This window comes from Barbus barbus (genome assembly GCF_936440315.1).
Source record: "Barbus barbus genome assembly, chromosome: 11".
Classification (NCBI taxonomy): Eukaryota; Metazoa; Chordata; class Actinopteri; order Cypriniformes; family Cyprinidae; genus Barbus; species Barbus barbus.
The window spans coordinates 10505543-10577631 of record NC_136739.1 but is presented as its reverse complement, the minus strand read 5'-3'; the positions used below and the strand labels follow the sequence as shown (position 1 = coordinate 10577631).

Sequence of the window (72089 nt, the reverse complement as noted above, 5' to 3'; positions counted from 1 at the left end):
AGATGGACGAGGGGAAGGTTACGGCAATCCGAGAATGGCCCACTCCTGATACGGTAAAGAGACTTCAACGCTTTCTAGGCTTCGCCAATTTCTATCGCCGGTTTATTCACAATTCCAGTTCCATAGCCAGTCCCCTAACCAACCTGTTGAAGGGAAAGCCCAAATCCCTCTCCTGGACAGTAGCCGCCACCAATGCCTTCCAAGCATTGAAAGATGCTTTCACCCGAGCTCCTACCCTCGTACATCCAGACCCAGAGAAACAGTTTGTGGTTGAGGTCGATGCCTCCACGTCAGGAGTGGGTGCCATATTGTCCCAGAGACAGGGGACTCCACCACGACTCCATCCATGTGCCTTCTTCTCCCGTAAACTCAGCCCGGCGGAGAGGAACTATGATGTAGGCAACCGAGAACTTCTAGCCATCAAGCTCGCGTTGGAGGAGTGGAGACATTGGTTGGAGGGAGCCCAACATCCGTTCCTAGTCCTCACCGACCACAAAAACCTCCAATATCTCAGAGAAGCCAAAAGATTAAACCCCCGGCAAGCCAGATGGGCTCTGTTTTTCACCCGTTTTAACTTTTCCATTTCCTATAGACCCGGTTCCAAGAATACAGCGGCAGACGCTCTTTCCCGACAATTCGAATCCCATGAAGAATCCGATGAATTTCCAGAATCAGTCCTTCCAGAACCTCTGTTTGTCTGCCCCATCCAGTGGACCTTTCCTTGCCTTACCTCCTCCAATGTCTCCTCCAACATTCCGCCGGGCTGCCCACCAGGTACACAATTTGTTCCCAGAAACCAACGCTCACAGATCATTCAATCAGTTCACTCTTCCCTTGGCACTGGTCACCCAGGGACCAACAACACCCTCTCGCTGCTACGAGAGCGCTTCTGGTGGCCCAACATGGCCAAGGATGTGAGTAGATTCGTCCAGGGATGTAAGGAATGTGCCATGTCTAAATCTCCCCGACATCTGCCAGCCGGTAAGCTACTTCCCCTGCCCGTTCCAAACCGACCGTGGTCACACCTAGGAGTTGACTTTGTCACGGACTTACCACCATCGGACGGGAACACCTGTATCTTGGTGATAGTAGACCGGTTCTCTAAGGCTTGCCGATTACTCCCACTTAAGGCCCTTCCGACAGCCATGGAAACTGCAGAACTAATGTTTAATCATGTGTTCAGATATTTTGGGATCCCGGAAGATATAGTCTCAGACAGAGGTCCACAGTTCGTGTCCCGTGTATGGAGAACTTTCTTCAAGCTCCTGGGTGTGACCATCAGTCTCTCTTCCGGCTACCATCCACAGACGAACGGGCAGACGGAGAGGAAGATCCAGGAAGTAGCCCGGTTCCTCCGAACCTTCTGCCATGGCCACCAGAACTCCTGGAACCAGTTCATCGGTTGGGCTGAGTATGCCCAGAATTCTCTGCGTCAACCTACTACAGGTATAACCCCATTTCAGTGCATACTTGGTTTCCAACCTCCCATGTTTCCTTGGTCAGGCGAACCTTCAGACTTACCTGCCGTGGATCACTGGTTCCGGGAGAGCGAGAGGGTCTGGGACAACGCTCATCACCACCTCCAGCGCGCAGTGAGTAGACGTAAGTTGACAGCCGTCCTCCGCCGCTCCAAGGCTCCCATATATCATCCAGGGCAGAAGGTCTGGCTGTCAACTAGGGACATCAGGTTACGTCTACCCTGCAAGAAACTCAGTCCCAGATTTGTTGGTCCCTTTCCCATAATCAGACAAATCAATCCAGTCACTTACCAGCTACAGCTCCCCTCACAGTATAGAATTCACCCTGTCTTCCACGTGTCACTGCTGAAACCGTTTCACCCTCCTGTTTCTCCCCCTGCAGAACCTGGTCCCGCGGAAGAACCCCCTCTCCCGCTGGTATTGGAGGATGGAACGGTCTATCAGATCAAGGAGATCTTGAACTCCCGACGCGGCGGCGGCAGGTTAGAGTACCTCATAGACTGGGAAGGATATGGTCCTGAGGAGAGATCCTGGATCCCCAGGGATGATGTGCTGGACCCAGTGCTTCTCGAAGAATTCCACTCTAACCACCCAGATCGCCCGGCCCCTAGGGGAAGAGGTAGACCGCCACGGCGTCGGGGTTTTCGGCCCTCGGGAGCGGGCCGTGGAGAGGGGGGTAATGTTACAGATCTGCCAGGTTCTGCTACCCAATCACAGCGCTCACCCTCACCAGACTACTGATCACGCACACCTGCCACTCATTCCCTTCTCATTACCCACGCAGCATAAAGACACACACCGCCCAACACCAGTCGTCCAGTCTCGTTCATACGAAGAGGACAAACTCACTACGCTCAGTCATAGTGCAGTACCTGCCTGAGAAACTTACCTGTTGATTACTTACCTGTTCTGCTCGCTCCTAGGCAATCTTCAGACCCAGCTCCTGTGACATCCGATCCGAGACAGTTTCCTGATAAACCCCAAGCCAGCGGTGTGTGTCCATCACATTCTCCTACCCCTCTCTTCTCCTACAAGAAGGAAACCCAAGATCAACACCCTGTTCGTTCAGCGGCTCCAGATTCTGTCATCACATACCAGTTACCAGTACCTCTGTTGATCATTAAACTTACCTTCACGTGTGATTCTGTCGTCCTGTCCTATCATTGTAACATATATATTCTTCATCTATGGTCATCTATTATTCACATTTTAATACAATATTATGTTAAAATATAAGACACAATATGCATACAAAAGTGAATATCAATGAATGTTAGAAAAATGCTAGAAATTGTTTTAGCCATTTAAAAAAAAAAAAAAAAAAAAACATATAAAAACATATTTTTCGCCACCATCTGACTAATTAATACCAGCACTTACCTATTCTATTTATTTATATTTATTAAAAAAAAATCATTGCTATGTGAACTGTGCTAGACTGAGACTTGTATTTTGTTGCTCTTTTGTTGGTCTGTTTGCTTCTACATTGTAAGTCGCTTTGGATAAAAGCGTCTGCTAAATGACTAAATGTAAATTAAAAAAAAATTAAATTTAAGTTTTGCAAACACTTCAAAATAAAAAAGGCAACCAACTGTATTCATCAAAATATTTTATTATATAATATATCCACGTTATCTAACTGCAAATATAGCATATACTGCCAATTATCTAAAAATAAACATTAACTATAACGCGTTTCATAAAATACAACTACTGGTCAGATTTCCGAGAGGTAAACTAATGCGTTAAAATGGCAAAAAAAATGCTGTAATTTCCTCAACTTTCTGGTGACTGTGCTTGAGAAGCACTGAAATGAATGGGCATCAGTGCTGAAACTATCGGTTGTTTGGAACTATTGGCTGCTCCATGACACGCTTTACTTCCGCATTCCTAAGTTCCTAAGTTCCCATCCTATGTGCAACTCTGTTTCTCAACATCTCTGGTGCTGACCATGGTGCTGAGGCGCCGTCATAGTCATAGTGATAACAGCCAATCACATACTTTTCTGGTGCTGCATGAACAGGATTGGCTAGCATCTGCGCTAGGGTATTTGCATAAGGCGATCTGATTGGCTGACGCCTGCGTTGGCGCATGAAAAGTTTTCAACTTCTGCCACTTTTTTTTTTTTTTTTTTTTATTCTGACACTATCAGAGATAAACAGATAAACATTAGAACATGAACATGAGAATATAAAGACAAGTGAAGATATGGGGGATACAATAAAAAAAAAAAAAAAAAAAAAAAAAAAAACTAAATAAATTACAAATAAAATAAAATAATTTAAATAACTAAATTTGTATACAGTCATACACAGTTATACAAATATTTCACAACCATAAAAATTATAACTTATTTATCCATTTTTTTTATAATATTGGATGTTTTTAAGGCTTTTTTATTAGAGGAGATACTTTGAAGAGATGAGTAAACCAAAAGTAGATCAGAAGAGAAAATTGTACAATTAGGTTTAAAGTTAAGGCATCGCGCTTTGTGAATGTGGAATTTTCCCATCATACAAATAAAATCCAGAGCATCCTCTAGCTCCCTACTGTCAGAAACCACCGAATGAAAGAGAACCTTAACCGCAGAAATGTTACACAGTCGAAAGAATACAAAAAGTAAAGATGCTGAAATTTGAAGCCAAAATTGTTTAGTATAGGGACAGAAATAGAATAAATGTGAAAGAGATTCTTCCTCTTCTTGGCAAAAAAGAGCAGAGTGGAGAAAGATTTTGTATAAATTTACTTAAATATTTGTTGCAGGGGTAATAATGATGGATAATTTTAAAATGAACTTCTTTTATTTTATTGTTAAACAAAAATTTGTTTGGTACTGTCCATACTTTCTGAAAATTAACATTTGGATAAAGTGCCAACCACTTTCTATAAGCTTTAAAAGATGAAGCATTATTAGCAGTAATAAAGTTTCTCAAAAAATTGTTTGTACACTTATTATCCATATTAACCCCTTGAATACATAATCGAGGGATAATTAAACAAAGACTGCAATACATTTTATAAGTCTTAATTAAAAATAGCAACTTAGGAGGAATGGAATTTGTAAGCAGAGTATAGTCCCGTTTTGAAGCATTTATCCCATATTTATTAAGAAAATCACTTCTGCCACTTGCAACGCCAGTGAAGCGACGCGAGGGACCCACAATTCAGTTCGGCAACGCTTGACGCCACTCCATTCAAAGTAAACGAGAGGCCGACGCCCGTGTGAATGTGAATATTTGTATTTATTATTGTTAATGTTCTCTTATGTTCAACAACTTAAAGCTTTAAAATTATTCACTTTAAGGGGTCTAAAATAAAGAAAAGAGACTATTTTTTGTTACTCCAGCACTTTATTATACTGAATGTCCTGTGGTTTTATTTTGTCTTTGTTTTTTGTACTTGAGTGCAATACGTTTTGGTTGAAAAAATGAGAATCGTGTAAGAGAATCGTGATCTCAATTCCCATGGAGAAAAATTGTGATTCACATTTTAGCAAGAATCGTGCAGCCATAATTGGGCGTGTTTGTATTGGGAGGTGACGTCACTCACAGACAACCGTGCCAAATCTTTGATCAATGGAGGAAATCGGTAAAGGCTCCACTAAAGGCAGCTGCTAATCAGTTCGTCCCTGTATGAACGAACAGACAGACTTTGTTTTATATATTATACAAATTATATATAATTTAAATATTCTATTAAATATATACTTTTTAAAGAATTAATCTGATTGATATGTGTTTCACTATTTTCAAATTCATCTGCCACAAATCATCATTTTGACAATTGTATGGACCTATAGGAAGAGGGAAAATTAAGAAACTGACTGTAATTGACCATGAAAATGCGAGTTTAATATTTTTTAATAATGGTAATAATGGTAATTTTAGATGACCTTTCGGATGTATTTAATTATAAAACCCTTTATAATCTATAATAACATAAAACTTATTTTACATTTTCTTTAAACCTTCTTGGATATTAAGAGAAACACCTGCAATTCTGGCCAAATTAAAGATGCATTGTGTGTGAATTTGCACATGTTATAATGTAAGCATCATTAATGACCCCATGCGTTTAATAAAAAAATTAAAAAAGACTGATTAGAAAAATTAAAGAATGATTAATAAAGGAGAATGATTAGTAATTGTCTAATTGGCCTGTTTAGCTAAGCCCTCAAAACACTTCTTATTTAGTGGTAAAGTATTGCATGATTTGTAGATTATATTTAATAGTTTACACTTTGCATAAACGTTTGCAATTCGTTTTTAGAAGGTAACATTACATTCTTAAGGACTCTGCGTTGCTTACATTTCTTTTTAGAAGCATCCTAAAAATAAGAACACCTTCTGATCAATGACAGAATTAACCTTCCCATTATAAGGCAATATTTAACATACCTTAAAGGTTTTTTTTTTTTTTTTTTTTACTTTTGTAATGCCTCTAACTTTAATAAATGTATCACATATTTTGTGCCAATAAATTTTGATTTATAAGTTTTTATCGAAATTTTTAATTAAACAAATTCAATTAAAATAGTAAGATAAAATCAGGAAGAATAGGTTTGTCAGTCCTTGTCTTGTGTTTCCCCTCCTCCCGTGCCCATATTTGGCCTTCCTGTTCCTGTCCTCGTTTGTCTTCATTAGTTTAATTAGTCCCTAGCCCTGTGTTTGATTAGTCCACACCTGTTCCTTATTTCCCTGTGTTTATAAGCCCTGTGTTTCCTAGCCCCTGTGTCCGGTCTTAATGTCATTGATGTTCGTCTCTCCCCAAGCGCCTCGTCTCATTGTGTGTGTCATCAATAAAAGGGTTTATTGATACCTCCACGTCTCCGCGCTCCTTGTATCCCGAGAGGGAACGTGACAGAAGACCGGACCAAACAGAAGTAAGCGGCGCTTTTCCACCCCCGCCTTTTATTTCCGTTTTTGAAAGTTTTTTGTTTGCCCCTTTTTCCCCGCTCCCTCCACGGCGATGGAGTTCACCGCCCACCTCGGCGCCCTCGTTTTGCGGGACCTCCCCTTCGTGGAGTACACGGAGGAGTTCTGCGGGCTGGCCAGGAAGGCGGAGCTGCACGACGCCGTCATCCTCCAGCTCTTCCGGCTCGGGGCCTGTCACCACCGCCCCATGAATCTCCCAGACACCACGGGATTAACCTGGAGAGGAGGGATTTGCCGGTGTCTGGGAGATGTCCGGGCCCGAGCCAGTGTCAGCCCGTCCTCGTCAGCGGCTCTCCCGAGCCCGCCGCCGCTCGCGCTTCCAGAGCGCCCCCGCGAACTCGTGCTTCCAGAGCGCCCCCGCGAACTCGTGCTTCCAGAGCGCCCTCCAGTGCCGGCTCCTCGCAAGTGCCCTCCAGTGCCGGCTCCTCGCACGTGCCCTCCTGAGTTCCCGCTGGTTCCGTCCAGCCCTCCTGAGTTCCCGCTGGTTCCGTCAAGCCCCGCGCTGCAAGAGCGCCCCCAAGTGTCCGTGCTTCCCGAGCGTCCCCAAGTGCCGGCTCCACGCACGTGCCCTCCTGAGTTCCCGCTGGTTCCGTCCAGCCCCGCGCTGCAAGAGCGCCCGACAGAGTCCGCGCTGCAAGAGCGCCCGACAGAGCCCGCTCCTCTGTGGCTCCCAGGGAGGAGCTTCCCCAAGAAAATTTTGGGGGGGGGTAAGAGGGTCACAGCCTGTGTGGCCGGGCCAAGGGCCAAGGCCACAGAACCCCTCGGGCCCGAAAAAAATAGGCCGTGGCTTCCCGAGTCTCCAGGTCCGCCCTTTCCTCCCGAGTCCCCTGACCCGCCGTGGCCTCCCGAGTCTCCAGATCCGCCCTGGCCTCCCGAGTCTCCAGATCCGCCCTGGCCTCCCGAGTCTCCAGATCCGCCATGGCCTCCCGAGTCTCCTGACCCGCCATGGCCCCTGGAACGGGCACCGCCCTGGAGGCCTCCAGAGCGCCCACCCCCCCTCCCCATTGGATGGTGTTAGGCGTGAGGACACGCCTTCCGGAGGGGGGCGTAATGTCAGTCCTTGTCTTGTGTTTCCCCTCCTCCCGTGCCCATATTTGGCCTTCCTGTTCCTGTCCTCGTTTGTCTTCATTAGTTTAATTAGTCCCTAGCCCTGTGTTTGATTAGTCCACACCTGTTCCTTATTTCCCTGTGTTTATAAGCCCTGTGTTTCCTAGCCCCTGTGTCCGGTCTTAACGTCATTGATGTTCGTCTCTCCCCAAGCTCCTCGTCTCATTGTGTGTGTCATCAATAAAAGGGTTTATTGATACCTCCACGTCTCCGCGCTCCTTGCATCCCGAGAGGGAACGTGACAACGTTACTAGTCAAATGAAATCAGCATTAACAATTCATCTTTGCACAGCACAGAAGAGCAGAAATGTGGCATTAAGGAATATTTACAGACTTTTTAACAAGACCAGAGGTGGCATTAATGCATTTCATAATAACAATGTTATGAGATTATTTTTTTAAATGTAAAGTTTTGAATATAAAAATATTAAACGATTAAATTACTAAATTTATACTTTAAAAAAAGAAAATGAAACCGCCAGTAGGTGGCAGCAAGTCACTATCTTTGTCACTGAATCATTCATTCAATCGATTCGTTCAAACGGCTGATTCATTTAAGAACGAAACAAGTGACTCTCTTTATGAATGGAACATTTAATCATAGATTTGTTCAAAAACACAGATTCATACATAAATGAAACAGCTGTATATGCGCAGCGGCTCAGCTGTGACTTTATTTGGAACTATTTTTGCTGGCGAAAATAGAGCAAAATCAGACAGTGTTCCTAAAATTTAAGTCACTTAACATATGTTTATTGAACTGTTGCATAAAATCTAAATCACATTTGCAAACTCCCTTTCTAATCAGTAAAAGCTGTCACTCAGTTCATCGCGAGGTATACGGCCCATTGCTCATAACCATAGAGCCATTGAATGGATAAAATATAAAAATTCTGAATTGGAACTAAACTCAAATTAGTTTTTGCCCCGCTCAACCCACCTTTGAGAAAGCATGTATAACTATGAACTATATTTGTTAATTTTGTTGCGCTAAGCCCTTTTTTTTTTTTTGATAAACGTGCTTGAAGTTTGATCTTTGAGCTCACGTCTGTTTTTGTCGATGCTCGTAAAGCTGCTTCGCTAAGCGCTCACTTGCAGCGTTGCCATGTCCACTTATATGCATCTTTGATCTTTGTTGTTTCAAATTAAGAGGTGAAGAGACAACTTAGTTCAGTTAGAGTGTGCACACCTTTGTGCCAATGTCGTATATTTGAGCGGAGAAAAGTCATCTGTTAATGCTGTCAAAATGCTTGCACAAGGGGTGGCCGGAGGGGTGGCCAAGCTTCAATTAGGGCACTGGCCACCCATGGCCACCACATAGCTACGCCCCTGCCCGCAATAATTCCATAGCGCATAAATAAATAAATATATAAATTTGTTTTTATTTGTCACATACACAATTATACAGAGTATAACCAGCAGTGAAATGTGTGCTCTGCATTTAACCCATCCAAGTGTACACTCAGTAGTGAACATACACCCGGAGCAGCGGGCAGCCAACGCTGCGGCGCCCGGGGAGCAGTTGGGGGTTCGGTGCCTTGCTCAAGGGTCTCACCTCAGTCATGGTGTTGAGGGTGGAGAGAGCACTGGATATTCACTCCCCCCACCTACAATCCCTGCCGGACCTGAGACTCGAACCCACAACCTTCGGGTTACAAGTCCAACTCTCTATCCATTAGGCCACGACTGCCCCCCAGTTGTGGGGGGCAGTCGTGGCATGATGCGCTGAATAATAAAAAATTAGGCTATTAGCTTCCTCATTGAAAATGTTTTTTAAAACAGGTCTAATTTATACAATGAATTATAGGCCTATAATTAAAATTATTAACACTGCAGTCGTCAATGAAAATTCAGAGCAGCTTTATTTTGTGCACCGATTTTCAAAAACAACCTGTTTAACGCGAAATACGTTTCTTCTCATATTTTTCACTTTACGAGTCACAAGAGAAATATTAACGGAATAATTTAAGATGGTTTTATACTGTTATCAAATACCGTTTCCAGGTCCAAACCTCTACATTATTTCAAGACTCGTGCTTGACTCATCCAAGATGGTGCCGCTTTGTTCGGACGCCGTCCAGGTCGCTCCGATAAGATTGTGTTTTTATCTACTTTTTTACTTAGTTTTACTTTCTCTTTTTACACATCTCACGTCGGCACTGATCACCTATAACAAAGAAACACTTTTGGACATTGGAAACCGCTACACCAACCTGTTTCAGGACACTTTATCCAGGAATTCCGCATGGCCTCTGGAGATTCTTCGGAACGCAGAGATGAACAATAACCCCCCGAGACGAAGGATCAAGAAACACAGCGGGAAATGCGCTGGGATTCGAGATAGACTCAGGAAAAGGGCTCACAGTCCTCCCCTTCCGAGCATTCTGCTCGCAAATGTCCAATCCTTGGAGAATAAGATGGACGATCTTAGAGCCAGGATTAGTTTCCAACGGGACATAAGGGACTGTAACATCCTTTGTTTGTCAGAAACGTGGCTTTTGTCCATGGTCTGTAATGCCAAGTGATAACTTCTCTGTTTTTCGGACGAACAGAACAGCAGAGGCCGGTAAATCCAGGGGTGGAGGAGTGTGTTTCATGAATAACAAGAAATGGTGTGATCCCAGGAATATCTCCATTCTGTCGCGTTCCTGCTCGCCTCATCTGGAACATCTTTCCATTATTTGCCGCCCATTTTATCTGCCCCGGGAGTTTTCATCGATCATTGTTACTGCTGTGTACATTCCACCACAGGCGAACACCGGCTTGGCTTTGTCTAAACTTCACGATGTGCTCAGCGGCTACATTAACAAACATCCTGATGCTGCCTTTATCATCGCGGGGGACTTTAACAAAGCTAACCTCAGACGGGTCATGCCGAACGTTCACCAACATGTATCCTGTCCAACTAGAGGACCAAACACATTTGATCATTGCTACACTCAGTTCAAGAATGCCAACAAATCCCGCTCACTTCCGACTTTTGGTAAATCGGACCATGCCGCCATTTTTCTCACACCGGAATACAACCAAAGGCTCGTTCAGGATCCTCCAGTGCAGAGAGTAGTGACGCACTGGTCCTCCCACTCAGAAGCCATGCAACAGTCGGCTCTTGATGACGTCAACCGGGACATGTTCCGGGCGAGTTCTTCTGACGTCAGCGAGTTCACGGATGTAGCATTAAGCTTTGTAAACACGCTAACCGAGCAAGCTACAGAAACAATAACGATAAGGACATTCTCCAACCAGAAACCGTGGGTGGACAGTACAATCCGTGCTGCGGTTAACACACGCACTGCCGCTTACAATGAGGCTCTTCTGACCGGGAATATGAGCGAGTACAAAGCATCGTGCTATGCTCTCCGACGCGCAGTAAGAGCCGCTAAACACAGATACAGAGAGAGAATTGAGTCTCATTTCCAGCTCAATGACTCTCGATGGATGTGGCAGGGACTGAGGACCATCTGTGCCTTCGGAAACGAAAGCTCCGCGGAGGTGAGAGCAGATCCGTTGCTGGCCGACGAGTTAAACATCTTCTTCGGCCGCTTCGATTGCAACGGTGGCGGCGCGTCTCTGCCGACCAGTGCGTCAGGAAGCAGCAGGCAGAGCAGCGATGATCCTGTAATCACCGTGTCAGAGGATGAGGTTCGGAGGGTGCTAAAGAAAGTGAACGTCAGGAAAGCAGCCGGACCTGATGGGATAACCGGCCGTGTTCTGATGTCCTGCGCTGATCAGCTCGCTGGTTTGTTCACGTCTATCTTTAATGAGTCCCTTGCTACCTCCGTGGTTCCCACCTCATTTAAAAAATCCGTAATAATCCCTGTGCCTAAGAACAATAAACCCTCTTGCCTGAATGACTATCGCCCAGTTGCCCTCACATCTATAGTCATGAAGGTTTTTGAGAGACTTGTAACGAGCCACATTTGCTCCTCCATACCTGATACTTTGGACCCTCTTCAGTTTGCCTATCGCCCAAACAGATATACGGACGATGCCATCTCTCACGTCCTCCACTCTTCCCTCACACACTTGGACAGCAACAATGGAAATTATGTAAGGCTGCTATTCATTGACTATAGCTCAGCTTTCAACACTATAGTCCCCATCAAGCTGGCTTCTAAACTCACAGACCTCGGCCTAAACTCCTCACTCTGTGACTGGATTCAAGACTTCCTCACCGGCAGACCTCAAGTGCTGAAAGTTGGCTAGTTCACCTCAAACTCCATCACCCTGAACGTAGGAGCCCCACAGGGCTGTGTCCTGAGTACCCTGCTCTACTCTCTCTACATGCATGACTGCGTGTCCTCTCACAGCTCCACATCTATTATCAAATTTGCTGATGATACTGTGGTTCTGGGCCTCATCTCCAACAACGATAAGACCGCATACTTGGATAAGGTAGAGAGACTCACATCATGGTGCCAGGACAACTGTCTCTCTCCGAATGTGAGCAAAACTAAAGAGCTGATCATGGACTTTAGGAAGAGACAGCAGCAGCCCTACACTCCTTTTATGATCAGTAGGACCCCTGTGGAGAGGGTGAGTAGCTTCAAGTACCTCGGTGTAAACATCTCTGAGAACCTGACTTGGACTACACACATCCAAACACAGGTTAAGAAAGCCAGGCAAAGACTGTACCATCTGCGACAGCTGAGGAAATTCAGGGTCTCACCAGCAATCCTGAAAACTCTATTCAGGGACCATAGAAAGTGTATTGACTCACTGCATCTCAGTGTGGTATGGAAACAGCTCAAATCAGGACTGCAAAGCACTATAGAGAGTTGTGCGCTTAGCTGAGCGCATCTCAGGGTCTGCTCTCCCCTCTCTGCAGGACATCTACCTCAAACGCTGCAAAAGTAGAGCTGTCAAAATTATCAAGGACTCTAATCACCCTGGTAACCGACTATTCACTTTGCTTCCATCTGGTAAGCGCTTCCGTAGCCCGATGGCAAAAACTGAGAGACTTAGGAGGAGCTTCTTCCCCCAGGCCATCAGGCTCCTAAACTCTAACTCTGTGTCATAACATCACTTGACTCCATGTTAACATCACTATGTCAATAAGCTATTCATATTTTTTTCTCTACCTCATATTGCTGCTATTTAAATACCCTGTACAACTTTTTTTGCACATTCTTTTGCACATTCCTATTATATTACTATTTATGTCAACAACATACTGACCTGCACATTTATATTTTTTTATCTTTTTATTTTTTTTCTACTTTTCTTTCTCTTAATATTTGTTTATACAATTGCACTGTCCTTGGAGCGGACCTGACTTACATTTCACTGCTGGTTATACTCTGTATAATTGTGTATGTGACGAATAAAAATCTTGAATCTTGAAGAATACCTCAGTATGAGCACTGTCACTTTAATTCAGAGCAGCGCAGTAAAACTAGTCGTTTTCTGCTTTCAACAACCTGTCCTGTGTTTTTTATGACGTTCAAACTTTTAATGGGCTAGTTTAGAGAATGGATGGATGATGTTGCTAAGGGGGTGTTGCTAGGATCTTGGATAGGGGTGTTGCTAAGGTTTTCGAGGCAGTTGGTGCAATCGGTTCTGCTAGGTAAATACTGTATATTCAAGTCCTAAAACAAATAACACACCCCTCCTTAACAGCCTCCATAATTTGAGGTATCACTCATGTCTGAAAGATAAAAGCAATTTTCATGCTGAAGTTTAAAAGGGTTATTGCAGCATATGAGCAATAACAGACTTAGCAAACACCAATGCTAATAAAACATCTTGATTCTGTCATAAACGGATAAAATGTGAGGCACAGGCAAAGAGAGACAGTACACTTGCTGATTTATATTCATGAAATCAGGCATCTTTAGAGAGGCAGAGGTAGGGAGTCTGTCTGTCTCCTCCGTAATCAGGTTCTTTGTGTTGGGCTTGAATGAGCAGAAATCACAGCATACATAGACACAATCGGAAAGACACATTTGCACACGTCCAACCATGCTTGTGCTTTACTGAGAACAGACATACAGACATGAGATATGAGAGATATTAGAATGAGGAACTGGACAAACATACTTTCACACCTGTGACATTGTTAATGAAATACTCATTGGATAGGAAACATTACACTTTTTTCTGATTTCTATTTTTTTATAAATTCTGTTCTTTTTAACTTTCTATTAATCAAATAATTCTGACAAAATGTATTATGGTTTCCACAAAAATATTAAGCTACAAAACTGTTTTCAATAATGATAATAATAAAATGTTCCTTGAGCAGCAAATCAGCGTATTAGAATGATTTCTGAAGGATCATGTCACATTGAAGACTGGAGTAATGATGCTAAAAATTCAACTTTGCATCACAGGAATAAATTATATTTTGAAGTCTATTAAATTAGAATTTTATATTCTAATATTTTCACAATATTACTGTTGTTCTGTATTTTTGATCAAATAAATGCAACATTGATGAGCATGAGAAACGTCTTTAAAAACCATGTAAAACTTTACCCAAACTTTTGAACACAGCTCTGTATATTTCTGCATGTTAACTTTACTTGAAACTTCCAACTTATTGTCCCTTATCTATATATTTCTGAGGCAATACACTCAAAAAATGGTTTTGTGCCACTGTTCGTTTTATATTTTTTTGTTAAAACAACACAAATATATTTCATTTTCCTCCAAAACACTATTGTATTGTGTTTAACTTAAACTGTTTAATTTTCCATTTGACTTAATTATCAATCGTTAAACTAACGTAAAGGGTTTAATTTCGCCATTAAAAAAAACCCCGGATATGACGATTTCGAACACGTTTGATGAAGACAGCACGAAGGAGGTGCATCATGAGTGTCTAGAAGTACCAATATGCTTTCTTCAGCGATCTTCCGTCCTTGTGTTTTCGTTCTACGTCATCATCAACCTTCGAAGTTCAGTTCCAATTCCCATGAACGCAAGTACAGAGGACACATGAAAGTTCCCGGATGTGTTCTTGATATCGTGTGCAGACTTGAGAGAATTGAGCCATTAGAAATCCCAGAAGACGCTGCGGGCCGCCACTGTATGGAAGCCTGTAAGCTTTAAACTTGCTCTCGCAAATACTTGATGGCTCTTGAAAGTATACATTTATTGTTTTGTTTTGCTTAGTTTTAATAAAGTGTTAGTTTCCTCTGCAGCCTCTTTCGAGCCAAGGAGGAAAGTGCCGCGAGTTTCTGATGCGGATCTGTCAGGATCAGGTCACTAGCCCACGTCGGCTCAGTGCCTACGCGCTCCTTACCCCCCTGCTGCAGGTCCCCTTCCAGTGCGCTTCATGACCACTGATCTCCGCCCCTCCCCCGACGCTCAAGATGTGGTGTCTTTCGGTGCCATTGTGGGTGCTGAGCCTGGTTTCTACCCAGAGATATACTTCAGCTTCAAAATCTTTTGATTTTAAATGACTATTTTGCATTTGATGGCAGACATTATTGGGACTCTCATTTTAAAAACTCTATAGATTCCTCTTATACTGATGGTAAACAGAGATGGTTAATATTTTTATTGCTGCTTTTGTCTGACAATGTGCAGCCAAATCCAGGCCCTGAGTTGCAGTGTATTCCATTGCCATCTGATGTGAAATCCATGTCTGGTTTGAGTGTAATTCACCTTAATGTTCGCAGTTTGTTACCCAAAATGGATCTGCTTAGAATTTGGGTGAATTTAACAGATGCAGATATTGTTGTGTTATCTGAAACCTAGCTGACAAAATCAATCACTGATATGGATATTGGAATGGGTGGTTATAACGTGTTTCGTGCTGACAGACCAAGGAAGGGTGGTGGGGTTGCTATTTATGTTAAATCTAAATTTAATGTGAAGTTAGTCTTCTCAGTATCAACCAGTAAGCAGCTGGAATTTCTGGCAGTGAAGGTGGAATTGGCCAAGGGCCTTTATGTTACTGTTGTTGGGTGCTATAGGCCTCCTTCTGCCCTGAGTACTGCATTGCAGACTCTTATTCAACTTTTATCCAGACTGGACTACTCTGAAATTATTTTAGCAGGTGATCTAAACTGGGACTGGCTGAAACCTTGTTCAGATGAATTTAATTCATTTTGTGATTCTGTCAATTTTACACAACTAATCAATTCTCCCACTCATCCAAATCTTAAGTGCTTTGAGAAATCCACCTTAATTGATTTAATTTTGACTAATGTCCCGCACAAATGTTCTGCTGTTGGTGTTTTTTGCAATGACCTAAGTGACCACTGTGTTGTTGCTGCTGTAAGGAATACTAAGATGCCTAAATGTAAACCTCACGTAATATGTAAGAGGAATCTCAAAAAATTTAATGAACAGGGTTTTTGCCATGATTTGTTTAATTGTGATTGGAGTAGAATAGAGCTGATTCCCGATGTGGAGTCAGCCTGGATCTTTTTCCGGGATAGTTTTTTGCAAGTAATAAATAGACACGCCCCACTAAAGAGATTTAGAGTTAAGGGGCGGGACAATCCCTGGTTTTCCTCTGAGCTTGGAGATATTCTTCATGACCGCAATTTAGCTTGGGCCAAAGCAAGAAAAACGGGCTCTTCGTCTGATTGGCTTGTTTTTAGGCAGTTAAGAAATAAATGTTCTTCTTTTATTAAGAAAGCAAAATGTGACTTTTATTTGTCAGCCACTACTGACACCTTAAATGATCCCAGAAAATTTTGGAAGGCTATAAAATTACTTTCTCTAAACAAAGATAGTATTAATGTTCCTTCTTTTATTATGAAAGAGTCTGCAGTAGTTCATGACAAGCTGGAGATATTGAACCATTTTAATGAGCATTTTATTCAGTCTGGTTCTTTGTTTGACACTGCTTGTCCTTACACTGTGACACCTTGTAGAGATGTACCAGTCTCTACAAGTGTCTTTAATCTCACTCCATTCTTAGTGGCTGACGTTCAAAAAGCCCTAAAAGGGCTGGCTCCTGAAAAACCTCCAGGACCTGATCTTATAGAGCCCTATTTCTTAAAAATAGCTGCTGATTGTGTAGCACAGCCTCTAACGTACCTTTTTAATCTTACTTTAGAAAGCAACACTATTCCCAAAATATGGAAATCTGCATTTGTTTGTCCATTATTGAAAGGGGGTGACCCGTCAAATTTAAATAATTACAGGCCAATTTCTAATTTGTCTGTTTTGGCCAAAACGCTTGAATCCCTGGTGAGTGATCAGATGAAAGACTTCCTGCATGTACAGGACATTTTATCCCCAGTTCAGTCAGGTTTTAGAAAAAAAACATAGTACCATTACAGCTGCAATGAAGGTGATAAATGACTTCTCTGTTGCTCGTGATAAGAAGCAGCACTGTGCATCACTTTTTATTGATTTGTCAAAAGCTTTTGACACGGTTGATCATGATGTTTTAAAGATTAGGCTTCTTAACTCGGGGTTTTCAGAGAATACTGTCTCTTGGTTCTCAAACTATCTTAGTGACAGAACCCAGTGCATTAAGCATGATGGTGTTCAATCTGGTATTTTACCAATCCTTAAAGGGGTTCCACAAGGCTCTGTGTTAGGCCCTCTTTTACTTATTATTTATATAAATAGCCTTGATCGGCATGTGTCTGATGCAAACTTAAATTTTTATGCAGATGACACAGTTATATACTGCTGTGCACCCTCTCTTAAACAAGCCATTGCACATTTACAGAATGCTTTCACTGTGGTCCAAAACACTTTGCTACAGCTGAAACTTGTGCTCAATGCAGACAAAACCAAACTTATGCTCTTCACGGACCCTCGGAATAGACCACTGAATGTTCCCTCAGTGATTACTCTTGACGGACGTGAAATACAGACTGTTACAACTTATAAGTTTCTTGGTATTGTTATTGATGATTGCCTATCATTTAAGCCTCATGTTCACTGTCTAGTGAGAAAGTTGAGGCTAAAATTGGGTTTTTGCTTTCGAAATAAGCTGTGCTTTTCTTTTAATGTTAAAAAACGGTTAGTGGCATCCACTTTTTTATCTGTGCTGGACTATGGTGATATATTATATATGCATTAATCTGTTCAATGCCTTCATATGATTGACGCAGCCTATCATGCATCGCTGAGATTTATTACTAATTGTAAAGCTCGCAGCCACCACTGTGAGCTGTACTCTTGTGTAGGGTGGTCTGCTCTGGCCACACGGAGGCTCTGTCATTGGTATACATTTATATATAAGGCTATTCTTGGTGTGCTTCCATCCTATTTATGTTCACTTCTTATGAAAAAAAGGGCTGGTCGTTACTCTCTCTGTTCTCAGGCTGTTGTCTTGTTTTCTGTCCCACATGTCAGTACTGAGCTGGGTAAAAGGGCCTTTGTTATTCTGCACCCTTTACATGGAATTTGCTGCAGAACAACTTAAAACTTAGTAAATTGATTCCTTTTAGTGTTTTTAAGTTAAGAATGAGATGTTTTGAGTTGGACTCCCTCACATGTCAATGTTTTTAATTGAGATTTCATTGTAAGTGCATAATTGGCTTTCAAACTGTTTCTATTAATTTATTAGTCTTTATTTTCATATTTTTTGTGTGTCTCTGTATGTATGTCATGATGTGATGTAATTCAGCTGCCTATCTTGGCCAGGTCTCCCTTGTAAAATAGATTTTTAATCTCAATGGGCTTCTCCTGGTTAAATAAAGGATAAATAAATAAAAGAAATAAAATAAAATTTCGGTGGCAGCATCTGCGAGAGAGGAGCGGTCCAACAGCCCGCTGGATTACACTACGCCCCACGGCAGTGACGCAGGGAACCTCCATCACAGTGATGTCGAGCTCATAAGCGTCCTGTCTAAAGCAGTTCATGAGCTCGGTTTGGAGCGGGCACCTCCTGCCGAGCTGGCCAGAAGCCATCTGGATGAGTGGTACCTCCAGTCGGATCGCGGCCGAAAAGACACCCCGCGGAGACCCGGCCCCTTTTTCCTCGAGGTGCACGACGAGATAAAAAAGTCATGGAACACACTCACCAGTCGGGTGCATAATCCGGGATCCTCCCTCCTGTCTTCTGTGGACGGAGCTGACCAAGTGGGCTATGTCAAACGCCCCCGTCCCTGCCCATCTCTGTCCTTCAGCCGCAGCGAACTGGAGAGTGAGAAACAACGCTTCTCTCCCCTCTAAACCTTGCCGCGCCACTGCAAACCTTGCTGACAAGCCTTTCTCCGTGGCGGGCCAAGCAGCTTCAGCACTGCACGTGATGGCGATACTCCAGGTATATCAGACCAGGCCAAGTTGCTAAAGTCTCTGGATGAGGACGGGCCACGGATTCTCTGGAATGAGGACGGGCCCTGAAGTGTTTAAAGAGCGCCGACGCGCCACAGATCTGGCCCTCAGAGCGACGAAGGTGACAGCTCGAGCGATCAGCCGCAATATGGGGAATCTTTTGGTGCTAGATCGTCACTTGTGGCTTACTCTGACCGAGTTAAAGGACTGCAAGAAAACGGCCCTTCTTGATGCTCCCGTGAATCCCTCAGGTCTCTTCGGAGCGGTGGTGGAGACGTCCACGGAGAAGCAGTCGAAAGATCGGCTCGAGCGATCGGCCGCAATATGGGGAATCTTGTGGTGCTAGATCATCACCTGTGGCTTACTCTGACCGAGTTAAAGGACTGCGAGAAAACGGTCCTTCTATATGCTCCCGTGAATCCCTCAGGTCTCTTCGGAGCGGTGGTGGAGACGTCCACGGAGAAGCAGTCAAAAGCCATTAGCCACTTCCTGCCAAAATGCGCCGGCGCGAAATCTCCTGCGCATTCCGGCTCCTCCTCAGCGCAGCACGCGGGAAGAACGCACGCCTTCAAAGTGCTCATTCAAAATGATTACGCTGAGACAAATCCTCTCACATATCAGAACGGGAGATTGGTTTATCTCCGTGGATTTAAAGGATGCTTATTTTCACATTCAGGTAGCCCCCTGGCACAGGCGCTTCCTGAGATTTGCATTCGAGGGGATAGCGTACCAATTCACGGTCCTGTCCTTTGGCTTATGTCTGGCCCCTCATAGGTTTACGAAATGCATGGACGCTGCTCTCTCTCCTCTGAAGCAGAGCGGAATGCGCATCCTGAACTATCTCAACGACTGGCTAGTCTTAGCCCAATCAGACAGCGCGCTGCTAAGTGACAAACTCAGACTCCTTGCTCATATTCAGAGTTTAGGGCTGACTGTAAATATGCAAAAGAGCATGCTGGTACCGAGCCAGAACATCATCTCCTTTTTAGGAGTGGAACTGAACTCGATCAATATGCGAGCGCGTCTGTCGGAGGAGCGCTCACAAAAACTGATCAGCTCTCTCGCAGTCTTCAAATTAGGTCATCCTTCCCCGCTACAATGCTTTCAGAGGACGCTCGGCCAGATGGCTGTTGCCTCGACAGTGTGCAATCTAGGGCTCCTACACATGCGATCGCTTCAGCTCTGGCTAAAGAGCCGGGTGCCACAGAACGCATGGCGCATGGGCACCTTGCGCATCAAAGTGATGCACGACTGTTTGCATACGCTGACCCCTTGGCGCAGTATGACTCTGTATCGCCAGGGTGTTCGTATTGACCAAGTGATCAGGAGAAAGAATGTTACGCCAGATGCATCGAGCACGGGTTGGGGAGCCGTATGCGATGGCAGACCAGCCTTCGGCACATGGTCAGAAACGAACAAGTCATAGCACATAAACTGTCTGGAGCTCCGTGCTGTACACCTAGCGCTCGAGTGCTTTCTCCCAGACATTCTTCAGCATCACGTTCTCATCAGGACGGACAGCATGACAGTGGTAGCATTTATAAATCACCAAGGCGGTGTGAACTCGCAGCCACTGCTGCGGCTGGCGAGAAACCTCCTTCTGTGGGCAGATTCAAAATGAATATCTTCTGTCTTCGCAGTTGCTTGCGCCATCACGTTTATGTCACTACGTTAACGTCCCTTACGCGAGCGCACGTTTAAATAGCTCTATATTTAATTACATTTAAATTTAAATCTATTTATGTATTTATTTAATATCTATTATATAATATTGTTATAATATAAATGATAATAATTTAATAAATATTAAATATTTGTTCAATATTTACCCTTAAATCTATTTATCTATTTAAATCTATTGAACTTTAATCTATTTTATTTTAAATGTATTTAATTTAATTTAATTAATTGTATTTCATTTATAGATCTAATTAAATCACACATAGATGTAAACTGCTGTTTCTGTCAATGCCCCAGTGAAAAATACCACTCAAATAAATAAATAATAAATACAAAATAAATAAATCCATATAAGATTTTATATGGTCACATTAAGGTATAATTAGGCCTATGTTTTTAAACATTTAAATATGACATTATTTTAACACCTAAATGTTTCATAAAAGTATGCTACATGTGATATTTAAATCATAAATCATAGGATTGCTTTGTCCTGTTTATTTTTATAAAAAGTTATAAAAGCGCCCTTGTTGTTTTTGAACAGAGGCCGATGAGTCCATTTGAGCGAATCAGCGCGCTGTATTCAGATCAGGTGACAAGATGTGCTAGCTGAGAGGAATTTCAAAATCAATCGAATTTAGTCAAAGCTGATTAAAAGTGATCGAGGATGGATAATTTCGATGAACTTGATGAACCTGTTATATCTTCTTAAGGGCGTAAAAGGAAAATAAAAGCTGAAACGTTTTCATGGAAACTTTAAAAGCACGTTACAATGGTGAGGGAAAAGCTCGGTCTATTGCATGTAATCATGGGTGTAATCACATGCAAGACCTCTGACATGTATAGCAATTGTAAGTCGCTTTGGATAAAAGCGTTAGCTAAATGAATAAATGTAATCACATCCATAAATCTATGATCACAACAACAACAACGTTTGTCAGGCATCTATTGTCATCTGAGGAGATTACAAAGATTAAACAAATGTTTTTTTGTTTGTTTTTCTAACTCTAAAACATGAAATGTGGAGTTACCTGCTTTTGCTATAAAACAAACTTTTAATATGTAAAAAAAAAAAACATGTTTTCAATTAACTTTAATTTTGTAAGTTGCCTGTATTTTAGTTATACTTAATCAAAACAACCCAACTGCAGTTTGATTGATATTACTTGGCATGCGCAATAAAAAGTGATTTCTGAAAAAAAAAAATAAAATGCAGTTATCGGTTTTTGCAAATGAACTCTTCAAGTACAAATAATGCAATTTTCATAATTTATAAACAGAAGTAAGAAGGGTTTCCGCAGGAAAAAGTTAACATGTCTTAAATTTAGTTGTGTCAAATTTAAATGGTACAAGAAAATTATTATTATGATTTCAAGAGGTCTTAAATTTGGGGACAGAAAAACAAGATTTGCGATGAAGCTTAATATGAAGATTTAACTTCAAAAGACTATGATTTTATTGAATAAACATGAGCGGTGCAAGTTTCAAAGTGCTGTACAGCACTGCTTTGTGTACTGCCTTTACCGGAAAATCTGATTATGCGGTCTAAAAGCGCCACCTGCTGGCAGAGAAGGAATTTTGCATTTTCAGTTTTTGTTAGAGAAATGTGAAAACTAGCAGTTTGCCAAATGTAATCAGTTTTATTTTTTGGATTCAACTTAGACTTATCTACATTCTTATGTATCTGAATTAAAAAAATATATATATAAAAAATATGACTAGTCTTAAAGAAAAATAAATTAGCTAACTTTTAAGACTAGTCTTAACCTTTTATGCAACCGGCCCCAGGTCTTAAAAAGGTCTTTATAAGCTTTAAATTTGATTTTAAAAATCCTGCAGATACCCTGTAATAATATTTTGTTGACTTTTGTTACAATCCACGACTTAGCCTATTTGAAGTTTTGGTTATGAACATGGCGGCGCAGTCATACAATGACTTCAAACGGGACAGTACTCTGAGCTGTTCACATTATGCTCCACATATGTATGTCCACCCTTTTGGAATGATAAACATGACACTATTCATCACTCACACAAATAAATCAATGATTTTTTTGATCATTGAATTTGTCTTTGCTGTTAAACTGTATGGGTGTTCTTGTAACAAATTGCACTTCATGTGTTTACAGATTTGTGCAGAATTTGAGACAGACAGAATTGCTATGTCATTAGTCATTAGAGGCCCATTAGTGTCAACAGTATTTGCCAAATGGATCTACACTGCAAAACTTATATTTGCAAATCGAAGAAGAGTCCTTGGACAAAGAATTAAAACCTCTTGGTGCCCACTACACAGATGAGAACAACTGCATTCAACAAAACCTTGTATTAAAACATTATTCTCTCACCAGCCACTGAGTTTTAGGGTTATGGTCATGGATATTAACAAAAAAGACAGATATAATGAGATTAGGTTTATTAATACAATGAAAACAAAATATGTGACACGTATTACAAATGCATTAACCTCCCAAAAACAATTTATTTTGAGGCAAGGCGGAAGTGTGTGCCAAACCTCCTCCTGGAGAGACAGTGTTCTGTGGAGTTTAGCTCCAACACTCCTGCCTGGAACTTCTAGTAAGACTTTGTTTTCGTTTGAAAATTCCTAGAAAATCTTGATTAGCTGATTCATGTGTGTTTAAAGGGAGAGTTCACCCAAAAATGAAAATTCTGTCATTAATTACTCACCCTCATGTCATTCCAAACCCGTAAGACCTTCGTTCATCTTCAGAACACAAATTAAGATATTTTTTTATGAAATCCGAGAGCTTTCTGACCCTCCATAGAGAGCAACGCAACTACCACGTTCAAGGCCCAGAAACGTAGTAAGTACAACAATTGTCCATGTGACATCAGTGGGTCAACTGTAATTTTATGAAGCTACAAGAATACTTTTTGTGTGCAAAGAAAATGAAAATAATCATTATTCAACAATTCTCCTCCAAACATTGATTTGCGATAAAAATTGATTTGCGATCCCATCCATTGGAATGGCGGAAGACACGACTTGGAGAAGAATTGTTTGCTCACAAAAAGTATTCTTGCAGCTTTGTAAAATTATGGTTGAACCGCTGATGTAACATGGACTGTTTTACTGATGTCCTTACAACGTTTCTGGGTCTGGGAACATTGCGTTACTGGCTATGCAGGGTTAGAGAGCTCTTGGATTTCATCAAAAATATTTTAATTTGTGTTCCGAAGATGAATGAAGGTCTTGTGGGTTTGGAACGACATGAGGGTGAGTAATTCATGACAGAAGTTTCATTTTTGGGTGAACTATCCCTTTAATTGGGAATATTGCTGAACTCTGCAGCACAGTGGCTTTCTGTGCTGATCTGGCCCACTACTGTTATGGTTTTATTTTCCACTAAAATGTTTGTTAGAATTACATCTTGACTGCTTGCCTGTATTTCCTGTAAGGAAATGATCAGACAGAATACATGTTGATGAATGACTGACTTTTTTTTCATTTTCTTTTTTTTAATGTGTAATTTAAAAAAAAATGTAAAGGCTAAATCTCATAAATTTTGTTGTTTGCATCTTTAGACTAATGCCATTGAAGTACCCAATTGAAGACCCTATAGCAGTCTTATGGAGTATATGGTGAGTAGGTTATTAATTTTTTTTTTGTATTTTCAAGGATGATAAATGCTGTAGTAAAGTTAATACACAAGAATTTGAGTATTTTTACTTTTAAATATCCTCTATAGGATACAGGCATTGCCAGCAATCAGGAGGTGATCCAGAAGACTCATGGGAATATATGTCATAAGATTTGAAGGTGCGAACATTGAAGACAGCCCAGCGGATGTTGGAGGGTTGGAAGATATAGTTCTTCATGACCACTATGCAAAACCATGTTTCTGGGACTGATATGGACTGAACTTGAGCAACCCTCCTGACCTCAGGTACACATTTGAAGTACTGCAGAAGTTGGAGCCAGTCCTGGAATAAGGTTTTATTGGTTACCTTTAAATGCCAATAAGAAAATTATAGTAGTTTGATATTTCTGCTATTTTGTGTAATTGTCTAATGTGGTTTCAACTGTATTTAACTGTATGTAACTGTAAGTTTTGCTCTTGTTTAACAAATACACTTGATCATTTGTGACACATCTTGTCTTTTATGACTCATTACAAGACAATCACACACAAAAATGCTTTGTTGAAGGGAGTAACTTTAAATAGAAATTATTTAGTCAAAGTAACTAGAACTAATTGGATGGAACCACTGTCCATAATTTAAATTAATTTGTTTGAAACAAACCTCCTTATGTTCATAAAGTGAAACACATTTGGCCAGTTTTTAATAAACCAAAACTTATTCACTAAACTTAACCGGTTTAAGTTACAGGGAAGTGAATAAATTGAGTTGGTTGGACATTACAATTTCACATAGATTCTTCCTCATTCAATTGTGTTCACCAAACACAAAGAGTTTGCATAGATTCCAAAAATTCCATTCATGTTAATACAAAACAATTTGCTTGTGTGGAACCACTGTCCATAATTTAATTAACTTAGTTTAAAACATAATTTTTTTGAGTGTAGTTTACAAGATTTTTTTTTCAAGTAATGTTTACATATTGAAATTTAAGGTGTATAGTTATATTCATAAACATACTTGATAATAGACAATCACAAGATGAACCATATAATCTTTTAAATATTTTATCGAAATATCTTGTCATGTTACACAGGTGAATATACTTCTATTAATTATAATAATCCTATTGAGAGCTTTGTGTTCTAAAAGATCTAAGTATTGTTTTGTCTTGGAATACTCTATAAAAAAAAACTTAAGAACCCCTTTGGAATCAGTTCCAAATTATAGTACCAAAAGAAAGGAACCCTGTACACAATCCATTATGTTTGTGGGATCTGATGAGCTCTCTTCTCAGGCAGACAGTGAAAACTCCTCCTCATTACCATCAGGCTCAGGTGAGAGAGAACACACTCTGTTTGTGTTTGTGTATGAGCATGTGTATGTGTTAATGTGATTTTGACATGAGTGAGTCAAATGCGGATGTCTGAAGCTGTCCACGTGTTAATAAGCATGTGTTGTGTGTGTGTGTGTGACCCTGCTCTAATGAGTGGCAGATTGTGTGTGTAGCAGATGTCCAGTGTGTGGCTGCAGCAGTGGTGTGTCTCTCTTCGCACACCCAGCTGATTTTCCAGTGGCTTTGAAGTTGGCTTTACCTCCAGGATCCACTGATGACACACAATTACATGAAAATTGCTCCCTGTTCCCTACATGATCTTGGTGTCCCTGTCTCGTACTGATGTCTGTGAACACCAAATATGTTGAAACATTGTTTTTCTTCCAAGAAAACTACAATGGTTTGCTGTCTGAAATGCTAGAAAAAAAGCAGTTTGAAATGTTAATGATTGTGCTGTACAGATCAAACAGCAAAGAATACCTTGATGAGAATGATGCTTGATGTAATAATGCTAATAAACAAAACAGTAATAATAATAAAAAAGTCAAATGAGTAAAAGGTTTGCAAGTAAAGGGGCTGTACTGTGGGGGAAAAAAAAAACATAATATGTTTTTGTCTTTTCAAATACAAATAAATATTTGTAAATTAAGATACATTTTCTTGAGAATTCAAGTCATGTCACAATAACTTTTTAGAGTTGTGTTGCAGCATAATTTGAATTTGTCTCATATTTTATGAAGATGATTATTGTCTCATATTTTATGAAGATGCCCCTTTTGATGATTATTGTAACAATTTATAAGCTCAAAAGGGAATTGTATATAAATAATTACGATTAATTATGATTATTATTAATTATTTATATCGTCTGACAGTAATAACTGTCGCAGAATTAAATTGCCATCAGCTGATCTGTCCGTCCAGCGAACATTCAGTGTAAGTTCGTATCAACTCTAAGAAAGGGTATTTCCTTGGCCACAGAAAATACTTTCCTATTAATCCATTAGAGAATTGTAGCAAGGGTCAAAATCGTAAAGGGACATTAATTTGCAAGGCAGAACCAGAAAGTCATGTAATTTGTGCACACAACTTTTATTAACTACACACTAATGCAGACTAGTCTAACAAACAAACATACATACGTACAATCACTCATACATGGGGAAAGGCTAAATGATAGTTGATGGATGAAGCCATCAGGAAAACCAGAGAATGCAGTTATGGAAAAAGTCATTTAACCACCTGAGTAAAACCATCAGCACCATTTATAATGGGGTCTATAACTTATACTAAACCTCTGTTTCGTTTAGTTAAATGTTATACTTGCACTGCCTTTGGTCGGGTCGAGTGTCCGGAATGCAGTCTCAGATGAAAGTCTTAATGGTTTCAAAGTTTTGGACTCCCGATCACGTTCTTCCGGGTTGAAGAGTGATGAATTCCCAAGATGTTCTGAGGTAGAAATGTTCTTCCAAGTGTTGAATGGAAAAGAGCTAAGAAAGAGATCATGCTGAGGTCCAAGGAGCTTGGCTGAATGGAAAGACAAGGCCGCACGGCCTGGCACAAAAACTTAGAGGGTCAGAAAAAGTTCTAGCTCACATCCTCTTAGGATCTAACAAAACCGCAGACTGCTTGGGCATCTCTGAAGTGAGAGCTTATCTGCTATAGAGGTCACACCTCTGGGGTGTCAAATACCCAATGGAGTCCTGGATTTTTGGAGGGAAAGTTTTACGACCCTTTGTCTCTGAACATGGTAATTTGCATAGGTAATTCACCTGGGTTAATGCACAAACTTCTAAAGATTCTTAGGACACTAATATGTTGCATAGGTATCGACATGTAATATTCACTCTCAATTAGATCACCCGAAGACGAATTGATAGAGACTAAACATGATGCAGCTAAAGTGAAATTAACTAGTGATCTATCATAAGCATGCAGAAAACAGTGTACAACACACAAAAACATATACAAGAACAGTAATAATATACACAATGACCTAAAGGTATGTGTGTTCATTTCAAGAAGGGTTTTCTATGAATTAATTAGAGAAGAGTCCATTTTTATGGTGTAATGTGTCTTTCCTAAGAGGAAGTGTTGCTCTACCTCAGATGGGTTGCCATGGAACCAGTATGTGTATTAGGTGGTGGTGGTGGTGGGGGTGGGGGGGGGGGGTCTGTGACCATTTGTTAATCTAATAACTAATTGATTTGTTAAATCAAATGCAAAATTGTGTGTCTGATTGGTCAAAATGCTACATTATTATACACGTTTGATGATTCAGTTATTTTCTTGTTTATCACTGTGAAGCTGCTTTAAAACAATCGTATTGAAAAAAACTGTATAAAGCACCATTAAAAGTTGACATGACTTGAATTGTCAAGAAAATGTATCTTGTTTTGTAAATGTTCAGATATTTGTACTGGAAACAACAAAATCAATATGCAGAATTATATAATAATAATATATAAATAAATTACCTCATATTTTCCATTTTTCAGAACCTCCATATTGTCAAAAGATTACATCCCTGCAAAAACAAAACCAAATAAATAATTAATTAAAACTGTTTTTTGAAACAGTAAGTAAAACACAAAAAAGATAACTGGTGTACATTAAAAACAAATAAAATTGTAAGTTTTTCTAATGTTTAATTCAATGTGTTACTTGCCATTTCTTTGTAATCTTTTTAATCTCCCCCCCCCCCCCCCCCCCTCCTCCAGTGTTGATGTGAATGCTGGGAAAGACAAACATACTGTCTCAGCATCCAGCATGACAGGCCGATCAAATATTCACTGCTCAGACACAGGTGAATAATTTCATAAACTATGAGTCACCTGGGCTTTTATCAGGGTCTAACGTGTTTCAGTCTCAAAATTGCATCTTCCTCCCCCGGGCTCGAGAAAATAAATGTTACGGTAAATGGGAACAAGTGGCCAACTAAAGCAGCATGAAGGATGACCGTGGTGCTGAGACGACAGGCCGAGTTCCTTGACTACCTGCGGAGAGTATAGAAATAGAGCATGTATCACAGAGACTATTGTTTCCTGAGCACGCTGGGCGGCTGCATTGATCCTGCCGAAGTTTTAGTTGTGAAATATTCCTCATGACTCACTCTATTTGTAGCCTTAATGCATCTCAAATTTAGGTGAGCTCCTATTAATGACTGAGCGAAATGTTAGGAGCTCTCTTAGGTCTATTGCTGATCAGTGACATTTGTGTGTTAGCATTTATTAAAGGTCTCTGACTAATGCAATCCTTAATTAACCAATTATTATTATTTGATTTATTCACAAATGTACACTGAAATGTTCTGCATTTAGGCTTGCTGTACAAGCTATTAGTTAATAAAAGGTCAAATACATGTTCAGTATCTCTGCTTACATGGTTTTGGCAATTACTGTCATCCAGAGAATAAACATTTTAAGAGTATGATGGATTAAATGTGTTAGAACAGTAAATCAGCCTATTATTTGTTTATAATTCATAATAATGAAGGATATACAGAAGAATCAGACGTCAGTGATTCAGTCTCATCAGTCAAATTCAGTTCAGGATAAGTTCAGGATAAAGAACAACAGTTTAAACAACAGTTTCTACAACTGCAGGCCAAAGACCTTGTAAAAACTTTTTTTTTTTGGCCTCTACTCAGGTCTATTTGCTTTCAGGTCATCTATATAAAGTGCTGTAGTGATGACATATTTTTGTAGGCCAGCCCAAAAGTTAACATCACCCTGGTTTCCATTACAAATTCCCAGTAGGATTTTTTGTTTTTTCATTGGCTGAAAATATGTGACCAACAAAAGTTTATGAGTCATGTTTGGTTTTCTTACACATTTTATTACAAAAATGTTTACAAATGTACACAACTTTTTGAATTTTGAAGCATACTTGGCAGAAGTAAAAACTGACATGTAAGCTATAAGCAAATGATGCATAACTTCAAGTTTCTGACAACTCTTTCAGTCTTCATTTAAAAAACTTTATTTAAAATTTCCATGAAACTTTTTTTGTTACAGTCAGCAGGACTCACTCAGTCAGCAAGAGTGAGCGCAATGATAAACACAAGTCTATGAAAGCGACTAGTGTGTGGATGAATTTATCTGTTTGGTGTGATGACATTTAATTAAATTTCAACGGAAACCTGTATAGTCCCATTCAGACACTTATTAACTTTTTCAAGACATGTAAAAGCTTTATTACCTTAAAACCCACTCAAAAAAAACCATTGACTTCAGAACCCATGACTTTCAGTGCTAAATGCTAACTCATTTCCAGGTTTTGGCCTACAAAACTGCATCATACCTGCTAGCTAACTCCTTAATGTTGACACAGCTGTCTTTTACCAGACGTGCATTTAAAATGTGCAATCTTTTTTTTTTTTTTTTTTTATTCAAAAAACAAAAACACAATATGTTTAAAATGTGCAGTCTATGCAGTGCCACTACAGATGCCATTCTGTTGTGGGCATTAGGCTATATGGGTTAAATACATGCATATTGCATAATAAATTTAAATTATTTTAAATAAATTGTTTTGTATTGATTTATGGTAAATAAATACCCACATGAAGAATATATTATAGTAATTTATAGTAAATACTATAGTGTTTTTGAACTATACTATAGTAAATTGCATTATATTGTATATATTATAGTATTTACAACACTTTGTTAAATAATGCTACTACAGCATACTGTAGTATTAACTATAGTGAACTGATAAACTGTAATAAATACTGTAGTATACTTTAGCTTTTACTACAGTAAACTGTAGTGTGTTGTAGTATAATATACCCTGTAGTTGTAGAAAACAGTACAGTATGGGTAAAGTATTTTGTTTATATTACTATAGTTGTTATATTACCACAGCAACTATAGAATTACAACAACAAATTAACTCAAGTAACTTTACTATAGTATGGTTAAAAAACACTATAGTATTTACAATAAATTACTATAGTATTTTTTCATGTGACACAGAATTCAATGACTTTCACGGCATAAGATATTTAAATAGGTAAAAAACTATTTCATTAATAATATTAATAATCATAACATTTCGAAAAATGTTCAATAAATTAAATAAATGTCACTTGTTGGCTTCAGATTTGCGTATTTCGTACGCACCTCTCCAGTGTTTTCTGCGAACTGGTGTATGCGCACTTCCCACGCAGTGTTGTTACACTTGAAACACGCCTGCTGTAGTTTGAACCCGGCGTGCAGCAGCCAATCAGAGTATAGGTTTTTGTCTCGCTTAGGGTCGCTGCATGTTCGTTCATCATGGTGAGTCCAAAAAAACAGACGGTTTATTCACATAAACTCAAAACTGGCCTATTCTAACATTTACAAATAACACATATACACACTGCACGGTTTATTTGCTTGGATTAAAGACTTGTAGCGAAGAAATGGCTGCATTACAGACAAAATAAATGTTGGTTAGCATGTAAGCTAATGTGAATGAGTGACTGATGCTAAAGCTAAAGCTAACGAGCGTTTGAATGAGAGTTTGGATTTATTATTGTGATTATTAAAGCACGTGTGTTAGACGTGTTACATATCTGATTGTGTGAAACATTTATGCTTCTAAACAGTTTGTTTATGATTATCTGTTTGCACTGATGATGTTACTGTGTTAGACTGGAGGATATAAACTCCATCACACTGTCTTGTATGATAAACTGTGTTTTTATTGATAATCGGCGACTGATAGTCGATCTATTCCTGATGAAAGTGAGACTGAACTCTTGATTTGTCAAACTCTGATAAAGCTATGATAAACTAGTGAAGTCTGAGTGAAAGTTGATTGAGTTTTGAGATGCATGATTTGTTAAGGGTAGTAAGATGGTAAGAAATATCTGGTTTGTTATACATTGGAAGTATATATATTAATAAGCTTTACGTTATGCTAGTTGGTTTGAGTGAAATGTTTAGGAAACGTCTGACAGTGATAGTTCTGCTCACATAAACTTGGATGTGTTGGTTCTGTCAGATTAGATCATGTTCGGGAAAACTTCATCACACTATAAATCAGTGATGTGCAGGATCTTTATCAGAGCTGTAGTGGTTACTGTAATGGACTCTCTTGTTCATAACAGTCCTCGACTGATGCTAATAGTGGCCCCAGTCAAGCACCACCTTTTCCTGGTGTACTACCTTCAGGAATCCCCCCGACCTTTGTAAGTTGGTGTTGGAAAGCCTTTACTGTAAAGCCATCTCTCTCTGTCTTTGCGAATGCTTGGTTGTTCATTCTCATTCATGCCTTGAATATATTTTTGTGTTTTCAAAGATGGGGCCACCAGGAATCCCGCCTCACTTCCCTCCAATGGGAATGCCACCCATGGGCCAGAGGCCGCCCAGCATGGCCCCCATGCCACCGGGAATAATGCCCCCCATGATACCCCCGATGGGAGCTCCGCCCATGGCACAGGTAAGAGCTAAGAGCAAACACTGCTTGTGGCAGTCAGATTTTACTTTGAAACGATGCAGTGTTTTTAAATCAGGGGTTTACATGCTAGCTTATGGACATGGTAATTCACACATGCAAAGTAGCCTAGCTGTGCAAACAGTAGCACAGCGCGGCTGACGTACATCACACGACAGTGCCATTCTGGTGGTTTTTAGTATGTATGGATGGTAGTCATATTAATGACAATAAAATAAGTTCTTCATCAAATGTAGTAAATTCTCTGAGAGTACACAAATTTGGATGCAAGTTTCAAGTTTGGGTTATTTATATAGCACATTTAAAAACAGCAAGCACGGCTGACCAAAGTGCTGAACAAACAAATACATAGAACACAGGACAAACCACAGTTTCATACCATGAACTCGCAGTGAATTAAAAGCCAAAGAAAAGAAATAGGTTTTAAGAGATGATTTAAAAACAGTTAAAGACTGTGCCGATCGGATATAGGCTGGAAGGATTTACCACAGCCTAGGGCCAGCAACCGCAAAGGCTCTATCCCCTCTATGCTTTAAACGTGATCTGGGGACAGAGAGAAGTCTTTGATCACCAGACCTCAGATTTCGAGTAGGATTGTATGGATAAAGTTGATCAGATAGATAGCTCGGTGCCAGATTATTTATAGATTTAAAAACAAAGAGAAGAATTTTTAACTCAATTCTAAGATGCACAGGTAACCAATGTAACGATTTCAGAATTGGAGTAACGTGATCAAATTTACGATGTCTTTTGAGGAATTTAGCAGCAGAGTTTTGTACTAATTCGAGATGAGATGCCAAGATAGAGAGAGTTGCAGTAATCCAAGCCAGTTGTAATGAGCGCATGGATAGTGATCTCTGACGTTTTCACAGAGAGAAAAGATTTAATTTTGGAGAGAAGGCGTAGCTGAAAAAACAGAAACTAATAACCGCATTTATTTGTTTATCAAATTTAAGACTCTGATCCCAGAAAACACCTAAGTTCTTAATACAGGAAGAAGTAAAAGGAGCAAGGTAGTCCAGATCGATACTTCTGCTCCCTGAATTTTCGCTAGGGCCAAAGACCATAAACTCGGTCTTTGATTCATTCAGAAATAACATTTTTTGAGAGAACCATGTTTTCACTTCATCCAGGCATGCAAAAAGAGATTCTAGAGCAGCATGTTTATTTCGTTTCAGGTGTAGATAAATTTGGGTAGTAAATCTGCATAGCAGTTAAATGGTACACCATGCTTTCTGAAAATAGAGCCCAAAGGAAGTAAATACAACAAAAAAAGAATGGGTGCGAGAATAGACCCCTGCGGCACCTCACAGGAAAGTTTAGCAGGCAATGAAGAAAAATTACCCAATCTGACAGAGAAACTTCTATTTGTTAAATGTGATTTGAACCAGCTAAGAGCAGTTCCCTGGATGCCCACAAAATATTCTAGTCGAGATAAGTTTATTATCAACTGTATCAAAAGCTGAGGTTAAGTCTAACAGAATTAGGATAACGGAGTCAGTCGCCAACAAAGTATCATTAAGGACCCGTAATAAAGCAGACTCTGCTATGCAGAGGCTTAAAACCAGACTGGAAGGTTTCAAAAATATAATTTGCACTAAGGAAAGACTGTAGCTGAATACATTTTCTCCAGTGCTTTTGTAATAAACGGAAGATTTGAGATGGGTCGAAAATGATTAAAATTACTGGCATCGAGAGAAGGTTTCTTAAGAAGAAGTGTCACAGTAGCTTCTTTGAGGCTATCAGGTATAGTCCCTGAAACTAGACATTTATTCAGAAAAGACACCAAACTAGGTCTAACCAAATCAAAAATTAGTTTTAAAATATGTGGAGGGAGAACATCATGACAGCAAAAAGAATGTTTCAAATTGTCGATAGTTTCTTTGAGAGACTGGAGAGAAACTGGATTAAATTCACTCCATATGGATGAAGAGCAGCAAAATTCAGGTGAAACATTAGCAAGTGGTTACAACTGAGATCTCAGAGTAGTCAACTTATCACAGAAAAACCTTGAGAAACCTTCACATAATGACACTGAGGTATTTGAAATCACATTTACAGGAGCATTTAACAGAATTTATAACTGAAAATAAGGCTTTAGAGCTATGATGGTTCTTTGCAATTAAATTAGAGAAATACTTAGTTTTAGCGGATTTCACTGTTTTCTGAAAAGTAGCAAAACAGACTTTAAGCATTTCATATGAAATTGGCAATTTGTCCTTTTTCCATTTTCGTTCAGCTCTTATACAAGCTTGCCTCAGAGAGCGGATGTTATCATTGAGCCATGGTTCAGTTTTAGGTTTTGACTTCTTAGGTTTAAGAGGAGCAGTGGTATTCAAAACCTCTGAGCAGGCAGTATTAAACAGACTAAGATGCTGTTCAGCATCCAAGTCAGGTAAAAATGACTCCAGGGACAGAGTCAAGCTCACCTTGTTAAATGTGTTTGTGAAGTTATCACACAAGTGGGAAGAAAAGGAACGAGTCAGTTGTACAGTAGGAGTAATGCTTGAACTTAGCTGAGAGAAAGGCAATGTAAATAATACAGGCATATGATCTGAGAGCAAAGTATCAAAAACCTGAGCATCAGTAATAGAAAAACCGTGAGAGAGAACCAAGTCCAAAGTATGTCCGTGTGTATGTGTAGGATCTTTCACCCACTGAACCATATTGAACCATATTGAAACCATAGTCAATCAGACTGAGAAACTCCATTTCCAGAGGTTTAGACTGACGACAGCACACATGTATATTAAAATCACCTAGCAGAAGAATATAGTTATACTTTGTAATGCAATCACCCATAAAAGCAGTAAATTAATTTATAAAGTCTTTAACTAGGTGAGGGGGCCGATACACCAGTGCTAACAAAACAGGATCATTCCATTCCAGTCGCAACAACTGTACTTCAAAGCTACTGTAAACAGCAGACGGAACAGAACGACAGTGGATACTAAAACTGTTTTTTAAAATTACTGCTAGACCGCCCCCGTGGCCAAAAGAGCGGGGCAAATAAAAAAATGTGCAGCCTGCTGGAACCAAGTCAGCGAAAGGACTCCGATCACCAACCTTAATCCAAGTTTCTGTGATGAACATAAAATCCAATGCATGAGTAGTGAAAAAGTAATTTAATAAAAACGTCTTATTGACTAACGACCGAGCAGTAATCAGAGCCATCCTGGAAGGCGACGGGATGACGGGAGTAGAGGCTGTGTTCAAAGAGCAAAGATTCTGAAGATTAACTCCACCGCGGCGAACACGGAGAGGTGAGTAGGGAGAGATCGTAAATGGAGAATCCAGATGAATGGGTCAAAGCCAGCGAGCAGGATGATTCAGCGAGCGCCAGACAGCACAGCGGCCACTTCCGCGTCATACGGAAGAAGCTGGAAATGCGGCCCGTGCGCAACTCCATTTTCAGTTTGACAGCAACCCCTCCGCGCTTCCCACGTCTCCTGCGACGCTTTCTCCAGGAAATATCAGGATGCCATCTGCGCAGATAATCTGGAATGTCCAAGATGGAGTTTGGAAAACACGATTGTGATCTAACCACAGAGCTTGATAACTGAGTTATAGGCGGTCACAACCAAGTCTTTAATATCCAGAAGTAACTGGCGATCATAGACCAGAGGGGAGGAACAGTTCGACATGGATAGAAAAACGGAGACAACACAAAGTAGCAGAGAGGCCAGACGGCATGCCATGTACACTGGCGCCATCTTGGAAAATCAAAAGGTTTCCAGCAAGGATTGTCACATGAGCAATCTGTAATTTTGTAAGTTTGCATAGGATAGTAATGATTGTTAATTTCTTATGAGTAAGATTTTAGCTAATTATTTTAAGTTTAGTGGGTGCTGATTTAAATAATGATTGAGTTAGAATTAGAGTGATTTGCCAATCAGTTCACTAGTGGTTGTGCTACACACAATCATAATCCGAAATTTTGGAAAGCTAGTCTACAGTCCCTCATTTTACGGCAAAGAATATTTAAAGAACTTAAATCTGACACGTGTGGGTGTGAGTAAAGTGTTTTTTTTTTGTTAATTCAGAAGTGATTGGAAAAATCAGTTTAAATCATCTCATTGGTAGCAAACTTAAAACATTGTAATGGTGGTGTTTTTCATTTGGCACAAGCTCTATATAAGAACTTAAAAGGGATATTTCACCCAAAAATGAAAATTACCCCATGATTTACTCACCCTCAAGTCATCCTAGATTTATCTGACTTTCTTCTTTCAGACAAATACAATCAACGTTATATTAAAAGATATCCTGGCTCTTCTAAGCTTTATAATGGCAGTGAATGGTGGTCAAGATTTTTTAGCAAGATAAAGTGTATAAATCCATCATAAAAATTGCTCCACACGATTCCGGGGGGTTAATAAAGGCCTTCTGAAATGAATCAATGTGTTTGTGTTAGGGGTGGGAATCTACAGGCACTTCACGATCCGATCCGATTCTGAGAGTCACGATCCGATTCCAAAACGATTCTTGAGCTACATTTTTTCCCCCAATTAATTCTTCTGCTGTGCAAATACAACTTTACATCTTAACCAAAATTGGAGTTTATATGCTTTTTGTTTATAGTTGGAATCTCTGTGTCAGTACTTCCATCTTAAAAGTAGGGGTGTGAATCTTGGTTTCACGATTCAATTCAATTACGATTATCATTATCAACTCAATATCATGTCACATTCTCAGTTTTCAGTATTAGTGCACATGGCTACATTTTCATTTATATTTTAAATCAAATTTATTTTGTGCAAAATTTAATTTTACAGACAATAGTTATGGGTTTTTCTTTTTTTCCTCTGCGTTATTGCCGTTTGATTATTACTGATGAGATCATAGACAGTGGCAGTTTTAACAGGCTGCATTCAGACTAATGCACAGATCGGTTTCGATATATCAGATGTTTTGTCCTGCTCTGACTGTGTGTACATCAATTTTGTATAAAAAGTATTTGAGAATGCAATTGCATTTAACCGCAGCTGCAATCGAGCTTCAGGACAAACAACCACAAAGCACATGTGAAAGTCTGTCAGTGCGTGAGTTTCATGCATCTAATAGTACTGTATTCCAAACGGTATAAATGAAAGCATACCTAAAGTAAAACACGGCGGGTGGAAGCACACACTGTCAAGCAATGTGCACTTCTCACAGCGCAAATTCTGTGCAGTGAAGCCCGCTGCGTCTCAAGCGCGCACATGTGCCATATGCGGGAAAAAACCCAAGACCGGAATCGATTCTGAATCGTTGAAGAGAGAATCACGATGCATCGGAGAATCGTTTTTTTTTCCTCCCACCCCTAGTTTGTGTATGAATAATATCCATATTTAAGACTTAATAAACTGTTATCTCTAGCTTCCACGTTCACAACAGAGTAGCATTCTGGTGGATGGCGTTGTCGTAACGTAAGCTCTGGTGATTAGCGACGAGAGCAGAGCAAACCAAAACATCGGTCACAAATTAGAAGTAAAAATCAAGGATTTGTAAAGAAAAATGTCAGAGGATTTCAATATAAGCCAAGAGGAGACTGGTTTTCCTTTGCTGTAAACAAAACTTGGTTCTCGTGAGGCTAGCATATTCTCACTGGAGCTTATGCTACGTGCAGGGATGCACAATATTGGATTTTTGCAAATATCTGATATGCCGATGTTTTTCAACTAATTTTGGCTGATACGATATATTTCCTTTTGTTTGGAAACAGCACAAAGTCCCTCCTGTGCAGAAATTATACAGTAGCCCCTCACTGCAGAACAAAGATCCAGGGGCTGGGCTTGGATCCACATCTAGGGGGTGGAGATGGGTAGGTTTAGGGGTGGGGATGGGTGGGATTAGGTATATGTAAGGTGGGAGGAGTTGGATCTAGATCCAACCACGCCCCCTTGACCTTGTGTTCTGCAGTGAGGACCATCTCAAATTACAAGCAAAATATTTTTAATTTTAGTTAGTTTTTAACAAGAACTTATTTATTAGAATTAAATTAAAAAAAATAATAATGAAGGTTTTTTGACAGTACATTGAAGCTTTGAAAATAACTATAAATAAACGATATTAATCGCTGCATTTCCCCTATGATGTTTACCCTAACATTTTATTTTGATGTCTAAAACAAAAGAGTTGAAAAATTCTGAATATCTTTTAGAGCTCATGATTTGTTTAAAAAATAAAACATATTACACACAATGAATAAATCAGTATATGGGCGTTTCTTTAACTAGGGGCACTTTTAACCTTGTGAAGTTGAATAAAAAAAAAAACTTGTTCAAAAGTCACGTAACAGTCTCATAAGTTTAAATAATTTGTCTAGTTTTAAGGTCTGTAAGAGGACAAACTTAGATTACAAGAGAAATTGTTCATTTATTTTTACATTTTTCCAACCTGCAGTGAACAAATGTCATTTCCACCACATCTCAATATAAAGCTGTTATTTAAAAATACAATAACTTATGCCATTCAAGAATTGTCTAAGATCATTTTTGTAACTAGTTTTACCAGTTTTTCCACAATGTACAATAATTATACATTTGTCAATGAGATAAATTAACTGCCCTAAGGACCAAAGGCTGAATTGTACACCTGTCACACTCTGAAATTAAATTTTGGTTTGGGTAAGAGCTTATTAAAATAAATATAACTTAAATAACTTGACGTTTTATATTAAGTAGAGCATGATCTCATAAATTGTGGATACATTTTTTGTGTCATGAGAACTTTTAAAATATTTTTTAAAAATGTGTGTGTGGTGATGGAAATGACAGGGTGTTGTGGAAATGACAATGCATTTACTTGAATGTAGAGTAACAGTAGAGATATGTATTAGAGAAAAATCTTAAACTCATCACACTCATTAAACTCAATTCACAAAGTCATTAAACATATCAATTGTACTTTGTAACCATAAATGTCATTTCCACCACAGAGGCAGTGTGGTGGAAATGACATTTCTGTGGTTTTTTGTGAAAAAATGGAAGATGCCTTCACTGATTTGCTTTGAATTAATACTTAGCATTTCATGTAGGCTATGCAAAATACTATTATTTAACTTTAATTTTTAGCTTTTTAAAAACACCTTTGAAGGTACAGCATGTTTGGAAATGACGTAGAATAAATAAATTAACTGATCAAGCAATATTTACCTTGATTTTTCTTCATTTGTTGATGATGAAAATTTAAATTCCCTCCATGTCCAACATGTGCTCTGATGTCACTGGACATTTCCATAGAAACCACCTAAACAATCTTTCACACAAACTTTTTAAAGGGACATTACAGTGTTGTGGTGGAAATGACACCAATACTGTGCGACAGCTATATTTTGTATAAAAAGTAATATTGATAGTGGTCTCACATTAAATACTATAATGTATTTTAATTATTTTACTATTGCTTAATTCAGGTACATTAATAGTTACCAGATAAGTCATATTTTTAAACTGTATTTTCATTGTTGAAGTTTAAAAGTCTGGGTGTGCGACAAGGAGAAAACAGTGATTTTGACACCTACAAGGAAGTTGAAAAGTATGAAAAAATCATAATAGAGAGGTAGTAAAGTTTTTAAGGTGGTTTTATTTTTAGTTTGACAAAGAGGAATTTGTCCAAAATTATATGCATTTTTAAAAAATATGACCAAAGAACATAGAAGTGCCCATAGTCTAAGAATCACCCATATATACAATCATTTAATTTACATGTTTGTGATTTTAATTTTTTTTTATGTAAGCTATAGTTTCTGACCATTAAATCAAAACATACTCATTATTTTAATACATCAATTACTGCTTTATTTAATCAGAAACAGTCTAAATGTTATTTGTGTAGGCTATTTATTTTTAATTTAATTAGAAGTAGGCAACAGCGCCCCCCACAGAATAAAACTCATTTCTGAGTGGGTGTTAGGACCACTGCAGGTGCTATTACTGTTTACTCTAAGTGCGTTCTCAGTTTAAATGCAGCGATCCAAAACAGCCAATCTAATCATCATTCAGGCAAAACTTTGCTTCAAGAATGAGCAACACTGCTGAAGTGATCTAATCACTAGCACACCCTGAGCACATGTGAGTTAATGTATTCCTCTTATCGGCAAGACATATCGGCATAATTTTTCATGTGTGGAGCACTTTTTATGATGAATTTATCCGCTTTATTTTGCTTAATCTCGACCACCATTCACTGAAAATTATAAAGCTTAGAAGACCCAGGATTTTTTTTTTGAACATAACTTCGATTGTTTTCGTCTGAAAGAAGAAAGTCATATAAATCTAGTATGTCTTGAGGGTGAGTAAATCATGGGGTAATTTTCATTTTTGGGTGAACTAGCATTTAAGAGGTGAGCGTCTCAATATTATCAAGTGTTGTATTTTAGTATTTGGATATTAAAAATCATCTCTAGTAATGTGAAGTGAAACAAAATAAATACACATGCACACACACAAAAAAGATACTGCTGTCTGTTTGCAATCTGGTCTCTTGAATTTCTACAAATTTAATAATACCTCACAAATTATTCTGTCGTGCTACACTTAGAGTCTGTTGTTTTTATATCCTTTTCTGTGTGTCTCTGCCAGTGTATTTTTGCAGGGCTTTTAATATTTTATGTATATTGTTATATACTTTTTTCTGCAATTTAAGTCGATGTTTGGATTGTTTGCTTTCATAACATTCCGTAATGAACATACCAGATACTTTATTTTTCTTTCTGTCAACATGACAGAAAGCATGTTGAATTTAAAAATTTGCAAGATGATCGAAAATGGTACCACTAAGAGTCCATCATGTATCCACAAATCAGACATTACTGGTCACATTGCCTGTTTTTGAAGTGTCCAGTAATTTTTTCTCATCACTTTCAATTTCAACACGGCTTATGCTGGATTAGACAAGACATGATGTTTGTAAAGCCAGTTTCATACTCCTCAAAAGCACAATGTCAAAGATAAATGTCCTGCTCTTCTGATAAAATACACTTCTTGTTCATTCTGATTCAGTGAGTTAAAGGGTTGTGGGTTCGATTCTCAGGTCTGACAGGGATTGTAGGTGGGGGGAGTGAATAACCAACACTCTCTCCACCCTCAATACCACGACTGAGGTGAGACCCTTGAGCAAAGCACCCCAACTGCTCCCTGGGCGCCGCAGCAAAGGCTGCCCACTGCTCCTGGTGTATGTTCACTACTGTGTGTACACTTGGATGGGTTAAATGCAGAGCACAAATTCCGAGTATGGGTCACCATACTTGGCCACACACCACTTCCCTTTCCCCCTTTCCCTTATAGTTATTGTGTGAATTACACAAAATAAATGTGCATGTCAAATTTATAGACAAGATTTATAGGGTTTAAAATGATTCGAGACATTTCATGGAAGTTTTCATGCAATTTACCCTAATATGTAGATGAGAGAAATGTATAGACTTGAACATGAATATAAACATGCAAAGTCATTGATATGATTACTAGTATTGTCTTATTGGACCTGATGCTCCGTGTGTGTATGTGTCTGTGAGAGACAGAAAGAGAGAGATGGGCTGAATGGCATGTTAGTGGATGTTTTGGGCTTTTAGTGTGAGTATCAGACAGAGCAAAAGATGTGCTTTACACCCCTCAGCTTACACCTTGCTCTCCCCCTGTGCAGCGCAGGAGGGAAATTAGCAGTTCACATGAATTTTTCATGAAACTCTTTTCATAGATGCCAGCCATGATGCCACCAATGATGCCAGGAATGATGATGCCCCCTCGTTTGCCAGCTGCATCAATCCAGCCTACGGGACCGGTAAGCTAGCCTGTATATCACACTACTCCACCAGTGCCAGTTAAATATAGACCCTCACATGCTGTCAGCAGTGTCAGAATAACCCTAATGAACACTGCAAAGTGGGAAAATGTACCAATTTAGAATCAACACCATTTTATATAGCACTTACCCATGAGACACGAGTGATAGTAGCGATAGAAGAGATCAGCTTGCTCTACTAATTTATTTCAGTGTATGATGCTGTACGTTGTCTTCCCTGCATTAGCACACTTTGTTAGTATTTAGTTTCAGTTAGACTTTAATAAAGGCATCATATCATGAACAGCAGGATTTTTCTTACTTTTTTAGTCCACGGAGAAAACATTTGAAACTAAACCGCAAAAACAGCATTCAGAAATCATCATGATGAACTCAAACATCCACATTTCAAATTCAAATTCAAATTTTATTTGTCACATACACAGTCATACACAGTACGATATGCAGTGAAATGCTTGTACGGCAGCCAGTGACCTTAAAAAATATTAATAAGAAGAAATACAAAAGAAAATAAATTTAACTAGTAAATAAACTGTACAAATAAGGGCATAATAATAAAAAAAAAAAAAAAATATATATATATATATATATGTTGGTGTTTTATAGTCCGTAATTGTCCTTAATCCCTGCCACAGGCTCCTAGAGTCACTCTGTTGGAGCTGTGACTCTAGTTTTCTCCCGTAGCGCTGCTTCGCCTCTTTCACCGCCTTCCGGACGTTGTATGATGCAGCCTTGTATGGTTCCATGTCCCCCGACGCAAGTCCCGTGTTGTAGGCAGCGGTGCGAGATCTCAGAGCGTCGCGGATGGTTTTATCCACCCACGGCTTCTGGTTGGGAAACGTTCTAATAGTCTTTTTTTCCACGGTATCATCCGCTAGTTTCCCGATGAATCCCACAACCGCTTCCGTAAACACGCTGACGTCATCATCGGAGCTGTTTCGGAACATGTCCCAGTCTGCGTCATCAAGTGCGTCCTGTAACGCGGCCACCGATTGGTCCGTCCAGCGCGCGACCTCCCTCTGAACCGGGACTCCCTGTTTCAGATTGTGCCTTATAGCCGTCCTTGACTGTAGTGTAACAGTGGTCCAGTGTCCTTTCACCCCTGGTGGGGCAGGAGATATGTTGATGAAAGTTTGGCGCTGCGCGTTTGAGGTTTACAGTGTTCAGCAGCCTCTCAGAGAGGGTGGAAAATGGGAATGAAAAACAACAATGTAAATAAAGGTATTATCAGGAATCAAACATGCTGTAAAGGCCCCTATATATTTCAAACAAAATCGAAGAACGAACTGATATGACGTCATTTTGAACAAAATCAGGCTGAAATGAAGTTCGTTTTGAGTTTGTTTCGGCAGTTCGAAAGAGCACACCAAAGCGAACTTTCTGGGGGAGTTCGGTTTGACTCCTAAACACCTTTGAGCTGCCATTGGTCCGTGGCGATTATGGACGTGGTTCGTTTCTCATTCAACGGAGGTCAGGCGGGAGAACAACATCTCCAAAATCAATAGCAACATAAATACACTGTGTCGAATAGCTGAGCTGCCACATATATTCACACCTGTATGATTGCTCGCGGAGGGACTTTAAAGATTTTAAAGCATTTAATTCCTAGAAGGAAATTGCAACGAAACTTGTTGTCGACGACCCGAGTTATGCAAAAAGCGACGTAGAGAAACGCCAGATGCAAGTTTTCCAAAGCCATGAAAAGAATGAAATGAAAGGGTAAAGATATAAGGTAGTAAGTCCCAAATACATGTTTCAAATAAATGTTACACCATACTGCTGCTGTTGTTGTTTTTTCAATAAGCAAATTTAAAAGGTATACAATAAATTAAATACCAAGAGAACAAACAATAACAAACCTTTGTTTTTGTCAAATCCTGACACCACAAAATATAAAAATGTGTAATAATTTATCCAGTTTAATAAAATACCTAGATACACCATCATTGCATCGTTGTTGTGTTTAGGACATATGTGCGAGCGTCGCAACACATGTTTACATTAATTGCCTCCAGCAGGGCTCTACAGTGCGACCCTTTCAGTTGCATTTGCATTTCAGTTGCGACTGAAAACTACTGCGAATATTTAGGAGCACCAGTGCGACTGACCCGATCAGCATTTTTGTATTTGTGCTGAGGGAGCTTTTAGGGTTTCTAACGTACTTGCGTGTTTTTGCAGCGTTGAGTAATGCATCACAGACGTATTCTCTCATTATAACAAAAAAAAGTGTAGACAGAGTTAGGGCTGCATCATTAATCGAAAAAAAATCACGACCTCGATTCATACATAAATGCGATCTCATTTCTAAATGACGGCGATTCACTTCCGTGTATTTCCCTGCATTCAGATCATGCTGCATTCATGCGTTATTGATCACACTCACACAATAACAAAACACTATTAATTCACCAATCAATCATAAATCTCGATCACTTTTCTCCTCTCCCTCATTGGCCACGTTCCGCTGTCACTCACGTGACGTGTAACAAGGCTGAAGACCTAAACGGAGTCAATAGGCGCGTTCGCAGAATGATCACCGTATGACATCAAAGTACCACGAGAGCGATAAGAAAGCAGTCGGATCCTATGCATTCAGATCGCTCTTGCGGTACTTTGATGTCATACGGTGATCATTCTGCGCAGCGCTGCTTCAACGGGGCGTCAGCATCAACGCTTGACGGAGGGCGTGTCTGAAGCTTGGTGCTGACCATGGTGCTGACGGGCCGTCATAGTGATAACAGCTAATCACATACTTTTCTGGTGCTGCATGAACGGGATTGGCTAGCGTCTGCGCTAGGGTATTTGCATAAGGCGATCTGATTGGCTGGCGTCTGCGTTGGCGCTTGAAAAGTTGAAAAGTTTTCAACTTCTGCCGCGTGCAACGCCAGTGAAGCGACGTGAGGGACCCACAATTCAGTTCGGCAATGCTTGACGTCACTCCATTCAAAGTAAACGAGAGGCCGACGCCCCGTGTGAATGTGAATTTTTATTTATTATTGTTAATGTTCTCTTATGTTCAACAACTTAAAGCTTTAAAATTATTAACTTTAAGGGGTCTAAAATAAAGAAAAGATAATTTTTTGTTACTCCAGCACTTTATTATACTGAATGTCCTGTGGTTTTTTTTTTTTTTTGTACTTGAGTGCAATACGTTTTGGTTGAAAAAATGAGAATCATGTAAGAGAATCGTGATCTCAATTCTCATGGAGAAAAATTGTGATTCACATTTTAGCAAGAATTGTGCAGCCCTAGACAGAGTGTAAATAAGAGATTCATTGTGCAGTGTAAGGAGCTTCGTTGATTATAATGGACTTTTGTGAGATCGCGATGAACTAAGATGAGTGATAGCTTTTAATGATTATTAAGGGAGTTTGCAAATGTGATATTGATTTAATACAACAGTTCATTAAACAGGAAGTTAATATTAAGTGACTTATATTGTCTGACTACAACACTATTGCCTTATTTAGCTCTATTTCATCAACGTAATTAGTTTCAAACAAAGTCTCAGCCAAGCCGCTGCGCATCTCCATACAAACACAGCGGTGTTCCGTTTATGAATGAACTGCGTTTTTAAACGAATCTAGTGAGTCAATGATTCAATTAAACATTCATAAAGACAGTCACATACTTCATTCCTGAATAAATCGGTCGTTCAAACAAATCGATTAAATTAATGATTCAGTGATAAAATCAGTGACATACCGCCACCTACCGGCAGTTTTTTCTGTTATTTAAATATATGAATGCATACTATTTATGCATTCAAAATTGTATATTTAAAACATTAACCTCAACATGAATTTATGAATTTAATTGCACTTATGCAACCTCTGAGCCTCATTAAGCATCTGAAAATACACCTACAAGCCACTTGTCTTCTCCTGTGCCACCTCTGTAGTACAAATTTATTTCTTAAATACTGACTTCATTTGATTGGTATCTTATTCTACTTGTTTTTATTCTGCTTTAATTAGAAATGATAAAAAGCTTATAAATATTTTTTTAATTTGACAAAAAAGATGACATACTTTTAATAAAGTTAGAAAAGTGCCATTACAAAGGTAAAAACAAAATTCCCTGTAAATCACTTATAAATCACTCGTAATGGGAAGGTTGATTTTTGATCAGAATTTGATTATTGATTCGAAGATGCTCCTAAATTTTTGAAGCGCTCCTAAAAAGAAAAGTAAGCGTTGAGCCCTGTGCGGGGGTGTTGGAATGTTCGAAAACATTATACCGTCGCTCAATCTTTTCGAACTTCTTTTTGCCCCCAAACGAAGAATGAAAACGAACTTCGTTTGTTTTTCGGGGGCCTTGACTTTAGGGATGCATCGATCCGATACTCAGGATCTGTATCGGCTCCGATACTGGCATTTTCTGCGGATCGGGTATCGGTCAGACGATACCGATCCAAATCCTGCACGCTGTGACTCCGTGTTGCTTCAAGCACATCGTTCTGCACACGGGATGCGCATAAACGCTTTGTGCCACTCTGTATTGGAGCCTTTCGTATTATTATACTTTTCTCTTTTATTAATAGATTATTAATAGTCTTTCTCGTTCTGTCATATCTATCAAATGTTGCTGCCTTCATTACTGTGCTGTACATTTAAAAGAAATGTCTTTATAGTATAGAATTTTATAGTGTATATATTTATATATAAATTTGTTGTTTTTTATGAATGCATTTTACAACAATACAAAGAGCAATGTTTATCATTTTACCAGATTTAGTCATACACTTATTCACTTTTATATGTAAATAAAAATGTTTCACTAGATTTTATAAAATTGTGCACCTGTGATTTTTCTAGAATAACTTTCGCTGCTGAATTATCCACTAACCTAGTTTATAATAGTATTTTTGTAATAGATTAATATATTCTTTCATTTGTTATTTTTCATTAAAATTAAGTTGTCTATATGTAGTAGATTGTGTTTAACACACAAAAGAGTGACGATCAGGTCAACACAGAAATAAAGAAATTCTACATTGATTTAAAAAAAAAACTGCGCTGGGATCGGATTGGGACGGTATCGGCAGATACACAATTTTTTTAGGATCGGATCGGTTCTGAAAAAAATGGTATCGTTGCATCCCTACTTAACTTTCAGAACTTAGTCCAAAAAGAACATTAATTAGGCATGTTTACATGCACTCATTTATTCAATCCAAAAAGTCTTGATTTCAGTTTCTGAAAGCACTAATTATAGATATTCATTTAACTGTGCATTACATCTATTCTGAACAGAATCTCGGTGCTAGCTGCTGCTTTAGGAACAGAGAAAGCCAAAAATATTTCTGGAAAAAGTAAACACAAAAATTCAGTCACCTCCATTGAACAGTTTATCAGACATATGCTACTGTTCAAAATATTTATTTATTTATTATATAGAAAAGTGATATTTTTTCAGGATTGCTTGAATAGAATGGTAAAAACAATATCATTTATTAATTTTTTTTTTTTTTTACAGTGCTAAATTCTACTATCACTTTTGATTACTTTAATGCATCTTTTGCTAAATTAAATTAAATTTTTTTCTTAAAATAATTAAATATGAAAAAATCTTACTGACCCCACACTTTTGAATAGTGCAATACATTTCAGTCTCAATGTAATTTAGTTTTGCAAAGGGGATGTTACTGATGGATGGGGCAGTTAGAAACTATGTTGAGCTTATTTTAAATCTGTCTTCAGCCCAAAAATGCTAACATTATCAAAGTTACTAACATTACAAAATTAAATGTTAAAGTATATGATATGACCCACTTAATGTCTGCATTGCTTATGTATTTCCTTAAAAGGAAGGAAGTACCTACACATTAGCTGTGAGTAGCTCTGAATGTGATGGTGTATAATGTACATGGAGATAAATGTGTGGAAAGTGGAGTCATATCTGACCAATAACATGAAACAGACAAATTAGAGTGGCTTAATTCATTTGTGTTTCAAAGCACTACATCACTAATGAATATGGATGAAAGGACATGTTTCAGTTCAGTGTATATATAAGAACAAACGAGCCATACGAGTGCAGTTCTTTATTTTAAACACACCTCCTCAGTGGTGATTAAGATCTGCTTTCATTTAATCAGCTATATTAAGCATCAAACAGCCTGTCGTTAGTTAACCATATTAAATATTGATAGCATCAGTAATAATTAGCACAGACTTTGAGCTGTAGATGAAGACATCTGATCAGATGCAGAATCCAGCTGACGCTCCAGGAGATGTCGGTCACACTGCCCTGTCAGTCAGGATGTCATTTCCCTTTCCTGTAATTTGGAGTATGGAGACTGCTAATGCAATTATCTCTGATATCTTTAGATCTGCTCATGAACTAATTTAATTCCGGCAATTATTGACAGGGCTTTCTTGGATGATATGAAGTTTCAAGTCATTTAAAAGATATCACATGTAAATCAGCTTATTTTGAATGGTTCACTTTTTGTATATGAAACACTTTTTCTTTATGTCCTTCTCAGCCTGGTGTGAGTCCAGTGGAGTCTGCAGGTGAGAGATTAAATAGTTTTGGGTAAAAGTCATGTTGTTGATTATTATTTCTAAATGTAATCAGTGGTTTTGTTCTATTTCAGCACCGGCTGCTCCTGGAACAACAGTAAGAGTAAACAACCAAACACGTTATTGTTAATATCGTTTAGTTAGGATTGTAATTTAAATTACTTTCCTGTCTTGAAAACAATACTTTTTTCTTTCTTTTTTTTTTTCCCCCTCCTAGAGCACCACATCAACCGAGTCTTCACCTGATGAACAGCCGAAAAAGGCAAGACACAATAAACAGTTATTATCGTTCATAAAATACTATATATGCCTAAAATAATAGTACAGTTTAAAGCTGCAGTCTGTAAGTTTTGCCTCTTTGTCACCATCTATGTTTGAAAACCTGGAATTGCAGTTACTTGCGGAATTATCTTGCTTGCCTGGGGTTGTTCTCTGGCACAGCTCCAGTGCGGAGGAATCTAATGTTTTGAGGTGAATGTGTGGCAGTCAGTCACCGCCTCGGTGTGGATATTTACTGTACTTCGAAATCACATTTTAGTCTATGTCTTGGAATATATGACCCAAATAACAATTTTCACCGGATATTGTCATCTGAACAAGTTACAAGTCAGTCATGTTTGTTCTGCCCAACTGAGGAAAAAAACATTGCCATAAATCGCGTTACCAATGGTGATTTAATCTAAATCAGTTAGCTCATATCACATCAAACCGTGCAAATTATTATTATTGTTATACTTCTTTCTGAAATTAACAACATCAGCATTGCGTGACTATGAGTATAGTGTGTATTAGCATGTAGATTTCAATTTCTGTACAGTTTAATCTAATAGTTTTACCATTCGAATTTCATATAAAAAAAATATTTTAACTAGGGATGGGCGATATATCGCATGCGATATGCATGCGCATCTCGTCAGTAAAGCGGTTCCTTGATTAGCGCTAAATCTCCATCACCTGTTTTCAAATGGAGCGGCATTTAATACACGGAGCCGTAGTTCATTGACAAGCTACGCAATTTGCGTTCATTGTCGAAGGCGATATATCTGCAATAATGAAAGCGATATTGCGTAGCTTGTCAGTGAACTACGGCTCCGTGTATTAAATGCCGCTCCATTTGAAAACAGGTGATGGAGATTTAGCGCTAATCAAGGAACCGGCTTTACTGACGAGATGCGCATGCAACCAGATGCGATATATCGCCCATCCCTAATTTTAACCCAAAAACAGGGGTGCAAACTTGTCACCTTTTGGCAAAATTCGCCGCTTTCACTTTGAAATGGGTCATTCACGTGAATCGTGCAGATCTGTAAAAAAGGGGGGGGGGGGGGGGGGGGCTCGTTGTCATCGTCGTATCTGCGAGTCATCTGTTTCACGTCACCTGTAGCGTTGGCAAAGGAATAAACCCGCCACACTCTCCCTCTGATTGGCTTACCTTAATGTTCTTTCCCTCATCCAACCAATCTCACTCCTGAAGCCTAACTTTTAGACGCTGCAGGCAACTGTCCATATTTTGGCATTTGTATCTGCTGTAAATTATGGTGTTCCAGTTTAAATGGTGATTACCGCGTGAGGCTGCTGTTTTCTTTTGTTAGTTTTTTTTCTTCTGTTGAACACGAAAAAAATTAGAAAAATGTTTGTAACCAAATGTTTTGGTCCCCATTGATTTCCATAATATTTTATATTATTTATTTATTTATTTTCGTAATATGGAAGTCAGTGGCTACCAGAAAATGTTTGGTTACAATTCTTCAAAATATCATCTTTTGTGTTCAACAGAAGCAAATTAATACAGGTTTGGAATAACTTGCGGGTGAGTTTTGATTTTTGTGTATCCTATAAAATGAGGTTTAGAAGCAGAATTGGAAATTAAATTCTTTACATTTCCCATCCCTACAGAGGAGGGAACAATAAGAATTCAACTATGAATGCTGTGGATGTAATTTGCCGGGTCTTACTGCTGTGTATTGGTACAACTTAACTGAACTAGCTACTGCAGGATGTGGCTGATGAAATGACTAGTGATAACTAGTCACTAATGACGTAATGAGCCAAGTGTTCATAATGTCTCCTGCAGAAGTCTGTATGGACCGAGCACAAATCACTGGATGGAAAAACATATTACTACAACACAGAGACCAAACAATCCACCTGGGAGAAACCAGATGAACTCAAATCACCTGCAGAGGTAAAAAAAGGTCAACACACCCTTCTTGCTTACACATTCATATTTTATCGGCCAATTACTGTTCGTTCAGGAGGTCATGACCTTTAGGCATATTCTGCATTTTGAGAGTCTAATGTATTACTACTTGTTTATGTTAGAGAAGTAAAGAGCACTGTGTTTTATATGCATTTCTTAGTTTACACCAAACAAATTGCTGAACCCAACTAATCATTTTATTGTATTGTCTGAATTTAAAATTTTTACAAATAAATTTACAGAAAAATACATGTACATTAAACTAGGTTGAAATGTAAAACATAATACAAAATATGAGGCATCCTTTTGTTTTTGTTCAAAGGTTTCTCATTTGATATGAATAATAGTGTATTTTGAGACAAAATTAAAGAAGTTTGTGTTTTGCAGCAAATGTTGTCCAAATGCCCGTGGAAAGAGTATAAGTCAGATACTGGCAAGCCCTATTACTACAACTCACAGACCAAAGAGTCTCGCTGGACTAAACCCAAGGAGCTGGAGGACCTGGAGGGTCAGTATGCAAAATAAATAGCATTGTTACACACATCCAGAAATCTCATATGAGGAAACGGTTTGACTTTTTTTCTCTCCATTTTTCAGCGATGATAAAGGCAGAGGAAAACGGGTGAGCATCAGCATTATTTAATAATAAGACCATAAAGGGTTAGTTCCCCCAAAACTTTCATTTATTTACCCTCATGTCGTTCCAAAACCTTAAGTCTCTTTTGTTCATCTTCAAAACTCAAATTAATCTATATCAATTGAGCGATAAAGTGATGAACATTTAATGTAGGCCTTTTTTTTTTTTTTACGTATATACATTGATCAACCCACAGACAGAGTTCATCAGATATGGTAAATGGAAGATCAACAGGGTTAATAATTCATGACAGAATAAACATTTTTGGGTGAACTATCCTTTTAATGTACTGTTAAATTTACAGAAAGCAGTTTTAGGTTTCAAAATGCTTTACTATTAGTAAAACAGTCTGTTGTTGGTGCAGATTCACCACTACCGGTCAAATTTCTGCCATCATTTTACACAAATTAAAGGCTTAATAGTGAAGTAAAAGATTAAGATTAACTAGATTTTTTTCCAGGGTCAAAGTAGTCTTCTGCGTTACTGTAATTAGAATTTTTAAATTCCATAAAACATTAAAAAAATGTAATATCCATACATTTTCTTTTTATTATTTTTAGAAATTCAGAGATTATCCAACTATAATAATGTTTAATCTGTGTTTGTTGAAGGACGGCTGACGTTGTGGCTCCTGGCACCACCCCTGCTCTTACATCTCAGAGCGAGTCGTCTGTTACCGTGGCGGCAGTTGCTGAGATTGAGGCTACCATGGCGACAGTAGCCACAGAGGAACAGCCGTCTCATGTGCCTGTGCAGGTTGCTGAGGTCAGCAGTGATGTCACTGTTAACTCCACTGAGGAAACGCCCAGTGTAGAGACACAACCCAGGTAATGAACCTTCAACACATACATAAAACACCCAGAACATCCCACGTGTGTCCGTGTGTACCGTGTGTACTCACTGAACAAAACAATGATCATACATGAAGACATTTTTATTAATTTACACTATCATTTAATATTTTGGGGTCAGTAATATTTTTCTAAAGAAATGAATGCTTCTATTCAACAAGGATGCATTAAATAGATCAAAATTTGAAGTAATATCATTTGTAATGTAATGTACAAAAGATTTAAAATAAATTTCAAAATAAATGCTTTTCTTTTGAGCTTACTATTCGTCAAAGAATCCTGACAAAAAAATGACTTGAAAATTCAGCTTTGCCATCACAGGAATAAATTATATTTTAATATGCATTTAAATGAAAATCAGTTTGTAGTAATATTTTATGATTATATTTTAATCGTATTTTTGAACAAATAAATGCAGACTTGGAGAGCATAAAACCCTTTTACCAACCCCAAACGTTTCGACGGTAGTGTATTAGTTCTACATTACTTCCTGCTGAAAATTGTCAGATTGTGAAACGAAGCGTCATTAATTGTTTTGTGCCATACAAGACACAATGTTTTCCTTTAAAAGGTAAATTGATATAGTTGCTTTATAAAATTTTATTTTATTATAAAAAATTTTGTTTCGCAGTAATGATGTTTCTAAGGAGGAGAGACCTGAGCTGGTGAAGAAAGTTTACAAGTGGAACACAAAAGAGGAGGCAAAGCAGGCATTTAAAGAACTGCTGAAAGAAAAGGTATTTTTTTTCTCTCTCTTTGTCCCTTTAGTGAAGAGGGAGGTGTTGATATTCCGGCTGGGTCTTTCTAAAATTAGTGTGTTTTAATTTGGCGCACAAAGTGCTCCTGAGAGAGCCGCGGCTGTTTAATTGCTGTGAGTGTAATTAGACAGGAGTGAGTGAAACAATAGACGGTGGAATCGCACGCTTCACAGACCCCAAACAGCCTTTCAGAAAGACACGCTCATAATGGGTGAAGAACTGGATGTTTTGTGACGTCGACATGGAGATCTACTTCTCTAAACCTTTTCATTACTCTGTTCTGTTATTTTCTGCCCCTCTCAGTGGACGCCCATTTATGCCTCTCAACAATAACATGAGAAATCAAATGAGCTACTCAGTCAAATTGAAATCATTCAGTATGTTGGAAAGTATATTACTCATGAAAAATGTTTTGATTACTAAATATGTTCTTTAGAAAATCTAAATGAAGTTATGCAGCCTTCCCTCTGAGATTTATTTTTTTCCCCCAAACATCCATTGAGTTATAAGTATGCTGTAGCTTTGGAGAAAAGTAACTTTGCATCTCTCTTCCTCCATGTGACTATAGGGCGTTTCCTCCAATGCATCATGGGAGCAGGCAATGAAGCTGATAATTAACGACCCTCGTTACAGGTATCCAAATACTGCACACAGCATTAATGATATTTAATAGCATTTAAATCCTGTGCACTGTTAAATGTGCCTCTGCTGTTCTTCACTGAACCACTCACATCTCTTTCGGTGTGTGTGTGTGTGTGTGTGCAGTGCTCTACCTAAGCTGAGTGAAAAGAAACAGGCGTTCAATGCTTATAAAGTCCAGACAGAAAAAGAGGAAAAGGAAGAAGCCAGAATCAAATACAAGGAGTCTAAAGAGACTTTCCAGCGCTTCCTGGAGAACCATGAGAAGATGACCTCAACCACACGATATAAGTGAGTTTTTAAAGCTGTTTTGATGACAACATTATTCAATGCTCACTTGAAAATGACAAAAATCACAATGTAGACCTCATGTTTTGGTTTGGAGATTTTCAACAGCCTAGCAACTGTATAGCGACACACTAAAAATTACTCGGAACACCTTAGCAACTGCATAGAAATGCCCTGGCAATCACCCTCACTTCAGCATGCACAAGCACCACTCTCATTTTTAATCCAGTATTACTATTAACAAGGTTAATGATTTGTCAGCTCTCTTTGTCTGTCATTGATTCAGAGCATGATTAAAATCACATCAGCAGTGTTCTCATGGTGACTTTTTGGGAGGTTTTGGTGACGTCACTAAGTTAAATGATGTTATTGGTGTAAATCTCATCTGTATATAGAGTTGTTTGTCATGAGTTCCTGTCTGCACTGTGTCATACGGTCTCAGACAGACTGTTATTAGTTCTGTGAGGTTAATATCCTGTAATATCACTGCCCCCTACTGACTAACTTATGACCTGCAGCAATGTTCATTCACATGGATGAAATCATGCTTTATGAAATATTATGGCAAAAGTTGTTCTTTAAACCAGCAGTGGTTGTTTGTGAGTAAGTTGTTATTGTCTTGTGCAGGAAAGCGGAGCAGATGTTTGGCGATCAGGAGGTGTGGTCATGTGTTCCCGAGAGAGACAGGCTGGAGATCTACGAAGATGTGCTGTTTTATTTAGCAAAGAAAGAAAAGGTTTGATTGGCTGATTCTGTTTATTAGTGTATAAGAGATAATCTAATAACCTGCTAATTAGTTTTTTCAATTAAACAGTTTAAATGCTGAGATCACTTTCATTTGGATGCATTTTAATATGCAAACTTCAATTATAAAGCAATAAACCAGATGTGGCTGTGCGTTACAGTGATTAAGGGATGTTGTTAGGTGTGACGCATCTTAAAAAATCTCTAACACACAGTGGCTTATTATAATTATAAAACTTCAGCAACTGCAATAAACATTGTCTAGAAATGATACCGTTTATTAGAAGAAAAGAAATCCGTAACTAATTCTTCCAAGTAATATAACTCATTAGTTGAACAGTAGGCTGTTTATATTTTCCAACCACTAATATCATTTAAAATTCACTTGATTTGTGCCCACTGGTCTCCATATATTAGATTATCTCCTTAAACCACCTGATACAACCAATAGTGCCTTTATATGTGAGGGTTTTTGTATCATGAAAACTCTGGAAAATGTGCTTAATTGTCAAAAAAATAATGGCATTTATAAACAGTGAAACAATTCTTAATGCTCTTAAAGTCAGCTCGAGTTTTATGTACATATGTAAAACAAAAACTTACATAGATCATAGATCATCTGCTCAGAATTTGAAGTTGTATCTTTATGCTTTTTATTCTTCATCAGAAATGTTTTTTAAAAAACTCTCCCTATGTATGCATTATATATATATATATATATATATATATATATATATATATAAGGGATGCACGATATTATCGGACTGATATCGAAATCGGCCGATAATGACTTTAAATGTAAATATCGGCATCGGCCTGACATGCAAAATTATGCCGATATGTCTTGCCGATAAGGGGAAGGGGTTAACTCGCATGTGCTCAGGGTGTGCTAGCGATTAGATCACGTCAGCAATGTGGCTCATTGTACACATGCAGGGTGATTAGCCACAGCCATATCACCCTGCAGCCCAAGACCGGTTGCCCACTGAAGCTAAGCAGGGTTGAGCCTGGTCAGTACCTGGATGGGAGACCTCCGGTGAAAACTAGGTTGCTGTTGGAAGAGGTGTTAGTGAGGCCAGCAGGGGGTGCTCACCCTGTGGTCTGTGTGGGTCCTAACGCCCTGGTATAGTGACGGGGACACTATACTGTCAAAAAGCACCATCTTTCGGATGAGACGTTAAACCGAGGTCCTGACTCTCTGTGGTCATTAAAAATCCCATGGCACTTCTCGTAAAGAGTAGGGGTGTAACCCCGGTGTCCTGGCCAAATTCCCTCTACTGGCCCTTGTCTATCATGGCCTCCTAATAATCCCCATACACTTGATTGGCTCAATGACTCTCTCTCCTCTCCACCTGTAGCTGGTGTGTGGTGAGCGCACTGGCGCCGTTGTGCTGTGGCTGCCGTCGCATCATCCAAGTGGATGCTGCACACTGGTGGTGGTTGAGGAGAGACCACCCCCACATGATTGTAAAGCGCTTTGGGTGTACAGCTATACACAATAAAGCGCTATATAAATGCATCATTCATTCATTCATTCATTCATTCTTGAAGCAAAGTTTTGTCTGAATGATGAATAGATTGACTGTTTTGGATCGCTGCATTTAATGTGTGAAGGCATGTACAGAATGACGCGTTCGGTGTGGGATAGAGTAAACAGTTATAGCACAAGCAGTGACAGCCTCCCCCAGGTCCTAATGCCCGTTCGGTAAGTAGTTTTAATAGTAGGGGCGCAGTTGGCCTACTTCTAATTAAATTAAAAGTAAAATAGCCTACACAAATAACATTTAGACTGTTTCTGATTAAATAAAGCAGTAATTGATGTAATAAAATAAGTATGTTTTGATTTAATGGTCAGAAGCTATAGCTTACATGAAAAAAAAAAAAAAATCACAAACATGACTTTAAATTAAATAATTTTATATATACTGATTTATTCATTAATGTGTAACGTTTTATTTTTTAAACAAATCATGAGCTCTAAAAGATTTTCAGAATTTTTACAACTCTTTTGTTTTAGACCATCTACAAATGTTAAATCTTAAAATAAAATATTAGGGTTAACACTGCATCTTTCTGGGGGAAAAAATGCTGCGATTGATAGTTGATTTATATTTATTTTCAAAGCTTCAATGTACTGTTAAAAAACCTTTATTATTTTTTTATTTAATTCTAATAAATAAGTTCTTGTTAAAAACTAACCAAAATTAATAATATTTTGCTTATAATTTCTGCACAGGAGAGACTTGGTGTTGTTTCCAAACAAAAGGAAATATATCGGTATCGATATCGACCAAAATGAGTTGAAAAATATCGGCATATCGAATATCGACAGAATTCCAATATCGTGCATCCCTAATATATATATATATATATATATATATATATATATATATATATATATATATATATATATATATATATATATATATATATATATATAAATGAGTTATTGTCCTGTCTGCAGTCTAATTTTACATGACTGTAACTCAATGCTTTTTATCAGGAACAAGCCAAGCAGCTGAGGAAGAGGAACTGGGAAGCTCTGAAGAACATTTTGGACAATATGGCAAATGTGACGTACAGAACTACGTGGTCTGAGGCACAGCAGTACCTACTGGATAACCCCACCTTTGCTGAAGATGAGGAGCTACAGAGTATGAACACACACACACACACTGTGCTGCCACCTCCACATGATGATGCTTTTAACCTGCATAATGAGAGCGAATGTGTTTGATATAGAGGAAGCTTTTATCTTCCTTTGTGTCTGTGTGTGTGCGTTAGACATGGACAAGGAAGATGCTCTGATCTGTTTCGAGGAACACATCCGTGCTCTTGAGAAAGAGGAGGAGGAAGAGAAACAGAAAACACTGCTGCGAGAGAGACGCAGACAGCGCAAGAACCGAGAGGCTTTCCAGGTGACACACACACACACACACACACGTGCGACTCTGTCCTGGTTTGTCCGCTGCATCACGTGTCCAGCTTTCTGATATGAAAAGCTCTCACCTTGATTAATTGGAACTTGATGCTGGAATATCAGCTGATGTCTATGATGACAGATGATCTGTTTGACCGAGTTTAGGGTACTGCAGATCAGTGCAGAGAGGAAGCCAGAATGCTAAAGCATCATTAAAATAAATTAATAATTAAATAAGTAAATAAAGCATCATTGGCATGTTTAAAGCAATTTATTGAGAATTATTGATAATTGGCAATGTATCAATAATATGGCTTCAAACTGCATACAACAACTGATGCTGAATTGTCAACTACACATTTGGAAAGTTACTATTTAAATTTCCCATGTTATTGTCTACTGACACCATTGCATACTGCTTTGGATTAAATTACAAATATTAGATTGCTTGTATGCAATTTCTGAAACACTAAAGTTGCTTACCAAAGCAAACTAAGCATAAATGTTCTTTTTTATAACCAGTGGCTTGCTAAAAACATTATCAATATTCATGCTTTGCTCTCTTAGAAAATAAGAACGGCTAAACCAAACTGACAGAGGAGTAAAGGACAAGAGCATTGGCATGTTTGTAAAGTATTGTTTTTTTCAGAAATTCCTGGATGAGCTTCACGATCACGGGCAGCTGCACTCCATGTCTGCCTGGATGGAGATGTACCCAACCGTCAGCGCTGATATCCGCTTCAACAACATGCTGGGCCAGCCAGGTCTCTCTCTCTCTCGCTCGCTCTCTCTCTCCCACACAAACACTCAGAGCGTGGCAGGCTTTGATGCTGATGAATAATACATGTAAAAGGGTCCTGCCCTCATTTCTCTCTGTCTCCATTTCACCAGTACAGTCTGTGAACTCCACATGACTTTGATACGTCAGCACTTAAAAAACTGAGAGAATATTATTTTGGGCCATCTAAAATGAAATTCAATTTGAATTAATAAAATTAAAATCCTATGATTAAGTCTACATTACTTAGCAGAATAGTTGTTTATTGTATATCATAATTATGCTGAATTGCTTTTAGATATTTGCTTTTTGGAAAAAAACATTTCTCAGTCATGTTGCGCTTTGGATATTTTTTCAGGCTCCACCCCTCTGGACTTATTCAAGTTTTACGTGGAGGATCTGAAAGCTCGTTATCATGATGAGAAGAGAATCATTAAAGACATCCTGAAGGTGAGTGAGAGACTGTGACGGTCAGTGCTTCACTTCAGATCAGTGCTGTTACCCTTGATGAAATGTGTGTGTTTGTGCAGGATAAGAGCTTCCTGGTGGAGATCAACACGGGCTTTGAGGAGTTTGGCTCAGTGATCAGCTCAGATAAACGCGCCACCACGCTGGATGCAGGAAACATCAAACTGGCCTTCAATAGTGTAAGCAGACTGCCCTGCTGTTATTTATACTCTTATTCAAATTAAAGGCAAAAACTTGTGCTTTTCATCTGACACGAAGGCTGTGCCAAAGTAATGGTATTGCATATAGACTTTACAGAAAAGGCAATCCCAAAATGCGGATAGTGTTTGCGGCAGCTAGAATTGTGGTTTTCATGGTCACAGGTAGCATTATTATTTTGGGCTACTTTGAATTTACAGTGGCTGCAAAAAGGTTTATTTGCACATAATAGATAAAAGGGTTGCCTTAATTAACCCTGGGATTGAGTACTTGGTAACCTAAGGACAAGAGAAGGGAAGTAGATGAGTGTTATGCTGTAATTAGTTTAGTAGTTAGTGAGTTACAGTATTTTAAGGCAGGAAACTTGTTGGTTGGTGGAAGAACAAACGTCAATAACAAAGAAACGTTATTATAGCAGATAAAAAGGGAGAATATGGAAGAGAAAATCATAAAAACTGGTATATTTAAATGTTGAAAAAGCAAGCTTAACATACCAATGCACTACTCTTAGGGGGGGAAACAAGTTTGGGGTTAGATTAAAAAACACGTTTATTCGGCAAGTATGCAGAAAGTTGATAGAAAGTGACTAAAGAATTAAAGAACACTGAAAAATGGTTTCCGGATTCATAGCACCATTATTAACAATTGAGCACCAATAATAATTGACAACAATTGAGAACTAGATCAGCATATTAGAATGGTTTCTGAAGTTTGACACTTATGACTGGAGTAATGATGATGAAAGTTCAGCTTTATCACGACATGAAAAATCTACATTTAAATATATTCTCATGGATACTTATTTCAAACACATTAAAAAACATATTTCTATTCTTAATGAGCTTTTGACCAGTAGTGCAGGTTATGTGCACATATTAGTGCACGTATACATTTAGCTTAAAGATATGGTTCAATGGATGGCTATATCTGTTCACATATCATAAATGTTAAACGTCATGTAAAACATACCTCGGATTATAAAACTGAAAGTCAAAAACAAAGGAGAAGAAGAATTCAAATTAGTCAAGTAAATTAGAGGATGAAATACAAAAGGAAAACTAGTTCAAACTATTTATATCAGTAAATCCTCAGTTGTCAACAGTGATTGGGTAGTGAATTTTGGTCTGGTTCTGTTAAGCTGATTTTATTTTTGCAGGACCTGTTTGGCATGGCTTTTTTAGTTCCATTGTCTAATGCACTTGCGTACAGTTTGTCCGTGTGAGTTGCTACTTTTGTATAACCATTCAAATAATTTGCTTATGACATTTCAGCTTAAATTCTGTCTTTATTTTTGTGGAATTTAGAAATGATAGGCAGCTCACTAGAGTTTGGAGCAGAGCACAAGAGTGTTAGTTTGCATTTACTGATTAATGACTTGTTTGATGTCTTTGTGCTGGTTCTGTGTTTTTAGTTGCTGGAGAAAGCTGAAGCACGTGAGAGGGAGAGAGAGAAGGAGGAGGCCAGGAAGATGAAGAGGAAGGAGGCGGCGTTTAAAAGCATGCTAAAACAGGCCACGCCTCCTCTAGAGCCTGAGGCCACATGGGAGGGAGTATGTCATGTTACTACAATAAATATCAATGATTACATAATCTATTAACTAGAGTGGGTCCTTATGACATGTTATCTTCCTCCACTGATCTTGTGTGAATGATGTGTGTTGATGCTGACTCAGGTACGAGAGCGGTTTCTAAAAGAGCCTGCGTTTGAGGACATCACGCTGGAGTCAGAGAGGAAGAGGATATTCAAAGACTTCATGCATGTGCTAGAGGTATGATAGAATTCTAAACATTTTTGCAAGACGTTTTAAAGCAACCAGTGCTGCGTTTCCCAAAAGCATCATAAGCTTAAATACACGTAGACCCATTGAAACCATTGGAGCTACTATCAACTTGGGCTTACGATGCTTTTAGGAAACGTAGTCCTGATTCATATTTAAACAGGGTTCCTACGGGGTCTAGAAAATTATGGAAAAAAGAAAGCAGAGTATGTGAGGATGTGTTAAATTGGACATTAGGCCTTGATATTAGGGGTACTACCATAAAGAAAAGCAACATTTTGAGCAGGTAGATCTCTGTTCATTCATGTGCATCCATGCTATGGTTTTATTCATAGTAAGATGGCAGTGATGCACAAACGAAATAGCTTATATAAAACTAGAAATTGTAATGCGTTAGCATGCAAAACATTCCCATGCACATGTGAATAGTTTCTTGAGGACACAAAAAACATTTCTTGTGTGCATGTAAAAGTCTGTATTTTTTTATTCATTTTTTATTTTAGGGACTATTTTAAGAAAATCAATGAAAAACCCTGAGAAAATAAAATATATTTACAGATAACTGTACTATATACCAAATATAAAGCTGAAAATAATGCTGTATGAACCATTTATGTTAAAGGGATACTCCACCCCAAAATGAAAATTTTGTCATTAATCACTTACCTCCATGTCGTTCCAAACCCGTAAAAGCTTCATTCGTCTTTGGAACACAATTTAAGATATTTTGGATGAAAACCGGGAGGCTCGTGACTGTCCCATTGCACTGTCAAGGTCCAGAAAAGTTTGAAAAGCATCGTCAGAATAGTCCATCTGCCATCAGTGGTTCAATCTGAATTTAATGAAGCGACGAGAACACTTTTTCTGCGCAAAGAAAGCATTGTCTTTTGAAAAATTGTCTTTTCAACAATTCGTCGTCTCTGGTTCAGCATAGCGCCATTTTGGAGAATATCCGCTGGACACAAGCAGCGTACGCTCTTGTGTGTCAGCCGCACTGCACAGATATGTCTTCTATGTTTGTTTACGCTTTGATTTGAATGAAAACTGCTTCTCCGTTATGCGGCTGACACACAAGAGCGTAAGCTGCTTGTGTCCAGCGGATATTCTCCAAAATGGCGCTACGCTGAACCAGAGGACACAAATTGTTGAATAAATTCATTGTTTTGTTTTCTTTGCGCAGAAAAAGTGTTCTCGTCGCTTCATTAAATTCTGATTGAACCACTGATGGTAGATGGACTATTCTGATGATGCTTTTTATACTTTTATGGACCTTGACAGTGCAATTTACTATGCAGTCAATGGGACAGTCCCAAGCCTCCCGGATTTCATCCAACATATCTTCAATTGTGTTCCGAAGATGAATAAAGCTTTTACGGGTTTGGAACAACATGGGGGTAAGTGATTTAATGACACAATTTTCATTTTGGGGTGGAGTATCCCTTTAAATATGGTCTGAAAATCTACCAAGAGGTTTGCAAAATTGAGTCTGGAAAAGTATGGAATTTTGAAATGAAAAATGTGTAGGAACCTTGTTTAAAAGAATTGACTCAGGGCTGGGTGTGTATTCATGTTCAGTAATTCTACATTCTAGAATTTTTCCTTTTTATACCACATTTACCACAGTTTATCTTGTGACGTGCAAAAGTTTTGTATCTAAACTCTTTTAAAAGTAAATTAAACTTGGAAAGCCTTTCAGCTGATCAGAATCAGGTATTCAGTAATGCAGTGGTCATGTCTGTGATCTCTTTCTACAGCATGAGTGTCAACATCATCATTCAAAGACTAAAAAACACTCGAAGAAATCCAAGAAACACCACAGAAAACGTTCCCGATCTCGATCAGTGAGTACTTCCTCTATTTCCCATCTCACTTCATACCTGCAAACTCATCTGCTCTTGGCAAAATTTGCAATTCTGACATTAAAATGCTATGTGTTTGACTTTATATGAATGTATCAATGAAGAGAACCGAACCGACTGTCTTCAGAAAAGTTTCAATGGCGTTTTCTTTTCTTCCTCATAACTACTGCTTCACCTACTGTCAGAGAAGGACTTAGCATTTTTCAAAGCAGCTTCACAGTAATAAACTGGAGAATAAAATAATAAATGATGCAAACTTCATTACATACGAGACAAATCCAAATAATGCTGGAAAGCAGCTCTAACAAGTCATTATTCAGCTGCAGGCAGTTCAGTGTTGATTCAGTTCAATAGCTGTTCAATTAAATTGTGTAAAGTTCATCAATTATGAAACATTCAATTAAGCTTTTAGCATCTCTATAGAAAGCAACAGTGTCGTTATTCAGCTAGACTCAGTTCAGTGTTGATTCAATTTAGATCAACAGCTATGTTTCGGAACTGTCAGTTAAAAAAATGTTCTTCTACGGAAGACAGTGTTTCATCATCCATCTCATTTTTGTGCAAGTTTTGTTCTTTATCCAAGTCAGACCAATTATATATAAAACACCATAATTTTGAATCTTTCCTTCAAGGAAAATCGTTTAAAGTTAAAATGTGAGGTTTGTTTTATAGACTTTTCTTTCTGAATAGATTTCATATTCTAATTCCAATACATTTTGTAGAAGACTTTGAAAAGTAGGCTTAATAATGAGTATTATTTGTATTATGATTCGGTCTGGAGATTTGAGGTATGCATTTACTCGAGTCACTCTCAACTCATCCTCCTAAACTGTGTCCTGTGTGTTTGTTCACGGAAGGGCTCAGAGTCAGAGGATGATGAGTATCACTCGAAGAAGAAGAAACGTTCAGCTTCTAAATCTCTATCCGAGCACTCTTCCTCTGGGGAATCTGGTCAGTGACGTTTAGGATCGATATCAGTGTCCTGCACAACACATCAATACTGAATACATCATGACCGTTTAACAGCAGTCTCTCAATGATCATCTGATCTTGATCTTTACAGAGAGAAGTTACAAGAAATCTAAGAAACACAAGAAGAAGGGAAAGAAAAGACGACACAAATCAGTGAGTAGCGAACGACTCGACCTCTCTAATACTTTTTCCTTGAGCAGTTGATGAGGAATCTGACTTACTAAATAACCTGCAATAATATGCAAGTGCTATGACAAGTCTCAGTTAGCCTAATGCAGTATGCAAGGTTTTCTCTTTTTTTTATAAAATAAATAAAAAGAAAACAAGTAGATAGAATAGGAAAAAACAACAACAAAAAAACACTAGTCTTAGAGGGTCTTTTTAAAAATAAAAATAGTTAAAAAAAAAAAAGTGCTAGTGAGAGTCATTTTTTAATAAATAAAAAGAAAACAAGTGGTTAGAATAGAGAGTTGTAAGTGGAGTGTCAAGTGTTTTTTTTTTATAAATAAAAAAAGAAAACAAATAGATAAAATAGTTTGAATAGAGAATCTTAGTACTTAGTTCTTGCTGTGAAATCTTTATCTTTTTTTCTAAAGTAAATGTAAGAATAGCTTTTTTATTTTTAGTAGTATTTCAAGATGAATACTTGCTGGACTGAAGCAACTTGATTTCTACCCATTGGATCGGCTTTTAGTATGCATATAATTAGGACATACTGATTATGCTAGTGTTTGAATAATGATCATTTTAAGTTGGAGTTGTATTCAATTCAAGTTTATTTGTATAGTGCTTTTCACGATACAAATCGTTGCAAAGCAGCTTTACAGAAAATTAAAATCCCTAGTAATGAGATTTTTTATATTTGTTCAATTGGAATAATTAAATTCTGCCTTGTAAAGATCTCAAATGACCTTAGTTGAATTACCCGTTAAAGAAGGGCTTTCTCCATCATATATTGATTAACAAATGTGTTTATTAAATACCCAGAACCGTAGTCTATTCGTCAGATTATGTTCAGTTCTATGATGCTACATGTTTACTCGCATTCATTAAATAAAGTGTATAACTCTAAATGGCTATTATAGGATAATGAGCAATATGGAGAATATCATGTTTTGTTTTTTGTTTTTTTGCAGGCCTCCCCTGAGTCTGAAGGAGAGAAAGAGCGAAAAGGACGAGAGAAAGAGAAGGATAAAGAGAACGACAAATCCAGAGGGAAGTTACGTGGAGAATCCAAACAGAAATCCCCCAAAAGAAAGAGTACAAAAGAAGAGGTAAGCGATCAGATCTGAGACCGCGTCTGTAGTCTCATTTACTCCCAGCCAGATGTGATCTGAATCTCTCTGTCTCTCAGGGTGGATGGGATACGTCTGGAAGTGAGCTCAGTGAAGGAGAACTGGAAAAGAGGAGGCGCACTCTCCTGGAGCAGCTGGACGCACCATAAATCGCTCTCTGTCAGTCTGTCCGTCTCTCTCTGTGCTGACAGAATATTGATGAGCATCCGAGTGTTGGCTATTTGGCTGTGAATCCATTGACTGTCATGTAGTCTCTCTGAGAGACAGTATTGTCTGAACATCAGCACTCTTGATCTGGGGCATGTGGATTTTGTAAGATTATTTTCAGAGGTTGCAAGTGTTATGTTGCCTTTAACTGCAGAACCCTTTTTTAGTTAGTTGTATATTTGTTATTGCCAATAGTTTTAAACATCACTGATAAAATGGAACAAAATGAACAGGCCTGCATAAAAACTATTATTCAACATCAGATTAATCTGTAAGATTGTCTGTAAAAGCCATTTTTGGAAAACAATGTTATCGGTATGAAAAATGTCTGCAGCATTGTTTTCAACTTGAATTTTGACAAATAAACTATAAAATAATGCTTTTTTTTGTTGCTCTGTTCTCACGAGATCCAAACCTGCTCAATTTCATCTACTGTGATCTTTTTGTTAATCATGTTTTCTTTTGTAACTTCAGATCATCATGAAACTGCCACTGAGGTATTAGAAGTCAGCTGACAATTTCTGACTAAAATATCTGCCAATGCGAGTGAAGAAACAATATATTGATTGTATTCAATCATTTTTAATTTAAATAAATTCAAAGCTTATAATCGCATGTGTTAAGGGTGTAAGCGTATAATATAAATGCAGACCTGTCTCCCTGTGCACATCTGTATGCAGGTGTGATTTGCGACTATAAAACTACGCAAAAGCTGGTGACGACTTTGTGTTCAATTGTGCACGTGCAGAATGCTAGTCAAGCAAGAGATGGTGGCTTATAGCCTGCCGAAAACAATAGAAGAAGAGTTTGAGTAATACCTAGGCTACTTTAGTGCTGCAAAAATATTGTACAATGCCAAGATAAATTCTCAGCTGACAAAACTTAAGACTGTACTGTATAAACAGCCTATAAGGCAAGGCTATTAAATAGCAGTCCCAAACTAGTTTTTGTTAATACAATTAAGTTGGTATTGAGCCACCACAGTCATTTAAACATGTATACAAAATGACACAAAGTGAAAATAACATGGTATTTTTGGGTTATGGAAACAACGGTTACAATGGTGAATAGGGCTTGACATTAAGCATTTTCGTGTGGTTGTCCATGGACAAGTAAATTTGTATATATACATAGTATAGTGTTTATAGAGTATATGTAGTAGATTTTGTGAGCATTTCGCATTTTAATTAGTTAGATTTTTATTTTTAAATAAAATGTGATTATACGACTATATTTTAAATTAAAAGGAGTAATAAATACAAATACAATTATTTTATAGTAAACTTAAAAATAAAATGCTAATATTTACTATTTTTTTATATATGAATTGTCATCATTTTCAAACTTAATTTTAGTTAAATTGTATCAGTCAGTTCGTACAATAAGACATTTGGGCTGTTGCCAAACAAATGAAATCAGTTCAATGGAATTCATCTTTGCATTGCAGAGGAAAAAGCTGCATCTGAAGTGGAATAGATATATTTACCCACTGTTTAATGCAGCTCTGAGGGACATGGAATGCTTTAATCTGTAGTTATGATTGAATAAATAATGTTTTGATACATAACATGTTGAATACGGATATTTGAAATTTAAAAGATTTTTAAAAAATCTGTAAATGTTCAATTAAAACCACCAGTAGGTGGCATCAAGAGCTACAACCATCTTTCCCTGAGCTTGTATATTCTGCAGTAATAATAAATAATAATAAAAATAAAATAAGAGCGACAGGCGCACAAACATCTCAAAGCATCAATAAATCCACAACCCTACCTAGTATGTTTTCCTCCATGTTTGTAATTTCTGTGTCAATCAGCTGCTCAAAGATCTTACCTTTGGAGAGGATTGTTGATTTTACTCGAAAAATGTAAGTATTACTACTTAGAAATTAAGATTCCTTCAGAATGCATTGGTTGCCCAACACTTATGAACAATAATAATGATAAATGCTGACCAATAATTCATTATATTTTTTAGTGAAACAAGCAAAATGTAATTTGCTTTTTCATATGCCATAGCTATGCATGACTGTACACTAGACAAAAGCAGCCAAGGTGAATACATCTCAATTTTCAGTCAAGTCATGAATTAATGCATATGATAATGAAACAATTATATTTTATTTACTGACAACAGGAAACATGAACAAATGAGTAAAATGTAAATAAAAGTAACCATGACAATAAATAAACAAGTCAACAACACATGAAAAAGCTTTATTCAAACAACATTGTTCTAACAATCATGTATTTACAGGCAGTGACCCCACATCCTACTGCATCTCAACACAGCTGAGCCAGTTCTGCAGCTGTATTCTGATGAAGACCACCGTGTCCACCTTCACCTGTCTCTGCTGTCCATCACGTCCCTCACTGCGGCAGTCAGACTTTATATTTTTGTTATCCTTTTTTTCCCACAAATACCGCGGTCACCTGCTCCACCACAAAAGCTCTGCATCAAATGCACAGAAATCAAGAATCAGAAAAGCGCTGTAACAGCTTCGTTTGAAATGACAATAATTAAAATAAACTAAACCTTAAGATTTAAAATAATTTGTTATTCATTTCAGTAACTGAAAGGTTTTCAGCTCACTGTGAGCCTTTGAATATTCTTGTAGAATATGTTCCTGTCTCTTATTAAATAGACATTTAATGGTCTTTAATATGTATAAGGTTTATGTAAATGCGCTTTGGAGACGTGCGTGTTTACTGGAGCTCTACAAATATACTGTAACGTCACTGTCTAGCATCTACACCTTCAGCAAATCAACAGTTTACTATACAGTAGCTCAAGAAATGCGATTTTAACAGATGTACCCGTGTTTTTGATCGATAATACTCACATTTGTAAGCACCCGCGTCGCTGATCTCCGTCAGGTTCGATGATGACGTATCCTCTCGCGGGGGCTTCTGGGATAGAAAAGTGTCCATCGGATGAACACTTCAGAATCTATTTTTTTTTTTTTAATGCAAATCAAAACATATTACATTACAATATGCGAAATTTAACAAGGGGGATACGTACAATATCACATGTAGAAATAAGGGCAACATAAATCAGCATGGAATATCAACATAAGAACTACAATAAATAAATAAATTAATAAGTAAATAATAATAAAAAAATATAATAATAATAATAATTACATATATCTTACAACGGATTCAAGAATGTTAAATGTTTTAGAAGCTTTGGAATTCAAAGGTTTGGACACATTCTTAAAATAAGTAAAAAGAGCTTTTACATCAGAAGAAAACATTCTAAAATTAGGTTTACATTGAATAGTTCTGGCTTTATGAATGTGAAATTTACCCAGAAGACAAAGCAATAATATAGTATGTTCAAGAATGGAGTTTTTAGAGTGAAAATCTGACAGGAAGATGATAGCTTCTGGAATTGCGATTGTTTTGTTACAACAGAGAGAAATTAACACGGTAACTTCTGACCAAAAAGATTTAGAGAATGGGCAATGACAAAATAGATGTAGAATAGATTCTTCATCAGTATTACAAAATGAACACAATGAAGCTATATTCTCAAAAAACCTATTTAAGAATAAATTACAAGGGTAGTATCTGTGAACAATTTTAAAATGGAGTTCTTTAATTTTACTTGGAATAAAAAATCTATGAGGAGAGGTCCATAAATTATTTAAGTCAGAGTCCGGATAACAGATCCTCCATTTAGACTGTGCTTTAGAGGGGCATCCTGGAGTTGAAGATAGGACATTTCTGATAAAGACGTTATTGCATTTTTTATCTAATACATAAACTCTATTAAATGCAAGTGTAGGAAAATGGTTGTTTACACAGCCATAACATAAATGTGCTTTAAACAAAGTTTTTAAACTGACAGGGATACTTTTAATCACTTTATTATAATCTCTTAGTGAGATTGTTGCACCTTTTAAAGACACAAAATCAGGAAAAGAAAGAAGGTCTCCCTGAGCATTAAATAAATCTGAAACAAAAAAAATATTTAGATTCACCCATTCAATAAAAAAAAGTGATTTGTTACCAGACAATATATTTTCATTGTTCCAAATAATACATGAGTGCGGGGAGAAATTATGTTTAAAAGCAATCTTCCAGGATTCTAGGGCTTGTTTATGAAAATTTGAGAGTTTAGTAGGTAATTTACTACACTTAAAGTTACAGGATAATAGAAATTTGAGGCCACCACAACATTTGAAAATTAGGTTAGGGATCCAAAACCAGGGTAACTCATCATTAGATAAACAATTCTTAATCCAGTTCATTTTGAAAGTCTGGTTCACTTCAGAATCTGGGCAGAAGCAGTAGGACATCCGGGAACTTCTCGACTACTCTTCTATGAATACTGAGGTTTCGGACATACTTATTCGCTCACCTTCTGCTTTTCCCCTACTATATAGTTGAGAAGTAGGCATATTTGGACGCACTTTAAGTAGACGCACGTCCGAATCTCGCGAGAATTAGTACGTCACCCAGGTACTTCCTGCCTACTCTTTTATGAATCCGAAGGATTCGGACATACTTATTCGCTCGCCTACTGCATTTCCCCTACTATATAGTAGAGAAGTAGGCGGTTTCGGATGCAGCCAATGTTTTCAGGATCATTAGAAATTCCCAGACAAGTGAGTTTGATCAGGGTTGGAGCTAAACTCTGCAGTGGATTGGCCCTCCAGGGTAAGATTTGAGGAACCCTGGTGTAGACGTTTGCGCATGAGCATTCTTTTATATACGTTTTTATTAATGATCTACACTGTTTTGCTGTACTACAGAAATATTAAGTGCTAACAACAGCAATTTCAGTTAGAATCAATGAGCAAATGTGTTGTTTTTTTTTAATTTATGACAAATTAGTTAGATTAAATTCCTATCAAACGCTTGGTGGCGGCATCTCCAAGTACTTCGGGCATAGAGCTGTGTAATATGTGCGGCTCACGAATTAAGTCTGGAGAGCAAATACTTAATTCGTGGCCATGATATACACTGTAAAAAAAAAAAAAAAAAAGTGTAGCCAACTTAAAATTTTAAGTTTCAACAGATTTTTGAGTTCTCTAAACTTCTTGAGAAAACTGAAAAATCTGCTGAAGCTGGTTGCCTTAAAATTTTAATTTGGCTCAACTTTTTTTTTTACTGTGTAGTCCTACCTATGCTATAAATAGCCTCACCTATGAGAAATATTAATTATGTTTCGCTGTGATGAACGTAAATAGTGGTCCTCCTCAATCTCAACAGGTGGGTTGCACATATAATTGCACTTTTCACAGTAGGCCTACACGAAGCACTTAAACATTGAGCAGTTTTAGCTGGGCGATGTTGATAAAAATGATCCACTGTTTGAGATTTAGCTGTTTTGTATAATATATATTTATATGTAGCCTATATTCTTTATTTTAGGATCGGTGGATAAGCAAAAATTTAGGATATGATGATAATTCACTGTAGTTAAGTATAGGACAAACCCACAAAGGGTTTTATTTTAACCCCTTAACTGTCATCCCCATCAAAATTCATGAAAATGTGCACTATGCAAACTTAAGTTATTATAATTCATGAACGCTTTTGAATACAGACCTAAGGTTGGTCTCTTTTTAAAGAAGACAATTAGCAGATTATTAAGTAAAATCATTAAGAAAAATTAAAGTATTAAAAAGTTATAGAAGTTTATTACTGTAAAACAAATGTGTTATATTATTTTTATTTTATATAAAATAAATATTTAAAAAAATATTTAAAAATCTAATATTGCTATAAATATAATATATTTGCTGTCACAAATCTATAAATTTCTCTCTCAATATTACATCTATTGCACAGATTCTCTGAGTGATTTAATATTCGATAGTTATGCAGGTCTATGGTTACAATGATCGAGTGTTCATAACTGAATCTAAATTCATCCTGTACACAGATTAGAACAGGCACACACAATGAGGGTATGGGTACATAAATAATTGGATTTTTAATATCTGATGTCACGGAGACTCATTTACTATATGATAGGAACCTTTAAAAACTGTAAGAGAATCAATATAGGCTCAAATATTTTATTAAGATATAAACAATGAAACATTGAGCTTGCAATGAAAACATTTTATTAGCACTTTATAACCACGTTTGTGACGCATTGAGCAACGCAGGCTATAACTCATCTCTTTAAACAACAACAAAAAAACTGTTGTGCTTTAAAACATAAAATCAGCCGCTTATGTTCGTGTTTGTCCATTTCTAAAATACAGTAAATTATCATCATTTGCATATAAAATCCCCGATTTAGTGCTGATCCGTGGCCTTCCGATCCTCATGAAGCGCTATTCAGCCTGAAGAAGTTTATTGTTAAACTATATGAAATTATATAAATATATACATTTTCTGCCCCCATATCTTGAATTTTCTGATCATTCTTCATGCATTTTAATACTGAATCATGCAGTGAAAAAACCCACTCACACGTGCACTAGTCTAACCTACTAGAGTGTTTTGTTTGTTTCTTGTGATATACTGTACTCGATAATGTCAAATCGCACATTGTTAAAACAAAACAACAATTACGGTATTATCGCAAATGATATATGGGTCATTGACGTATGTGCTTTTCGACAGGCAAATTTTAAAATACAAAAACTAATATATTTTGTAGTTGTTCAAACATTAAAGGTTGTGTACACACATTCATATTCAAATTTTAAATTATAAGTGATTTTAGTGTTTTTTTCATCTAGATGAATCAGCCATAGCCTTTAAAAATGTCATTTGGTGTGACCATGATTTATATTAAAATCAATTCATTTCCTTAACATAATTTTTTTTAGTTGTTCTCAGTAACTGAAGTGTTTAGAAACAAAGCATTTAGTTTGAGTTTTTGTACATAATGATATTTTTGTTCTATAATTTCAGAGTTGCCTCCTTAATTGTAGTTAGCAGACATTATTTTTTTTCTGTAAATTGCATAAAACTGAGAAAAATATTTTTAAAATACCATTCACTTAAGCATACTATAGCAGTGATTCACACTTTAGCCACAGAAATTAGATAATTTATTTTTAATTAAATCAGTTATTGCTATTATTGGTCGCACCACATGATGAGTGGTCGCTCCAAATGACACAAAGACCTTACATCATTAATAATCTATTTAAAGAAACGTGTGAAAAGTTCAGCATATGGCATTAACTGCAGTCATTTTTTTAGACCCAGTTATTTCTAAAATTGCCCAACATTGGCTGTGTCACGAGTCCGGGCTGCAGTTCTTCCTTTCTCCACTAGAGGTCACCATCTCCCGTCCTCCCAGACTCCATTCCCCTAACTGCACACACCTGCCGCATATCATTCACCTGACACTCATTATTACACCCTCAGCTGTTCCCCATTGCCACAGACTATATAGTCTCCTCTCTCTCGCCACTCTGCCTGGGTGAAT

At 38.0% G+C, this 72089-nt stretch overlaps 1 protein-coding gene across 2 annotated transcripts; it reads left to right on the top strand.

The window, feature by feature from the left end:
- The first annotated feature begins 30565 nt into the window (after window positions 1-30565).
- LOC306877246 (pre-mRNA-processing factor 40 homolog A-like) lies at window positions 30566-65296 on the top strand. 2 transcript variants are annotated; one of them, XM_079428887.1, is made up of 27 exons: window positions 30566-30616; window positions 31432-31512; window positions 31623-31763; window positions 41460-41543; window positions 48055-48082; window positions 48166-48188; window positions 48309-48353; window positions 50166-50276; window positions 50679-50799; window positions 50889-50913; window positions 51540-51755; window positions 52411-52516; window positions 53106-53170; window positions 53303-53467; window positions 54092-54200; window positions 56712-56862; window positions 56993-57126; window positions 57778-57892; window positions 58265-58356; window positions 58437-58553; window positions 59984-60121; window positions 60245-60340; window positions 62104-62190; window positions 63066-63159; window positions 63272-63333; window positions 64317-64454; window positions 64535-65066. In XM_079428887.1, the coding sequence occupies exons 1-27, from the start codon at window positions 30614-30616 to the stop codon at window positions 64622-64624; spliced, it is 2637 nt and encodes an 878-aa protein (XP_079285013.1). In that variant the 5' UTR covers window positions 30566-30613; the 3' UTR covers window positions 64625-65066. The 2 variants fall into 2 exon arrangements, with proteins under 2 accessions (XP_079285013.1, XP_079285014.1); XM_079428888.1 differs by lacking the exon at window positions 31432-31512 and having other exon boundaries at window positions 64535-65296.
- Window positions 65297-72089: the final 6793 nt, after the last annotated feature.

Bases quoted from the DNA above. Each gene is read 5' to 3' on its own strand.
- LOC306877246 (XM_079428887.1), top strand. The intron at 62,191-63,065 runs GTGAGTACTTCC...TGTTCACGGAAG, and splicing joins AACGTTCCCGATCTCGATCA to GGCTCAGAGTCAGAGGATGA. The intron at 63,160-63,271 runs GTCAGTGACGTT...TGATCTTTACAG, and splicing joins CTCTTCCTCTGGGGAATCTG to AGAGAAGTTACAAGAAATCT.